Source organism: Pongo abelii, chromosome 9, assembly GCF_028885655.2.
Source record: "Pongo abelii isolate AG06213 chromosome 9, NHGRI_mPonAbe1-v2.0_pri, whole genome shotgun sequence".
NCBI lineage: Eukaryota > Metazoa > Chordata > Mammalia > Primates > Hominidae > Pongo > Pongo abelii.
The window spans coordinates 37,254,865-37,326,953 of NC_071994.2; the positions used below are offsets into that span (position 1 = coordinate 37,254,865).

A 72,089-nucleotide genomic window follows, 5' to 3' on the forward strand; every position below is an offset into this window, starting at 1 on the left:
TTAATTGTCTTGTAAAGGTTAGTATGTCACCCTGCTAAGAATCCTTAATATTCCTTACGTTTTTCATAAGTATCTCACTGCAAATTCTGAAACTTCCTCACATACATATTTCTGCAATAAAGAAGGCCATAGAGAACTTTTTAGCTTTAGTTTGTTCCTTTTGAAGAATTTTTTTCTCTCTGAATGAACCTGAACAAATAGAACAAGTAATCAAGATATTACTTTGAAGAGTGGCCCTTAACATTTTTGTCAATGCAAGATTCTAAAATAATTGCTGGAATGCTCTGCCTCTCAGAAATGACTCTTTTGGTGCTTTTAACTAACACAGAAGAATATGCATACATGAAATTATTCTAAGATAAAAGCAATCGTTCGATATTGTCTTTAAAATATCTTTAATTAGGATCCAGTCAGTTTTATCACGCATTATTCAAATTATCTGCCTTTTAAGTGGAGGAAGATTTAGTACAGCTAATAAAATATCAGGAAAATATCATAATGTCTTAAAGGAACCTGCTGTTATTTAGAAAACTGCAAGAACAATTCCCATCTGCAAATGGTTATTTATTACTTAGTTATTTTTAGATTTTATTTTTGGGCGCATCGTTCACAGTAGCCTCTAGGTGCATTTGCACAGTTTAATAATTAGCTTTCCTAGTATAGCTTACACACAACATAGAAGACAACATAAACACAGGCTGCATTCGCATACATCAGCATATAAGTCACAAACAAACAAGTGAGTGAGGATACTTTTCATAGGGAGTTTATCACCCTATTGGATGATCTAACGATTCTTTAAAAGCCAATAAATTTAAGTATTTGACAGTAATCAACGAGCTACTTCTTTGTGCAGGGATAATGGTTGGTTTCTGGGCCATGCCTTGTGCCTGTAAGTTTTTAATGAGGCTATAAAATGTTTATGTTCTGAAAATGAAATTCTTAGCTCTGAATTACAGAAAAAAGAAACCGCACATAATTTCATTGTAACATTGTATACTAGTTTGCTGTAACTCAATTGTAAAATAGTTTACGTAAACTCTTATATGGAATGTGTAAATTTTAAGCACACTAGATATGACCATGGGAGGGTCTGTTATAAGTACGAGTACCAAGGATTTCCCAAGATTTTGAAGCAACTGGGCTTGTTGCTGTCAGAATTAATGCACTGGACTTGTGTTGGCTTCTGTTCAGAAAATTTCATCCCACCCACAGACCCAGATGAGTGACTTTGATTTGGGACACAGGTGACTTGACCACTTAAGCTGGTAAACTGTGATTTGAGTGGCCTTGTTCAAACAGCTAAATCAATTAGATTCCTCCTTTTGGAAAGATGAAAGTATGTGAAGGACTGTTGACCTGAAAGATCAAGTAACAATGATAAAGTCAGCCATTAGGGGCCCACATGCATGCGGATATGGGAAAAGCGGAGACTCAGAATTGAGAGAGAGGTAGAGACAGGGATGTGGGGTGGGGGATAGGGAGAGAGAGTGACAGAAGCCTGGCTAATCATCTGTTTTTTGTCTTTGAATCTTGGTTCCTCAGCTCTTTTCTGGACTCCTGTAAAATCCGAGTCTTCACCACTATACTACTATCCGAGTCTACACCACTATAGTGTTATATATACACTAGCTTGAATTGCTTTCCATTCCTTGCTACCAAAAGAACCTTTAATAAAACAGAAGCTATAACAGAACGCAGCCCATCTTGCCTTTCAGAGAACAGGCAGCACCAGACCAGTGAAAGGAATCCTTAAACACATTTACAAATCAGGACACCTGGGGCTAGTAATCATCACTGCCTCTTAAGTAAATGTGAGTGGTATTCAGATGCAGAACTGTGAACACTCCCCTCTAACCCCAGGACTATCTCTCTAACCTCCTAGGGGTGCCCTCCTATCCATTTCCCCGCACTGAGAAGAGTGACTGAGCTTAGAATTAGGTACTAAGTGAAGGAAGGAGAGAGAGATGGGGTGTAGTAGGTAGTGGTGTGGTAGAATTAAATTGTGTATTAGATGCTTTGTATTCACTGGGCTCCTTTTGGGAAAGCCTTTACTCTTTACTAACTTTTGAATCACTCTACCTAATGGTTTTTCTTTTCTTTCTGCCCCAGATCATCACAGAGCAAGCTTTCTTGTCATATAGTCTTCAGTGAGACTTTCCTTAGCTACCCAAATAGAATTGAAACTCCCTTCCCTGACACTCCATTATTATGTATGATTTTCTGGGTAACATTTATTATTGTCTGCAATTTCTTGTTTGTTTGAGAGTAAGGACCTTGTCTTCACTTATCACTACTGCTTAGTGCTTAGACTAATGCCTGAGACAAAGTAGATGCTCAGTAAAATTTTGTTGACTGAGTGAAAAATGAATACTGTTAACATTCTGAATGTTCAAGCTAATGTAATCTACAGCCATTTTACCAGAAAAACTGCCAAAAACTCCAAGTTGGTTGAGGAGTAAGTTTTAGATTATGAAGGCCTAATAAAATTTTAGTATCATGTTATCACACTGGTGGGTTGATTGCAAACCTTTCTATCAGTTCCTTTAAAGAGAACCTGTAAGAACCATTTATAGCCAACATGTTCTTGAGTTTCAGATACCATTGCGAAGTTTGCTAGTAAAAACAGTCTATATATCTATTACGCAGTTCTGATGGGGTCTTAGCTCAGGCTGCAAAGACAAAATACAGGGTGATTATCCTTTATCTGAAATGCTTGAGACTAGAGGTGTTTCCAATTTTGGAATTTTTTGTTTTTTGGAATGTCTGCATTACATTTACTGGTTGAACATTGCTAATCTGAAAATCCAAAATCTGAAATGTTCCAATGAGTACATCCTTTGAGTGCCATGTCAGTGTTCAAAAAGTTTTGAATTATGAAGCATTTTAGATTTTGGATTTTTGGATTTGGTCTACTCAACCAGTACCACAGTCTGAGTGGCTTAAACAACAGAAGTCTATGTTCTTATAGTTCTGGGGGCTGAGAAGTACAAGATCAAGGTACTGATATACTAGGTTTCATTTCAAGGCCTCTTCTCTAGGTTTCGAGGTGGCTGCTGTCTTGCTGTATACTCACATGAGATTTCTGTGTGCTTCCTGAAATGGTATCTCTTCTTATAAGGATACTAGTCCCATCATGAGGGCTTCACCCTCAGGACCTCATCCAATCCTAATTACCTCCCAAAAGCCCCATCTCCAAATACCATAACATTGGGAATTAGGGCTTCAACATATGGATTTTGGTGTGATCACAAGCATTCAGTCCATGACAGATGGCTATTGTTTTAAAATGATGTCTTATATTTATGTTGTATTTTTATGGTTGTAGAATTCTTTCCCATACACTTTTTCATATGATCCATATTCATGATTTTGTGAAATAGGACTAATGCTATAGTACTCATTTTTACAGACGAGAAAATTTAGGCCTACAAAGGTGAGTTGTCTTAGCCAGAGGCTCTGCAGCCAAGAGGCTGGAGAGAAAAACCTATAGCCCCAGGATCTGGTCTTTGCTCCAGGCCCTCAAGCAATTCAAGAGCAATTGCTTTGGTCAAATGTTTACGTAGCTCTTTTCAAGGGTTGCTATGAATAGTTAAAATTTCACTGTAAACTTACAAATTTAAAATTATAAATTTACTTTCAAGTTTAAACCTATATATGAATGAAGAAAAGGTCTCTGCTAAAAACCATCCAAAGGAAATGGGTAGTGTTTGTACCCCCATATAGCCTTTGGAGATGACAGCCGAAGATCTCTGTGTTTATTCAGAACGAGAGCTGATATGTGAGACTAACTGAGAAATAAATTGGAGGAGCTTCAAGTGTACATAAAATCTGATGTGTGACATGCTGTTCTCCAGAGTCAATGATGAGAAACCGAAAGTTAGCATCCTTATGACACCCATACTCTCAGCTTTGTTTGTTTTAAATTTTTGTTTTAAAATATATCAGTTGGCTAATCCCTAAAATTTTGTTTTTGTCTTTAGCCAGGAGTGGAAAAAAGTGAACAAGTTACAGAAATAATTTTGGGTAGATTTCCTAACTGATCTGTACCCTGTGGGAATTTCCTCCACATGAGAATATCCTTCCTACAAGTATGGTCCTTGTTTTGAAAAGCATGTGCTGGACAAGCTTTTTCTAACACTTAAACAAATCAAAAGGAATGCCGGTCTGATGAAGTAGTCCGGATGCTTGCAGCCTGTAGAAATGCATGTAAACATTCTTATGCTGGAGAACAGAGGCTCTCTGTGAGCTTTGGTGATGGCTGTCCTTGGGCAGTAGGTGAAAGGTGTTGATCAAAATCAAAATGGGAGTGGAAGGGGAGGAGTCAACTCTCAAGAGAAGACGCCAGCCTGACTTAATGTCATTGACTCTATTTAAAGGGGCTGCCAATGATTTTGAAACACATTGTTTTTTTGTTTTTCTGGGGTTTTTTTTGTTTGTTTGTTTTTGTTTTTGTTTTTGCAGGGGATATACCATGATCTTTAGTTTTTATAAAAAGGATCACATTTAGACATCTGGGGAAAACTCTTTGACATTAACAATTACGCGTTACTGCAAAAGGCATGGTGGTGGTAGTATCTGTAGAACTGAAACACCATCCCATACCCAAACCTTGTCTTGATTCACCTCTGCCCCAAGTTTGCTCCTGATTGGTGCCAGCAGATGAGGCTATGGATAATTTCTGTCTGCACCGGGATTGGTACTTCACTCTCACTGAATCTCCACAACCACCCTATTTCCTAAGCACATATAAGGAAAACAAAGAGCTAAAGGATGATTCTATCTGACAGAGTGGATCTCAACACCAGTGATGCACCACAGAATCAGTGTTAATAATGGGTTGTGTTGCAAAAACCGAGTTACTTCAATTAAAGAGGGGCATTTTTAAATAGACTTGCATTTAGAAAGCAAAATCTGAGATTATTTAAGGTTATGCCAATTCAATTTCACCCACTTGGCCTCTGAGATGCATTCGTAAATGAAGGAGAAAATGATATCATTGCAGCTAGGAGGCCCGGAAGTGCCTGCAACTCAGTCTATTTAGTGAACGCTGCAGTTGCTAATCTGGGTTTGCTCAAGGGTGTGTGTAGTGCATATGAACTACATCTGTCCTGTGTGTAAAGGTGGAAAGGATTGAGAATCCTATCATGCAGTGTTTTTTCATGGATCCTACTTTGAGCATGGCATATCAGAGTTCTCCCTCACTGCTTCCCTTTCCCATTTCATAGTGGATCCTCAGCTTATGTTTCTTTATTTTTACACATGCTATTGTTGTTCACTGAGCTTTTGCCATGGGACTCCTTCTGCCCTGAGAACTTTTCTCTATAACTTCAATTAGGTGCCATTTCTTTCTGTCCCTTGTGTGACTTCTATCAGCGTCTTACCACCCAAGTGTGTTGACTTGTCTGTCTCTTGCCATCTAGACCACAAGTGTCCACACAGAACAGGCAGCAGCTGTCTTAAGCACCATTGTGCCTGGCACCGTGCTGCAATCAGAGAGTCAGAGAATGAATAGTCAGTCTTTCTCTCCAGGGTTGATGTTTTGTTGCTGCTATGGTCTGAATGTGTTCTCTCTAAATTCTTCTGTTGAAATCCTAACCCCCCAAAGTGATGGTATTAGGATATAGGATTTATGGTGAGGTGATTAAACCATGACGGCTGAGCCCTTATGAATGGGATTAGTGCCCTTATAAAAGAGGCCTCAGAGAGCTGCCTTGCTTTTTCCACTTTGTAAGGACCTAGAAAGAAAGCGCCATCTATGAACCAGGAAATGGACTCTCACCAGACATTGAATCTGCTGATATCTTAATTTTATACTTCCCAGCCTCCAGCTCTGTAAGAAATCAATTTATATTGTTTATAAGCTGCCCAGTTTATGTTATTTTGTTATAGCTGCTGAAATGGAATAAAACACTAATTGTAGTAAGAAACAAATATGCTCTTCTGATATCTTAAGTTTTGACCAGTGCCGATATGCATAAGATAGATTAGGAAGTGGTGGTGAACAGTCATTGAAAAACCCAAGAAAAAACTAGCTGAGTGACTCACATTTTATAAGGAATGATGGACTGCTCAAAATATCCCCATCCATAAATTTGGAAATGGGAGCATGGAACCAAATCTCCGGGGCCTTCTCACCACCCCCACCCCCATCATTTCAGAACTTTAAAAGTGGGATAGATAGTTGAGAGGCTGCGGTGAGCAGGTGAAAAAGCGATCTTCTAGTTCTCTCACAACACATTCACTGAACTTTCTTGGCAAAGGGAAGCCTCTTCCATTATTCATTCACATTCTACTCTGGGTCAAGTACAAGGCTAGTTGCTCAGGATATAATGTCTGTTCTCAGTGAAGTATCACAGGCATGTTTGGGGAGATAGAGGAGTAAACAGAACATTGCAATTCACTGTGGACCACAGTCCTCAAAGAGAACAAAAACATTTATAATGGGCCTAGCTTGTATCCCACAGGGCTTCCTATCGTGCTTTGTACAGAGACGATCTGCTGGCCTCTGCCACTTTCTATATAAGCAAAGGCTTCACAGTGTGATCTGGAACATTTGTACCACCACTGAGAGAATTCAAAGCCAGGGATACATTCTTTGTGGTAATAGGTGTATTTGGTGGTGGAGAGCTTAAAGAATTTTGACTAGTTGATGACTAAGAAAGGCAAGAAAATAATATTTTCCTCTTTATAGAAAGGAGGTGCTGGGCACAGTGGCTCATACCTGTAATCATGGTGGACACTTTGGGAGGCTGAGGTGGGAGGAGAACTTGATGCCAGTTTGAGACCAGCCTGGTCAGCATAGTGAGACCCTGTCTCTACAAAAACTAAAAATAAATAAATAAATAAAAATAACTGGGCATGGTGCCACATACCTGTAGCCCCAGCTACTCTGGAGGCTGAGGCAGGAGGATCACTTGAGCCCAGGAGTTAGTTTGAGGTTGCTGTGAGCTGTGATCATGCCACTGCACTCCAGCCTGGATGACAGAGTGAGAGCCCATTTCAAAAGAAAATAAAAAGTAAACAAGGTTCGGGGACTAAGACAAGGTAGATTTTTATTAGTCTCAAGCAAAGAATCTTTTTGCTACTATTTATGGGTTCCTAGAAATTCCTAGGATAATTTCAAGGAGAGAAATAGAATGTTTCTTGTTTGCTTTATGAATTAATTATTTAAATGGGCAAAGAGGTAGGTGTGTGTGTGTGCATGTGGTGGGAGAAGGCTGGGAGGGGGCATGCTCTTTCCAGTTGGTCGTAACCTATCTCCAGCTCCAGTTAGTTGCTTCTGTTCCAACCCAGCACCATGTGCCTGTGCATTCTCCATGGCGGCCACTCAAACTCTTACTATTTTTCAGACATTGCTCTCCTTTCATTGAGAATTCTTGCTTACTGCCTCCATACTAGATGCTGCTTTACTCTTTGCACCAAGGAGCAACATTCTCATACCTCCATCATAACACAAATCCCCTTGCTTCATAATCTGTATATGCATCTGTGACAGCCACTAGCTTGTATGAACAAATGGGCATAGACCCCATCACTAGCACAGGGTCAGTCTACACTGCAGAGTCAGATATGTAAGGCCTTGTTCTGCTGCATAATTAGCTATATAACCTTTGGGCAAGTTAGCTAATCATTGTAAGCCTTCATTTCCTTTTCTATAAAATAGTGGTTATAATAGTACTTACCACATAAAAAAGCATTTAGTTATGCAAATAAAATTACATAATATACATTCAAAGAACTTAGCACAGAGCCAGGTATGAGGCAGACACTCAGTTAATCTTACCTGCCTTGACCAAGTCCTCCTGAGAGTAGAGTTGTTCCTCAGCAGCATTCCTGTTGTATTTTAGTAATTCAGATTACCGACACCTAAGAAATGCAAATATTAAAGTCCTCAGGCATTGAAAACTTTAAAATTATCTGGGATAGGAACAAACAGCAAAAGGGAAGCATAATTCATAAAGTTTAAACACGATTCAATTAAAATATCCAAGCTTCAATACAACTATCATCTTTAGTACGTCATTCCATCTCACTTTTCATCTCCCTGAAAGCATTGCATAGCTGTACTGGATTGATCTCATAAACTGCTTTTGGGAAACAGGTCCCAGTTCTGCTTTTTACTATCCCAAGAAATATCCTTCTAATGAGCCAACAATAAATATTAATTACCAGTTATTTGCTTCTGGTACATATGAAACCACACAGTGATATCACATTGTGGAGGTACAGAGAGGGTTTGAGGCGAGTGAACGTGATCGTTCTCACTTTTAGAGAAACCTGGTCTTCCTGCTCTTCGAATAAACTGCAGTAGGGAATAAATTGAGGCAAAGAACGTCTCAAGAGCCAGCATGAAGATACCTTCTCTCAGCTCCTCCACCAGGGTTGAGGCCAGGGGGTTACAGTTAAACTTATTCATGCCAAAATTTCAAGCTGCACTAGCTGAAAGACGTTAGAAAAACCAGGGTCCACTCTAGGTTTCATTTCTTCTTTTTCTTTCACACTGATTACAATTCGATTTTGTGTGCGTGTCCAGTTATTTAAAAAGATAAAAGAAAAATCAAACAGCAACAAAAAGCAGCCCTCCAGGTGTCCTTTTCCGAGCCCGCAGCGGTAAGGTGAGTGAGTGCAGGGCATATCTATAATTCAGCTCGGGAATATTTCCCTTAATAATTAATTGAGCCTCACAAAAGGAGGAGGCCCAATAAAGCCCTTGAACAAAGCTGACGCCCTGAGGACGACAGTGACAGTCCCGGCGCCCACCAACCAGCCCAAGGTCGGATTTGCTCCAGCAGTCTGGGCATAGCGCTGCCACTGCCTGCTTGGTCCATCAGGCGAGCTGGGAGAGGTGTCTAGGGAGACCTCGTCGCCACGTGGGCTTCTGGTTATTTCTATGTGTGTGTGTTTGTGTGTGTGCGCGCGCTCGCGTGTGTGGGAGTGGGGTGGGGATGGACAGCAAAACCCCTTTTTTTTTTTTCTTCTTAATGGAGGTGGACAGTGGGAGAGATCACTAAGATAGAGACCTCCCTGGAGTCAAACCTCTTGCCCGGTTGATTCTGGCAAGCCTGAGACAGGCAAGCTGTCTACTTTCCTGTTTTGATGTGCTCCGAAGAAATAAACAAGAAACAAGGAGAGACCCTTCCTCAGACTGTAACTCCAGCCAATTAGCATGAAAAGCTCAAGAAGCTATTAACCAGAAGTTTCGGCTTTAGGGGACCAGGGACTTGCCCGAGTCCCTGGCATGCGCAGCTAGGTTTAACTTTCAACTCATAGTGACCTTTTCCTTAATTTAATGCAAAAAATCACTCCGAGAGGTGGAGATTTAAGATGCTAATGATACATACGTCCTATGAAGAAGCATGTTAAACCACTATGCGTGCACCAGAAAAACTCCACCTCTACATGCCCTGTCTATAGTTCTCCTTATTTCCCCTTACGGGAGAGGCCCGTAAAAGAAACCCACACCCTGATTTCGAGGAACAGCCCACTTTTTTTTTTTTTCTGGGTGTTAGCTCCCTTGTGCGCACAAGCTTTAATTAAAAGAAAGAAAGAAAACCAAAAAACTTGCTTTTTGCTGCGATCTCCCTTGATTTCTATCCTGAAGGATCCAAAGACCCCTCAGGGAGTCGATACCAGAGCCGTATTTGTTTTTGTAGCAACAGGTTGGCTGCGGGCTCTTCCCCCGCCTTCCAAAGCCCTTAGCCCCTGGCCCACCCTGCAACTTACTCATCTCTCCAACCCTCCTTCCCTAGGACTGCTGCCTCCTGTGCGCAGCCCCTAGCCTGGGCCTGATTCCAATTTCTGTAACATTCTCCTGCCCGGGGTTGAATACAGGTTGAAAGTCGGTCTCCTCCGCTCCCCGGAGGCCCAACCCCGGCGCTGAAGCCGCCCAACTCCTGTGTGCAAGGGAGGCGGAGACTGAGGGATCTGGGCGCGCTGGCAGGCACAGGAGGGCTCCCCGCCCGTGGCCTCGCCGGAGATGCATCCGGCTCCCAACCCAACAAACCCGCTTTGGGAGGGGGTGGGGTGGGGAGAAGAAGACCGGGCTCGAGGGGAGATATAGCGAAAGCAAGTTAGGGAGAGGAGAAGATGTCCCAAAGGACCCCATTTTCGGGACTGCACCTCCCATTGGAGCTCCCCGCTCCCAAGCCCTCTGGGGACTCCCGCGCTGCCGTCGAAACCCCTATTCCGGCCCCAACGGGGACACTTCTCCAGGATTTGCTCCTCGCCTCTGGGGACCACAGCCAAAGATTCCTGGAATCGATCCCAGATCCCGGGAGTCGGGGGGCCCAGCCGGGGTGCGGGGAGTCGCGGCGTCGTGACTGCGCCGGCCCCGCCGCGCCGGGAGGCGCCCCTGGCGACCGTCGCGAACGCCACACCCTCGGTTCGGCCCTGGCCCCGCCCCCGCCCAGCGCGCGTTCGCGGCCAGGGGAGGCGTGTGCTGCTCCCGCAGCCAGCGAGAGCGAGAGAGGGATGGATGTTGGAGGAGGATTTCGGGCTTAACAAGTGATCGCTGCTGTCTAGGATTTTGTTTCTTTTCGGGGGAACCTTGACTTCCTTTCCCAGGCAATCCCTCCTGTGCTGAACTCCAGAGGAACCAGGAGTCTTGGGGTCTTCTCTGGGGCAGCCCCAACCCCCACACCCAGACTCCAGCCGCGAGGACTCTGTGCACCTCCCGGGCCAGGCAACAGAACTTGTTCCGTGGATATTTGGAGCCTCCACCTGCCAAACCCGAGTGATTCCTTTTACCACCCCCCCCCCCCCAAGATCATTCTTCCCCTCCTCCAGCTGTTGCAGCTTGAGGGGGAAAAACAAGCCAGCCGGTGGATTTTCTTTATTTTTATTTTTCGCCCCGCCGGGGAACGGTAAGTATACCTTTTTTTTTTTTTTCCTCCACCCTCTTCTTTTGGCTGTTAAGAAACAGTGGACATTTGAGGGATAAATAATATCGGGAATGTGACAGAAGGGCATGAATGGAAGGCGGTTAAAAATAAACCAAGAGGTGGGAGAAGGGAGGTGCGGATGCTGCGCGGCGCTCCGGGGGGCCAACAGTTGTTATTTTCCCAACCCCAGGGATGCGGTGAGTGCGCCCTGCTTAACGTGCTGGAGCGGGAACCGAGGTCTGGAGGCGAGGGCGCGATTAAAGATGTCGTTTCCTAACGAGAGGGGGGTTAAGATTTAGCATCGTTTCGCCTCCTCCCAGCCGCACCGGTTCCCTTCTTTTGGGAACAGCCGGTGAACGGGTCTGAATTGCTGCCTCTTCCAACGTTTGGATTTGCGTGCATTTTCCGAGCATTTGAGCAACATACATAGGGGCTGCATAAATGGCGTGCGTTGAAGTGTATATTTCTCACGGTGTTGGCTTTTCTGATTCCCTCTCTCAGTTTCTCTCTCTTTCTCTCTCCCTCTCTCTAAGGTTCAGGTACCACCCAGACAGTGACACAGTTGCAGGAATTAGCACTGAGAGACGAACAGCCTTGTTGGAGGGGTGAGAGGAGGAGGGGCGGGATGCTTGGCTGTTGTTTGGGGGCGCCGGGATTGGGGAATAGGTAGTCTGCAAAATCCTATTAGTTTAATGATGTTAAAGAAGAAGACAAATTCCTCTGCAAAGATCTCGCTCATAAAGGCTCCTGGGAGTTGGCTTGAATAGATTCTCCTAACAAGAGTACCTTGAGAAAGAAGAGAGATTTTAAACCAGTCTGATTTGCTGGGAGGAATGATTTTTCTTTTCTCTTCTTTTCTTTCTCTCTCCCTTTCTTTCTAGATCAGGGATAGTGCAGTAACTAGTAGATGATTAAAAGGAAGGCAGTTTGCTACTTGTAGGGTGGAGGAGGGAGTTAGATAAACAAAAACAAATAATCCCAAATAAATAAATAAATGTGAAATTATTTGGTGTAGAGCAGAAAGAGGGCAGTTCTAGAACTCCCGAAGAGCTGATGGTGAATTAGAAGACTTGCTAATTCATGACCTTCTGGGAGTCAGTTGGGTGGGAAGGCAGGTGTGTGTAGTATTCAACTATACAGGAACTTGGGTTACACTGGGGCTTCACTGAAATTATAATTGTTTTAGGGGAGTTGGGGAAGAAACTGAGCAAACTCTCAGGCTATTTGATCTGTACCAGTCTTGAAAGGATGTTGGCCTGACACTCCACTGTGAATGTCACCCCAGGATGGTTTTGTAAGTAGGGATTTGGAAACTCCTTGAGGGTAAACATTTCAGAGTATGAGATGATGTTAGGAGTCAGGCAAAGGAAGGGAGATGGCATGTGAGATGCCCTCTGTGGTGTATTTTCTGGAGTTTGTGTTGCAATCAAATGCCCTTCTTGCCCTAGGAAAATGTGTATGATTGGGAAGGGGTGTATGATTGGGAAGACCTCTGTTTGCCACTTCCATGCTTGTCACTTCATAAAATTCAGTGTGTTTAGGCTTTTAGGCTGACAGGATCAGCAAGGAGCAGCAGGTGGTCAAGAGCTGAATCCTGTTAATGGCTTCAGAAAGCCATTTCTCTTATGCTTTCCAAGTGCTTCCAGTAATAGAAGCTGGTAGATGCCCTGAATTCTGACTATCATCATTCTCTCCAGTTCTCTGGGTTACTCCCTGCATTCTTGGAAGTCCTGTTGAACAGAGTACATGGAAAAATCAAGAGGAGACAGGAGATTTGGATGGGGGCTTTTACAGGACCTGGCTGAGGAGATGAATTACCTGGATCTTGGGAGAGCAAACTAAGAAAGAAGAAGGGCCAGGAATAACAGGTGACAGAGGGAGCAGATCGGAGCTGCAAGGGACATGCAATTCGGAAGTGTGAGATTGTAAATAAAAGTGGGCAGAGAGAGAGAAGAGAGAGGAGGGGGGCTGTTAGGGATGTGGACTTTATTGAAGTGGGGGTAAATACAATAGGCTAAGAATGAAGTCCACACAAACTGACATTTAAAAAAATAAGGAGATAGTCCCTTGAGCAGAGTGGAGGAGGAACCATTGAGGTGAACATGGAGTGACTGCCAAGGAGAGATGGTTATTAGAGATGTGGAAATTGGCATTAGTTCCTAGTCTGTGGCTGGTAAGGAGTGTTCAGGATTCAAGGGAACAGAAAAACAATGGGGACATGCTGCAGGGAGTCAGGCAGTGCCAACTTAACAAGGGCCATTGGTGAGTCTCAGGATGTCCTGTATGTCCTCACGTCCCATCTTCCCCTACTTTAGTTTGTGGCCTAAGGACACAAACACTTGGGGCTGTGTAGATAGACAGTAAAAACGTAGGTTGCTGTCATGTTATTCATAACTGCCAGTGTTTATTGCCATTCATTAGGTAAAAGGCACTGTGATATTCTATCAACATCCATTATCTCATTTAATCCTTACAAACATGGAATGGGGGAGGTTGTGTTATTATTTGTACTTTATAGATGAGGTGACTGAAGTGCATTCAAGTGGTGCTGTCTGCACAAAGAATAAGAATATTATTATTTTTTTTTCTGACTTCCCCAATCCTGAGTCAAGATAGAGAGGAGTAGAAGGGCACTTAATTCAGAAACACTTTATGAGTGGAAATTTTAAAAATTGCCTTGAAATAGATGAATGATGGAAGCAGCTGTAAAGTCACGGCATTATTTTTGTGGAATGAAGAGAGTGACAGTGAGAATTCAGACCTAGCATTGGTGAAGGGGAAGATAGAAGCAAGAGCCATGTGGGCCATGAGTGGAGAGAGGAAAAATAATTGAGTTACTATAAAAATAAACTGAGCTGAAATAATAACTGAAGAGGGAAAGAATGATGTTTAGTGAGTGAGAGTAGCCTGCCCCATACTCTTGAAAATATTGGTGCTTGGTGTGTTATATGACTTTCTTGAAGAAAAGAGAAGGATGTGTATGTGAAGAGAAATGCTCAGTTTGCTCTTTATGATTTGTTACCTTTTTATTTTTCTCCTATGCTTCTTTCCAATCCTTTTTCAGGTGAAGTGCTTCTTCTGCATGATTTTGGCTGAAGAATGCTCTGCATTTCCTTGATTTCTATGGAGACCTCAGAGCTGGTTTTGCTTCTGCTGACACCTCATCTAGCACCTTCTCTACCTCCCAGGGTCTTTGCCTCTATCTATGGTTTGGCATTGTACCTGGGTACAGGAAGCTTTTGATGAACTTAAAAGGAGAGCCTGGAGGATCATCCTGATAGACTTTGAGTAGAAATGGCTGGACATACTTCAAACCACATCTTAACATGGTTCGAGCCATCACTAGAAGGCAAGTGCTAACAGTAAAGGCTTATTTGCATTTTATTTACATTTAATGGACTGAGCATTGGCCAATTTCCATGGCAGAAAAATATATTTCATTTTCTAGGCACAACTTCTGGCTGTCAGACACTTGCTGCCTTTGAATCTTGCAGCATCATCACTAACCACATCCCAGACATATTTCCAAATTTCAACATCTACCCCCAAAACATAGGTGTCTGAGAGACTCCAGCATTTTCGGACTTCTTAGTCTTGAGAGTGCCAGGCTATTTATCCCGACCAGCCAAGCTCTGGAGAGCAATGTTGAATCCCTGAGAAGAGAGAGCATGGGGCGTGCTGATTTAAAAACAGAAAATGCAAAGTTGGACTGAAAATATCCTTAGTCTTCCAAGCAATCTGCTTAAGGGTTCCAAACTTACCTTAATTTGGTGAGGAAAGAAGCTGCCCTATTTTTCTTTCTTCTTCTTCTACAACTGGAACCAGCCATTTCCGAAAACCACCACCATGGAGGTTGCAATGGTGAGTGCGGAGAGCTCAGGGTGCAACAGTCACATGCCTTATGGTTATGCTGCCCAGGCCCGGGCCCGGGAGCGGGAGAGGCTTGCTCACTCCAGGGCAGCTGCAGCAGCTGCTGTTGCAGCGGCCACAGCTGCTGTCGAAGGTAGCGGGGGTTCTGGTGGGGGCTCCCACCACCACCACCAGTCACGTGGAGCCTGTACCTCCCATGACCCTCAGAGCAGCCGGGGTAGTCGGAGGAGGAGGCGACAGCGGTCTGAGAAGAAGAAAGCCCACCACCGGCAGAGCAGCTTCCCTCATTGCTCTGACCTGATGCCCAGTGGCTCTGAGGAGAAGATCCTGAGGGAGCTGAGTGAGGAGGAGGAAGATGAGGAGGAGGAGGAAGAGGAGGAAGAGGAGGGAAGATTTTACTATAGTGAAGATGACCATGGTGATGAGTGTTCCTACACAGATCTGCTGCCTCAGGATGAGGGCGGTGGCGGCTACAGTTCAGTCCGCTACAGTGACTGTTGTGAACGTGTGGTGATAAATGTGTCAGGCCTACGCTTTGAGACCCAAATGAAAACTCTGGCCCAGTTTCCAGAGACTTTGTTGGGAGACCCTGAAAAGAGGACTCAGTACTTTGACCCTTTGCGCAATGAGTATTTTTTTGACAGGAACCGCCCCAGCTTTGATGCCATCTTGTATTATTATCAATCAGGAGGCCGCCTGAAGAGGCCAGTCAATGTCCCCTTTGATATCTTCACTGAGGAGGTGAAGTTCTATCAGCTGGGGGAGGAGGCCCTGTTGAAGTTTCGGGAGGACGAGGGCTTTGTGAGAGAAGAGGAGGACAGGGCCCTCCCCGAGAATGAATTTAAAAAGCAGATTTGGCTCCTCTTTGAATATCCAGAGAGCTCCAGTCCTGCAAGGGGCATAGCCATTGTGTCCGTCCTGGTCATCTTAATTTCCATTGTCATCTTTTGCCTGGAAACCTTGCCTGAGTTTAGGGACGACAGGGATCTCGTCATGGCACTGAGTGCTGGCGGGCATGGTGGGTTGTTGAATGACACTTCAGCACCCCACCTGGAGAACTCAGGGCACACAATATTCAATGACCCCTTCTTCATCGTGGAAACAGTCTGTATTGTATGGTTTTCCTTTGAGTTTGTGGTTCGCTGCTTTGCTTGTCCCAGCCAAGCACTCTTCTTCAAAAACATCATGAACATCATTGACATTGTCTCCATTTTGCCTTACTTCATCACACTGGGCACTGACCTGGCCCAGCAACAGGGGGGTGGCAATGGTCAGCAGCAGCAGGCCATGTCCTTTGCCATCCTCAGAATCATTCGTCTGGTCCGAGTATTCCGGATCTTCAAACTCTCCAGGCACTCCAAAGGCCTGCAGATCCTGGGCCACACCCTCAGAGCCAGCATGCGGGAACTGGGCCTTCTGATCTTCTTCCTCTTCATTGGGGTCATCCTCTTTTCTAGTGCTGTGTATTTTGCAGAGGCGGATGAACCTACTACCCATTTCCAAAGCATCCCAGATGCATTTTGGTGGGCTGTGGTGACCATGACAACTGTGGGCTATGGGGACATGAAGCCCATCACTGTGGGGGGCAAGATTGTCGGGTCCCTGTGTGCCATTGCGGGTGTCTTAACCATTGCTTTGCCAGTGCCAGTGATTGTCTCTAACTTTAACTATTTCTACCACAGAGAGACTGAAAATGAGGAACAGACACAGCTAACGCAGAATGCAGTCAGTTGCCCATACCTCCCCTCTAATTTGCTCAAGAAATTTCGGAGCTCTACTTCTTCTTCCCTGGGGGACAAGTCAGAGTATCTAGAGATGGAAGAAGGAGTTAAGGAATCTCTGTGTGCAAAGGAGGAGAAGTGTCAGGGAAAGGGGGATGACAGTGAGACAGATAAAAACAACTGTTCTAATGCAAAGGCTGTGGAGACTGATGTGTGAATCTTTCTCCACCTGCCACTGCTCCCCCCTCAGCATCTCCAAATATATTTATGCAGAGAGAGTGCAGTTATGAAAATGAAGTATGCAAATGATCCAATGCATACAGTAGTACACTATTTAATGGTTATACATGGCATAATTGTTACTAAACTTGTATTACATATCAAATAAATGATACATCTTGGAGAAGAGGGAGGAATAGGAGCAAATCTATCTTTATATTTTTATTAGAATGCAAGAATTTTGCACATTAACTGGAAAATATGTTAACAGTAAAGATGGAGAGAGAGTGTGTGCGTGTGTGTGCGTATGTGTGTGTGTGTGAAGTAAATTGTCAATGTTAGTAATTGTGCAGTGATGGGAAAAGTTGGCATTTTGAAGTATTTACTATGTAAGAACTAATGAATCTGAGCAGTCATTTATCAGTGCTTTAACAGCATATCATATGTCTTTGGATTCTGTAGTTGTTTTTTAAAAATTGTAAGAAATACTGTGTAGAGAAAAAAGAAAGTAAATTATTTAATAGAATATAGGTCACAATTTTATCTTGGATTTAATTAAAATTTATTTTTAACTGGAAATTAACTTTTAAAAAGGCTGCAAGGGCCTTTAGAAATTGATTATATTTTGTTATTAATTTTGGGAAGATTTAACAGCAAACGTCTAACATTATAGAATAAGTGAAATTGGAGAATATGTAATAAGTTTTGTTTGCAGGTAACAGGACTGGATTTTTTTTTTTTGCACTACTTTATATGCTGGAGATTGAAAGAGACTTCATACTGTGAATGTTTATTAATGTAACAGTTCAATGACAATCATTGGAAGAATGATTTCTTTAGTCTTATTTTAATGTTTTCTTTTCATTGTGTGAGACTAATGACCATGCAGATAACATCACAGGATTCTCTCCTCTTTTAAAATCTAAATAACTGATTGACAAAGGAATTATGAAGTAAAATTTAGCAACTGAATCTTTTGAAATTGGTCTGTTACAATGATGCTTCTGAAATCATACTATTTTATATATTCTTCTGCCTTTTAACTCCAGAATAATTTAACCAAAGTTAATGCATGCACTGAAAGAATTCTTGAAGAAGTAAGATGCCAAGCAGCTACAGTGATTATGGCTTAAAAATTTTCTATTAAATGTGAAACATAAATGCTAGATTTATTAAGTTTATTTTTTGTGTGCAGTTATATAAGAACAGAATTTGGGGATTAACCTCAGATTTTAACATTATATTTGCTAAAATGGATATAAGGAAGAATTGTGTCAAACATTTGGTTTCAACATCACCATCATTATCATCTTTATTAAAGGAATTTATGACACATATAACTGCATTTAAGTCATGACAAAGCATTCTAGAATGTGAGATAACAACTAGTGATCAGCCTTACACTATGAAATCATGAGGTATAGGTTAGAAAACTCAGAATGCATAGAGGCCTTATTCTACAATGTTTATTTAACTTCTGTTCTATATAAAATGTTGTCTTGAGCTCTGGTTGGGGGCAGGGGAACAAAACAAATCAAACAACACTGCATACACTATTTTGGCACATAGTGAACTCTGGTAACTGTGAGCTAAAAACAAACAAACAAACAAACTGACCTAGAATAGCCTTTCTCAAGCTTTTTAAAATCCGGGCCATCATTTCATAATTACATAAATCCTACCTCTCCTTTAATGGTATTTGAAATTCAAAGTAAATTCAACATTAGGGTTAAAAGTAAAACTGCACCCCCTCTCCACCCTTTCCCCACCACTTGTAGGGAAATACTTTTCTAGAACACCTTTTAGAGAATGAAAACAGCAAGCAGGGCCTTTGAATGTGAAGAACAAAGATCAATAGAAGGCAATAGAGAATGATAAAACAAGAAAATGCCATCTTACAATAAGATTTCAAAGATGTTTTAATACATTTTAGATTTGGGGCAAAAATGTAACAAGCATTAGACTAGGGGTAAGGCTATTTGGACAGGCTATAATTCATTTGGAAAAGTCACTTAACATCTCTGCACCCAAATTTCATGATTGGTAAAAAAGAGGGCAAATGAAGCATGTTACATTACAGAGTTATGCAAGACAAATGAGAACATGCGAAAACTCTGAAATGTTGAGTTCCATACAAATGCCTGATGTTATGTCTAAATTGTTTAATCGTCCTCTGGGAGAAAAAGAGATTTAGAATGCACAAACATACATCTACTTTATTAGGATATTGTAAAAATTATGGGTAATTGCTTTAACTCTGCAGTCCTTACAAGAAGTTGATGTGCAGATACAAGAGAGTCTATTGCTGATAGATTCAGGCATGTTATAGTATAGAAAGTTGACTCTGTGAACAACAGACCATGTATCTTACAATATAGCCAACTAGGTCAGATTATATCTCAAAATAATTTAAGGGCTGTTTAGTATATAAGGGATGTTTATTGAACTTTCTATAATAGCAATGACAATGATTTGGCTATGTTTGGAAGGGAAATGTACTGTATTTCATTGTTTCTATAATACCTCCTTTTAAATCTGGAAGTTATATTAAATTTGATTGACAAAACACATTATATTGATAGTTCTGAGAATCCAGGAAATGTAGTCATTTGGGGCTTATCTTTATTTCACATGGCTTTTTTTTTTCTTTTTCTTTCTTTCTTTCTTTCTTTTTTTTTTTTGGATGAGAAGGTCAAGAAGTGACAGACATGAGCTTTCAAACCAAATATTATTAGGTTATCATACTAAACTCATTGTTTCTTTCCCCCTACAAGATGCATTTATTTTACAGTATCTGGATCTTGATCCCACACTGAGAAGGAAGCTTTTAAGTCCTCAAGACTTGTATGGTGGTACTTCTGTATGGAACACTTCTCTTACAAGAGAATTCATGAATTCAGGACATCCAGTACAGTTGTGAATTCATAACATTTTTCCAGTTGAAACTAGTCAAAGTGCTTTAGAACCATTTGTAAAAAATTTATACTGATGAATATGCTTTCAGGATGTATTTATAACTAATTTAGGAAACTATCTTAGAGACCACTATACACATTTGGTTGTAAGATAAAAGGGAAGTGACCTTCTTTAGAGATCCCAATTCTGGGGATCTGGGATCCTTTTATTGCCTTTCAGATGATAATAGATGTTACCAAAAGCACACTATTTGAGGGTCATCCTAATCAGAGTCTTTTCAAGGGAAGATGCATTGTTCTCTCTTGCAAATGATTGGAAAGGAAACAGGCATAACAGTTACGGGGAAGAAAGGAGGAATAAATAGTCCTTTTGATTTCTGTGAAAGGGAGTCAGTGGGTGCTAGAGGAATGACAGCTGGCCTAGGGAGTCAAGAGAGCTGGCTTTTTAATCGTGGGCAAATTGTTCCATCTCCTTGATCCTCAGGAGTGTGTGTGTGTGTGTGTGTGTGTGTGTGTGTGTGTGTATCTAACATGGGGATATTGGGCTACATTATTACTTGGTTCCTTTTCGTACCACAATTCTACTGTGGAGTAAAAGAAATATCAGACTAGCTTCATATTTTCTAAGTACTATTCCAGTCATATCAGCTTGGATTTTTTTAGTAAGTAATAGAGCAAAAATAAATAAATAAAAACAAAAATCTCACTGTCAGGTTAACCGCAGAACAGGTGTTTGAGTTTTTTCGAATGTAGACTAAGCTGAATGAATAGGATGTATTTTGAGCTGTTATTCTAACAACTTCTAAAGGGAAGGGTTTCATTTAATGAAAAATAACTCTTCAGTCCTCAGTTGAATACATATGGTGAAAATTGGTAAGTAAACATTTTGATGTCTTGCTTTGTTATCATGCAGTCTTGTCAGTAAACAGTATTTTGACCTGTGCTGGGGAACTCATTTTATGCTTAAACACATGTAGTGTTTCACAAGTGCTACTGCATGCTTTGTCAAGTTTGTTTTAAACAGGATCACTGAAGCTTCCTGAAATTTTTTTCATTAAGCATGTGTTGAAATAGAACCCAATATATGAATAAGAAAGATGTAAAGAAAATACTCTGAACTAAGATACATATTTTCCCATTTTAAAAAAGTCAATATTAACCAAGGGAAAATTATTTTTAATCACATTGGAATCACAAACAGTAGCCCCCCTACCTTCCAACAAATCAGAAATGGTGTTCTTCGTTGTTGTTAATTTTCAGGGTTTGGATGAGCCTTTAGTACTAACATTGCAGCTATTGCTAGGGAAAGTAAGAAATATACTTAGATTCACTTCACATTTTTAAAATGAACCTGTGGTGATGTGCTCATGTGCAGGAAACAGTGTAACATCCTTCTTTATGTGTGTGTATTTGTTTTTATTGATACAGTTTAAAATGATTACGGGGTGTCATTCAGTGACAAAAGGGCCTGTTCCAGGAAATCTCCTTGACCCAAAAGTCATTCTGAATTCTTCAAGAGACATTTGATGTGGATATAAGGTACCTTTTGGTTTTCCTGCCTGTAAAGAAACTTGACTTTAGGCAAAAGATCTTCCAGACCAATGTAGCCATTGCAGGTCAGAAGACAGTACTACTTTCTAGTATGGAAATCAATATTCTTATTTGAGGAGAAGGTTGTTAGAGTGGTTCTGTTCAATATTGAAGGAAGCAGAGCTATTTTTTTTGTAATAAATGGGAATATGTACTTCTGAAAAGTAAATTAAGATTAGGACTGTGATATGAGTTTTATTTCTGGCTTGGTTTTGTTTCCATAGCAGTCCCAATTTCTCACAGTATCTTCTTCATGAAAGTATGCTAATACATATCAGACCATATGGCCCCATTTGAGGTTTAGAAAATATGGTCATCTTATTTATGGATAAATAAATTAATCCCAGGGCATAAGTTGGTTGCTTAAAAACATGGCACATATTTAATGAGCGGTGGCTCTAAGTGAGATTCAAGCATTCCCCTTTCAGGCCTGTGGGATGGGAATAAATGTATAAGGCAAATAATGTGCTGAATATAAAGTCGTGCTGTCATCTTGAAAAGCATATTCCCAGATTCACTGGAGGTAGTGCTGCTGACTTAAGGTTCAGCTTTTGGTTCATTTGTTGTCATTGGTGTCTTGGAAGGAGATTTTGCATCCAGGGTGCCAGGAGCTAAATGATTTTGTTAGTCGATCCACAAATAGTCCATTCTTGCTTCCTACCTGCAAGCAATCTGTTGTGTAGCTTATCCATAGTTGGTTTCTCACCTGAGGCTGGCTTTACTCAGGATCAGAAGCCTATTGTCTTGTGTTAAACAACCAGTCCAGAAAAGGTAAAATTATAAAAAGATAAAACAATCCAGTACAAAGAAACAACAAAAACACTAGAACTAGAAAGCCAAGCAAAACCTAAGTGGGAAGCCAAATCTGTTGTTCAAACTGTTACATACGCTAGAACTAATTTTGCAGGATTTTGGGGTAACATTGGTCCTGCCTCTTCACCATTAGCGGAAATAACCAAGAAGTGACTGTTGTGATAGAGGACATAAAGCAGAAATAACCTGCCCCATGAATATATAGGTTAACATTTTCTGGGAAAATGATAGAAATGCCAACCTACCTTAGCAGTGGTTTTAATAGTAACTATTAGAAATGACTAATAAATATGGAAGATATGCTGGTGTTTTTCCCAGTAATTAGTATTATGTGGGAATGTACTTGGATTGTTTCTCATGATTCTGTACACCAAGGGCTATTTCAAAGTCAAAGAGCATGAAGGCATTTTTATCCACAGCTACTTAAGCTATTGGCTGTTGAGGAGCCAGTTACCTCTTAAATCAGTCAAAGCAGTTAAATAAATAGTCCCTGTGGATATCAACAAAAGCTGTGCCAGAGCTAAGTCTAAGAATTATATTTGTTTCAAAATAATTATATGAATATATAATATATTCATATGTTCACATATATTTTGTATTTTATATTCTGCCAACAAATATAAGCAAAATGAATGATCCGAGGTATTGAAAGAGACTTCTCAAAGTGAAGTAAAAGTGTATAATTCCCATTAGTAGGCAAATGCATGTGTTTTGGAGAAATGGTGAGGCTGGAGGATTAAAAAACCTTTCTTTACACTTTAGGTTGGATTTTTGTGCCCCATAACCACAATAATACTAGTCCTAAGCTCTGAGACATTCCATAAGGGTATATAGAGTTTCATTCCCAGAAGAAAGGGTTAATTTTTATGCTGTATGGAACACTGCAAAATGTTGATTTTATTTTTTCAATGCACATTATTCTTATTATATAAAGGATGCATATAGCATGAAAACTAGACTATATGACCTGTAGAACTACTGTGTGCTCTTTAGATATAGATTTACTAGAAGCCATTATCTTTCTGTATTTTTTTGTGGTAGCTTTTGTTTGATGTGAATTACTTAATTCTCTCAGGTTCAATTACAGCATTAAAAGTTTCAGGTTATTGTTGTTTTTGGTGAATGTTCCAATATCTTTCTTAGGCTCTGAGGGCACACAAACAACCATTCAGTAGTTGGAAAATACCCTCTCTCTTGGAGACTCAGGCGATATTACCTGAACTCTCTCTATGATAGCAGCCACATTAGTTAACATGGAGGATGCATGTTTTTCTATTTATAAACTTAATGCACTTGTACCTGAACAGAATGATGATTTCCCTAAAGAACACTAAGGGTGTTGATAGCACCTGAGTGAGCCTTTTTTCCTCCTGTCAATTGGTAGGGATCATGATCCAAATGAGGCTTTCATTTGCTATCAGGCAGAGAAGGAAATAATTAATGAAGATCCCACTGGACTGAAATCTATCAAGAGGTGATGGAATCTCTAGGGAATGCATTAGGATTTTTATTTATTTACTTGCCATTCCTAGTTGGTGTCATTATGGCATGACTGTTGGGGAAAGATATTAATTTTAGGATGATTTACCTAATACTAAAATGACTTGATAAAAAACAATTCCAAATCATAAGCATTGCACTATCTTATTAGCTTTAGGAATATCTCCAGTTAAAAATTTTAAGAAATTAATATGAGATTTGGAGATTGCAATAGTTATTTGGAGAGAGATGTATCCAAAGAATAATGATTCAGTTATTCAGATTTATTGAGAAATCTGAGTTTTATAAGCTTTGCAAGAGATTCAAAAAGTCTCTCAACTTTCAAAAATTTTGCTGCAACCCCATCAGATTTCAGAAAGAAATTCAAGAATTCCTCTTGAGAGGAAAATGGTACCTCTTTTTCTTCTTTTGTGTGTGTCTTTTTCACATTCATGATTAAATTGGTGGATTTCATATTATCTTCTAGCAAATTAAGTGAAAGACTTGGCTACAGACTGATTAGAGGATGACGAGATTGTCTGATAGTCTTTCTTTGCAACATTTGCTGTTGATCAGTTTAGAAGCTGATTTCAGTATATGTGAATTACAACACAGAAAAATGGCTGTGTACTATATTAGAATCTAAATGACAAAGCAAGAATATTAGGAATAGGATTTACTTTTGAGTTCCTAGAAGTGTTATTAGAGCTCTTGACCCATGTCCTCCAGATCTGATCTAGCCAATGAGAATTTAGGAAACTCCTTTTTTTTTTTCCCTAGAGTAGCAACAAGATATAAACAGGATCAGTGCCAGTTGGGAGATAGGAACAGGAGCAGGGAGGGAGGGCAAGGGACAAGGAGTTAGGCCTAAATGAAGTCACTAATTTGATGGTTAAAATAGCTAAGTCAGTCTAAAAACTGCTTCATTTTGTCATGCTAACTATTAATTTTTGTCAACCCAGAGAATCCAGGAAAGTGAATTGATCTCTTAGAGTAGGCATATATGTGTGTATGTTCGAATATTCCCTTTGCTCTTCGTCTTCGAGGGCACTCACATAGGAAACCATAAAACTGCTGCTGGGAGTTAAAACTGTACGTCTCATTAAGGATAAGATTCACCTTTCCCTTCAGAGTAAGGGACTCATGTCTTTAGGAGATTACCACTTGGACATTTACATTTCGAAGGGAGAGAATTCTCCCCCTTATTCTAATATAGAATGCCAGCATAGCAGTGCATTCAAGCTAAGACAGAAGTAAGCAACCAGTAGAAGCCCTGGGAATGAATGTCACTAACACAGAGCTGAATGATGTGTTTATGTTGGTTATTGCTGGTGTGCAATTCTTAGAGGAATGGAGAAATCATAAAATTTGTGCAACCTGATTAGAACTCTGCCATCATATGCTCCTTGCTGATTTAGCTGCTGCTGCTGCTGCTGCTGCTGCTTCTTCTTCTCATCTACACGGAAAAGAGGTGTCATTTCACTACTAGAATCCACATACTTCACAGGTTTCAAGGCAGTGTGAGAAACAGTGGAGAAAGAAAGGGTTAGATTCGATAGATAAGGATGAAGCAACATACAGTATTTTAAGGTGTGAATCATCTTGTGACACAAGACTATTTTTACTCAAGGGACTAAGCAGAATCTTTGGATGGGAGAAGCTCTGTTCAGGAATTACCATTTCCTTTTTGCATGTCTATAGTATCACTATTAGAGATCAGTCTAGTCTAGCAAGGGGATAAATTCTTCCGTCATTGCTAAAACAAGCTGAAAATTACATGCTGAAACATTTTTTTCCTTATTTCAGTTAAGAAAAATTGTAGTTGTTTTATAAGCTTTGCAAGAGAGACTCAAAAAGTCTCTCAACTGTCAAAATTTTGCTGCAACCCTGTCAGATTCAGAAAGAAATTCAAGGTAGGAGAGCCTAATAGAACTTCAGACCAAATATAATCTTGTTCAAAGTAAGGTATCCAGGGATCTCCTTCCAGTCTCTTCCCCCATTCCCCCATGTAAGTTTTTCTTTTCTTTTTTTTTTTTTTAACTGCAGATCTAGACATCTAAAATGTTTGTTTTTCTCGCTTTCCTTCCAGCCTATCTCATCTCATTCACCTTTGCATCAACAAAAGCCCAGATCAGGAAGGCTTTGGCAGTCCCTGTTTGCAGATTTCTCAGGGAGAGTTTTTATGTGTGATTTGGGTAGACATCTTCCCATTTTATAAATCAGGTCATGCCAGTGCATATCCAGAAAGCTTCTACAACCACCTGCAATGTGAGTCTGTTATGTTCTGTTGTTATGTTAGCTATTTTCTGCCTATTACTGAACAGCTGGGATTTTAGAAACAGCTGGATGATTAGTTGTGTTTTTTCCATTTTTCACCCAGATGCTTTATTACTGTGTAGAAACAACCCCAATGTGGAACAACCTGGGAGTATAATAGCGAAAATCTGCTCTGATGCAACTGTTGTTATTAGGAATTGAATCAAGAAAATTACAGGCAAACAGTTTTGACTATTGTCTGCATTACAAACATGTTTGATACAGCATTCTCATTTCCATTTCTAGGAAAAATGATTTGATTTAGCAACTTTAAAATGCTTCTTCCATTATTCCCTAGGTTATCGAAGCCATGCTTTGGCTGTTACATTTATTTGCTTAAGGGGAAATGTCTATACACAATGAGGCATCACCTGAGTTTTCTATTCACTGCTGGCAAGAGGAGCTGACAGAGGCAGGCAAGTGACAGTCCTCACACTCACCACAGTCTATTTTTAGGTTGGTGCCTTTGTGGCTAACCTCAGCCCTGATGGGATGGATTGACATTCAAAGACAATGAAATATTTTATTATGAAGATTTGCAGATCTATAAAACTGGATGGTATTGTGAAAGTGACAAATTTAATTCAGGTGCTGTTAGTTGGTTCCTTACCCAGGGCTAAAATTAGAATTAAAAAGATGGGTAGACGCTTTTTCCTTTTCTAATTATTCTTTCAACAGATGTTTGTTAAGCTTATCCTAGCTGGCTAGGCTGTGTCATGTACCCAATCTCTAGATGTACTAAAATTTCAGAGAATCACAGTTCATGTAAGGATTTTTTGAGATATATATTCATTTTTCTAAATAGCAGGATTCTTGTTTATTATTGTGATTCCTTTTTTCCCCTTTAGAATCTATATGTGTGGCTAGGTCTAGTTTCTCTTTGGAGAGTGAATTGCCAGGCAACATGCTTTAATAATACTTCATTTTTATAGGTTCTATCTTGTTTCTGTTATGTACTTCATTTTCTGTAATAGCTTCTGTATAAACTGCAGAGTAAATGGGACTGAATCCAACTTGCCAATTTTTTATGATTCTTGCATGAGCAAAAACAATACTCAGTGTTTTCAAATAGCAGAGGTGATTATATGAACCATATTTACTCCTCTTCATTCCTGTAATGTATTTCTTCTATTCAATAACGTGATTAAACTATAACTCAAAGAAAGAAGCAGATTTAACTGAAATATTAAACGTTTGTAAAGCAATAAACAATATTTTTTAATTTCAAAGTAATTTGCTATGACCATGGTTCTTCTTTCCACACAAAAACATTTTTTTTCTTTTAATAATAACCATCTGTATCTTTCTATTTGGGGAAGATATGAGTGCCATTGATGGTCCCTTTATAAATTCTGGCTTGAATAAAAACCTGAGTTTATTTCATGGATGCATGTGGAAAGGTTTGTTCTTTTTGTGGATATTCCTACTGCCTAGGCAAACCAGATAGAATTGCATTCATTACATGGCTAAGTCAGGACAGCTGAGGCCAACTTTAGGGATTTTTCCGAGGTACCTTCTATCTGCATCGATTGATTTCAAGAGGTGTTTGCTCAGGTTTCTGTTTGCTTTCAAGATAATGTCTGATACATTAAGTTAAAGTTAAGGCTTTACCATTTGAAATGCAGTTGTAATAACGTTTTTAGCTGTCTCCAACTAGCTTTAATTTCTTCAAAACAACTTGAACGTCTATGAAATGTGTTTTGAAAACCACCTTGTTTGTTTTCTGAGTGTTTCAGGACTTATATTAGAGTCCCTGGCTTTTAGTCTTCATTCAAGCCAAACAACCATTATCTTTAATTCAAGCTGCTTCTACTGGAAGCCAAAACAATTGGTGGAGTCAGTGAAGAAAAGAAAAAAAAAAAAAAAAAGCCAAGATGTTTGTCTGGCATTGTGAAGCCATTGATTCAATTCTGCTTCATTAAAGCCATTAGAAGCAAACAGATCCTGGATTCTCTTTAACTTTGGGCGTTTTTCAATTGCTATCTATTCTGTCAAGGAAATACCTTTAATTGTAAAACCATTATCTTGTGGGATATTTAGTTTTACTTCGGCAAACTGCAACTATTTCTTCTGCTTTAGAAATATGACATTCTGTATTTAAAAATGCAAATGAAACCATGATTTTTCTATCTTAAAATGAAGAATTTTTTTCCTTCACAATTTTTCACGAAATATATTTGCAAACTTGAAAATGTATGTTAGCCTAAATTGCTGACACATAGTTAATATTTGAAGATTTTTAGACAAATAACTGAGTTGCTCATTATGACTATGTGAAGAAGAAAATGACTTACAATTTTTTTACACACTGGAAGTGAAAATGGAAGGCCATATATTTATTTACATTTTCTGAAAGAGACCAAAGGCCATATATTTTAGATTTTCTAATGGATCCTAGAATGTTCTGTGTAATTCACTCAGAAGTTCTTCAATGGATGTCAAATACACTTGAAATATGTCAGTCAAAGGGTACAAAGGCTCAGATAGGAGGAATGAGTTTCACTTTTTTTGAGGTTAATTCCACAGCATGGTGAATATAGCTAATATTTGAGTACTGTACATTTCAGTAACGTTAAGAGAATAAATTTCAAATGTTCTTATCACAAAAATGTTAAATATTCTAGGTAATGGACAGGTTAATTAGCTTGACTTAATCATTGTATTAAAAAATCTTAACATTACTTTATATTCCATAAATATATACAACTATAATTTGTCAGTATATAATAAAAATTAGAATTTTCTACACCTAACTAGAAATGTAATTTAGAAATGTGATATTACATTGTATAGATCACATTTCTGATATTTAAAATACATTTATATTATGTAATATTACCCTATTAAATGCCTGTTTTTTGTTTTTTAGCATACTAAATAGCCTAACAGGCTATGCGTGAATGTTGTGAAAATAATTTGACAGTTTTAAAGTCTATATCCCTAAAAGATCAGTTATATTTTCAGAAGAAAATACCTTTTTATGTTCCTATTTGAATAATCAAAGTTAAATATCTTTAACCTTGATTTTAGATCTTAATCTTATAATTTGGCTTTAAGTTTTTCTTTTTCTGTAGTCAAATGGATGGTTCACATGGCACTAAATAATTATTAATTACTTCTATTGGAAGTATTAACATTTACATTAAAAATAGGAGGAATAATTTGTACAGATTGACCCCTGAGATATTAACACATAAGAAAAAATACCTCTTTTCACTGGCTATTTAGAGCAATTTTTCAGTAATCATGTTTTTTTTTTGTTTTTTAAAAGTTTCAAGCACATTATTTCGCTATTTATTACAGCCTGGTCATACTATTTATCAAAACCTGACTGCTGTGGAGAAGTAAACCTGTTGCTCTCCATAGAATAGTATTAAAAGCATTTTACAGTAAAACTTTCACCAGAAAGATGGTTCCATTGCAAGTATTCAAGGAGAGTATTAGAGACAACCCCAGGGTATATAATGGAAAGTACAGACATCTTAAGTGATTCAATTTCATAGAAAAAGTCTAGGTTCTTAGCAAGCTGAATGATGACATAGCTCCATCTTTTAAACCACGCTAGTTGCCAGCTGTTAATTAGTAGTGTATGGTCAAATAAAAAATTGGGGATGAAGTACATCAGTATAGAGGTTTTGCTGTTAAAAAAAAGAATTTTTTATTTTAATTTTTGCTATTCATCCAAGCAAGTCCTAATTATAGGTAATTCTTGGTATTCTAACTAACAGATAAGTACAAGAAGTTCAAAGCTGGATTAATCATGAATAAGGAAAATTTGCCTTTTATGTATTTGTGCAAGAGGCTGTACAACAAACCTATTATCTTATAATTTTTATCATTAGCCTGCTAATATCAGCACATTTTAATAATTTGTTAATTTTCAGGGATGCCTAGGAGGTAACTGCAGCTAGCTAAGAGTTAGCTGACGGACAGACATGGTCATAGAAGTTTCCCATCATCCATGACTACTAGTTTTATGAACATAATTGTGCTTAAAGCTTTTGTCATATTTCTGTTATTTGTCAGATTCTCAGAGAAGAAAGGTATAGACAGTTGCAATTTTTTTTCCTATTCTGTTTTTGGAATGGAGGTCATGTAGCAATGGAGTGTTTGGAAGAAACAGTTGTCTGTTTTTGTAGTCTTGGCCACGTATGTTATTTGTACAATTCAAGATATTCATTCTTTGGTGGATAAAGTGCTTAATGAATGCTTCTTATCTCTGTGAAGTATTTTAAAAGAGACTCATATACAACCAAAAAAAAGAGTCTTCAATTGTATTCATGCTAGTGGAAAGTAAGCTTCATCCTTAGCCAGGCTTAGGCTACTTAAGGACATTGGAGACTCAAGGGGATGGGATGTGCTCCACGCATTCCAGCAATTTGTAAGATGCTCTGGGGGTATTCCAATTGTGCCTTTATATTGATGAAGCCGACCAAATTATTTACCATGGCTTTTGTGGAGGCTGTGCAATTGTTTATCTGTATTTTAAAAAGTGCTAATTGAAATATGTTTATCTCATGATATTGATGTAAAGTAATATAATATGTAGTAATATAGTGATCACATGTAGCCATGACAGCATGGGATTACAATGGAAAAGAGTAACAACTCTTGTAATTAAGGCCCAAGAAGTTATATTAAATATTTTTTTACTATAACATTACTATATTGTGTTTTTAGTATGTAAAATAGAGACAAGAGGAAAAAAATGTGTTTAGTTATCCGAATTCTCTCCAGCTCCTTTTCCGCTATGCATCTTTATCCTACCTCTTTATAATTATAACATACAGCGTTCAGATACAACGTTTACTTGTATCTGAGGAGGATACATTCCAGGACCCCCAGTGGATCCTTGAAACTGCAGATAGTACTGAACTTTCTATATAGTATGTTTTTGTCCTATGCATACAACCTATGATAAATTAGACACAGTAAGAGATTAACAACTATAGCTAATAATAAAATAGAACAATTATAACAGTATAGTGTAATAAAAGTTATGAGAATGTGGTCTCTGTCTCTCAAAATATCTTATTGAATGGTACTTGCCTATTTTTGGACCACAGTTGACCACAGTAACTGAAAGAAGCCACCAAAAGTGAAACTGAGGTTAAGGGGAGATTACTGTATTAATAATCTAGGTTTGAATTGTGTTTTTCTCCGAGCATAGTGTCACTGCCTTTTTCTGGTAGGTACATCATTTGCTACATTGCTTTTATGGATGCTGTGTGATTGCTTTCAGATTTTTAAAAAAGCACTATTGAAGTATGTTTATCTCATGATAGTAATAAAATGTAATATATAGTAATATAATGATCACATGTAGCCATGATGGCATGGGATCATAAAATAGAGTTTCAACTCTTGTAATTAAGGCCCAAGAAGTTATTTTAATTTTTTTACTATAATATTACTATATTATGTTTTCAATATGTAAAATAGAGAAAAGAGGAAAAAGAGATATTTTGTTATCCTAATTATCTGTAACTCCTTTTTCCCTGTGCATCTTTATTCTACCTCTTTATAATTGCTATGTAGTTAGCAAAACTATTCCTTTTAATAATTGCTATGTAGTTAGCAAAACTGTTGTTATGTAGCTTTTTAATTTTTATTTCATCTTTTTGCTGTGATTTTGTGTCTACATCATATTTTATTCAATTGATGTACATACATTTCTTGGTCATTTCAGTATAATATTTTCTAGATTGCTTTTCTTTTTAAAATTATACTGTTATACTATTTAAATCAAACTATGATGAATGTTTTCATAAACATAATATTATTTTTTTTACTATTCTCTAGGCTATCTTCCCAGAGGAAGTTGTTTTAAATAAAGAGATTTTAATTTTAAATGATATTGCATTATTTTATAATATAATGTAATATATTAATAATAAATCTAGTGGGGCATGAAGTAACTTTTGAAAATTATTCATTTGCCGTTCTCAGTAGTTGAACAAGCATTAATCATGCAAGTATTATCAATAACATAATACCTATACGTTGACCTCAGCTTTGCCTATTTATATAGCAAATTGTTTTCGATGCTAAATGTTGCTTAAGCAGCTCTTGACAAGTGGTTCCTATTCGTTTTCTGCTCTTCTATTGCAAGCAGACTCCTGTACCTTTTTCATTTGGCTCATGGTGATCAGATTAATTATATGTCTCTATCTCTCCATGTCTTAGCTAAAGGTCTTGCCTTCAGCTCTCTAATCTCTTTAAATTTGACCATCACTCAATTGCTTGATTTGTCCTTGAGAAAACATAATGTCCTGAATTACCTAATCTCTGTATGGTTTGTGAATGGTTTCCTAGTAATTTCATGAAGGGATACTTAACAACTGGACACTGTTTTTTATCTTCAGTTGTTTCTCCTCTTTGTTCTCCTCTTTTTTCTTCAATTTCTTTTCTTTATGTTTCCTAAATTGAATATTGAACTTTTTGCTGACTTGATGATTCAATACTGAGGCACAGGTAATAACTGGGAAACCCTCGGCACACTTCTTTCTTAACTACTTGGAATTGGAAGATCTCTTAGAAGAGCTTAAAACTGTTTAGATGAAAGCTTACCGTACTATCTCCTGGTAAGAGAATTGAGCTGCATAGACTACTGAGTTTTCCAGAGAATAAATATATATTTTTTAGTGTAATTATTTTTGGAAATAATACAGAGAATAAATATATGTTTTTTATTGTAATAGTTTTTGGAAATAATACAGGTTATTCCTGAGAATAATTCATGCTCGTGAACAATCTCTGTCTATCTGCAACATTTTAATGAAAAAAGGCAGGGGTGGAAGGAGCGAATAATTTTTTTTCTTTCCAACGGCAATTAAAAGCATATTTTCGGCTCCCTTTTCCAGAGTTCCTGAAAGATTTCTGGAATCTTTTTAAAACTCTGCTTTTTCTGAGCTCTGAGCCTATAATTCTTTACTATGTTTCTTATTATCTGCTTATCTTTGGGATTGCTGGTTTGGGGGAACTGATCCAATTTGATTACAGTTGTTTCCAATTATGCCTGGAGCCATCACTTATGCTAGGGAGAGACTGTAAAATAAACAAGTTTCTTTTTCCCTTTTAAAACTTTGAATCAATTTATGATATCTTGTAGACAGCTTGCCTACTGCATTTGAGAATTCTTGGTATTTTAAACCATGAGATACCTCATGGTATCTTGGGGTCTTAGGGGTCAGCCATTTCAATGAAGAGGCAGTAAAGCCAGGAGCCAAATCTCAGTGTCTACAACAAATGAGTAAACAAAGAAATTAGAACATTTTAACTAGCTAAATGAGAAAGTTAAGTCACGAATAATGCTTCTATTTTTGAAGCCTCATCAGTTGTGTTTGGGGCTGATTTTTGTGCAGTGGCACAGAAGTTCCAGTTGTTAAATGTTGAAATGCATTTGTATTAGTTACGTAGTCAGCTGATGCTATGGAGTCCAACAAGTGTCAATTTAGGCTGTGTTCAGCTGGGTGGTTCTTCTTCTGATATAACCAGAGTTCCTGCGTATAGCCACAGTCAGCTGGGAGGTCTACTCTTGGCTATTCTTCCCAAGATGGCCTTGAACACATGCCTGGAAATTGATGAAATGACCAAACCATGTATCTCCAGTGTCCAACAACATAGCCTGGGTTGCTTCACAGGGCAGCTGGGTTCCAAAGGCAGCAAGAGAGAGTAAACATGTTGCAAGTACTTTTCAAGCCCCTGTCTACATCCTGTTTGTTAATGTTCCATTAGCCAAACAAGTTACACAGCCAATTCCAGATTCAAGGAGCGGAGAACTAGATTTCATTTTTTGATGAGAGAAGCTGTGAAATATTTGTTGCCATTTTTCTTCAGCTTACAACAACTTTCTGTGACCATTTTTCTTCTCATGAAGAAACTAACACAGAACAAATAGTTTAAAGATAGCTATTCTTGTATGGGGAAAGTATGCATGGGAAGAAGATGAAATATTTTAATTTAGCCTGCTTTTCAAACTTTCTTAGGCCTGATCAATCTTGGGACATTTATAGACTGTAGGTTATATTTGTTTGTGAAGGTATTATTTTATAAAATATATTTTAAAATTATTTCTCTCAATTAGGTTTTTCTTTGTAAATTTCTTTCCTTCCTGACCAAATTATAAGTTCCGAGAGGTTAAGGATTCACTCTTTCTTTTGGTGTTCTTTCCTAGTCTGGGGCCTGCACATTATTGCTATTGGCTAAACTATACACTCCACTGGCTGTATGTAAACAAGAATTTAACATTAAGCATGATTCTATCATTTTGTTATATTTGCTTGTGATTCTTTGTACTTTTGAGTAGTTGTTTAAAATAAGTATTTGAAAAATACAGATCTTTGCATTAATACATCTCTACTACCTCTTTGGGCCTTGAATTTTGAGTCAATAGCATTGCTTTCTCTGGTGAATTTAAAGCTTATCTTGCATGAAATTTTATTAGGAAGTGTGTGTCCAACTTTGGATCTATTTTTTCATTTGTGGAGCACAGGAATTTCATCGACCAGTAGACTGGTTCTAGTATACTGCCGATGAAATATCTAATAATGCTATATCACACCCTATAAGTCATTTGATATATATTAACTGCAGTATCAATCTTATAACATTTTTAGGTGATTCCAGAGCATTCATATTGGCTAATTGCTGACATTTATAATAGTTACGTTATACTTGGTACTTCTCTTGCCATGTTCATCAAAGACGTGTTGTACTTAGAGGACAAAAAGGCTGGTATTTTTTCTAATGTACCTGTGAGGAAATGACTTAAGAATTATGATGTTCTTTCTCCTCCCCATGGTATAAAGTTATTTTTCCAAATGCATTTTATAATATTATATATTAGCAAATTATTTAAGTAATTTTTCAGGAGCTCTGGAAAACAATTGGTGGAACAGATAGATCCATTTATTTAGAAAGCTTCTTATCATTACCCATAGTCACGTAATAATTGTTGCTTAATTATCTCCTTTGCTGTGGTTGTATCAACACATATGATTGTTTCTTGTTCCCTATGGCTCAAAAGTCTAAATTCTTTGTTCCTATCCATAAAAGTTTTTGAATGCTTCTTTTGTTGTGTTTAAATTTCATACCTGAGAATCGCCTATTTATTTCCAAATAGCTATTAGGTGGCAAAGTCAGTGCTTTGCGTACTGTCAGGGTTATTTAATAACCAAAGGAAATCCTTTTCTGTGTATATTTTCATCAGTTAAATTTCTCACAGAGCCACCTCTCTATACATACAATGTAGCAGAATTCTCTTAGTGTTCTCTGCTTGTGTATAAAGTTTGAGTAATAGTTAGAATAAGTATGTTTTCTAAACACTTGTTTACTAGATAATACGCATACTCATTGCTTGGTGTGAGTGGCTTCATTTAATGTTCCATTGTCAGGGATTCCTAGGGGAAGATAATGAAAAGTGTACATTTTTATTTAATGAGAGAAGATAGTAGCCAAAAGTTACTTCATAAATTTCACTTCTGTTTTCTTCTTGAATGTTTGTTTAGCTTTTCATAAAGAAACAAATGGCATACTTATAGGCCACTTCTTGTATGCTCTTTGCCCAATGATGTGGTAGCTAATATTAGTCAGAGGAAAAATATCCGGGAAAGAGAAGTGATGGGGATGATAACTGAGGGATCTAGAAGATTTTGCAATATGAAGTATTTGTCAAAAGTAAAACAATTGGCCAGACTTAGACTTCTCTTCTGTGTCCTTTACCATGTTGATGAGACCTTTAGTTATATCTCTTTATATCACTGTAAAATGTGAATAATCACATTCTAAAAGTAAAAGGGGAGCAAGAAATTGTTTTCTTGGACCACTTATTGCTTATAGTGTACTCATCTGCACCAGTCGTCCTGATTATGAGGTCTTCTGTGCCTTGGTCTCCTCCCTTCTGACAGTAGGGATCAGTGATACGTGATCCTCTCACTTTCCCAATGGGTGTGAAGTAGTAGGAATGACAGTTGAAGCTCTAGAAATACAGGCCACACCATGCAAATTCAACCTATTAATTCTATTATGTTTAGGTTTCTTAAATAGCCTACTAATTTTTCTTGGAAAATATGTCAAGATCAGATACAAACCATTTTTTAAAAATTATTTCTTCTTTTAAAATCATCTTTATTGAAGTATAAGTACAATAAGCAATATCCATTTAAAGTGTACAATTCAATGAATTTTGACATATGTATACACCCATGAACTTACACTACAATCAACGTACAGAATTCTGTCATATCCAAAGTTTTCTTCTCAGTCTATTCCTCCCTGGCTGTCAGATCTCTGGCTCTAGCAATCAATGAAATCTTCATTTTGTCACTTGAAAATAGTTTGCAATTTCTACAATTATGTATAAATAGATACATGTGCTATAGATTTTTTTTTGTTCCTGGCTACTTGGCATAATGTTTTTGGCCCATCCATGTAGTTGTGTGTATCAAGAGTTGGTTTCTTTTCATTGCATAGATATACCACATTTTGTTTATCCATTTACCTTTTGGAGGACAAGTCCATTCTGTCTTCACATGTTTTTTTTTCCACCAAATCTTGCTCTCTAGTACCACTTGCTAATACTTTTATGTCCTTAAGCCTAGTTTTATTTATATTTTGTCATTTACTTTACTACATTGATATGTAGTTTCACTATACACTACTAGAGAACCAATATATTATTAAGAGTTTATATAAGGCATGCATATTTAAGTGGAATTATTTGTGATTAAAAAAATGAGTTCTTGATTTTTTGTCCCAAAGTAAATAGCTTCTAATCAAGAATGTATGATCTTTTCTTCCAGAGAAAACTTTTTTATCTCTGGCCCATTTTGCCACTTTGATGGCAGCAATGATGAGGATTCCTGTAGAAATGTATGCTGACATCTAAGTAGATCAGCAGCCCTTCAACATAGCACTTCCTTGGTTCAAAGAAACGGTACATGACAAGTCGGGAGATTTCAGTTACAAAAGTTGGTAAATGAAAGGTTTTTTATATTCCTAATTCAAAATTTAAGCTTTTTGAGACTTTTATTAATGTTCCCAAGATGACAGCCATTTGAGCTGGAAGTTGCATTCACCAGGAGAGCAGGAGCCTTTTCACTGAGGCAAATTTAAGAAGACCAGTTTTATCCCTGTCAACCATAGCATTGCTACTGAAGTTAAAAGCAATGCGAGTTTAGGGAGTTGTTCTTTTAAATCTTTCTTTTAAATCTTCAGACTTAACCTCCTAAATCTAATATTACTGTCTAAGTACATTCACATTTTTAATTTCTCTGGGGCCATTTTCCTTTCTGTCCTCTCTTCTCTCTCTCCAGTTTTCTTCCTCCTTCATTTTCCATCTGCATTTGCATTTTTCTCTTTTTCTCTTCCTCTAGTCATAAAGATCCTCCAGGGAAGGATTGGCCACTAGAAAAGAAATTCTTTTTTCAGCTCTGCTTTGACTGTCTTGCTTATGAAATTTTGCTTTCCTAACACAGAAATCTCAATGATATTGCTGAAGCAACTTCTGTATCCTATACCCTGGCAAGGTTCCTAGAACTGGTCCCAGTGGGATTTCTGTTTTAGAAGCTGCCTTAAGCTTTGTAGCATCATTTAGTTTGGTTTCCTAAAAGAATTCCAAATGCATCTCCTTAAAATGTTTTGCTAAACTACTTGACCACTCCATCAGTGTAAAGATGGTATATATATACACACAAACATATGTGTGTGTATATATATGTACACACATATATATATATTCTGCACTCACACACACACACACACTACACACCTCTCTAAATAACTAATTAAGCCTCTGAAAGCACCTTCCTCTTCTATCCCAATAGCATTTCCTTCCTCCTACTCATAGATGCTTTGACTGCACTGACTGTATGAGACTCCTGGGATTCTATCTCATTCCATCTCATGCTAAACTAATCACAGCATACTGTGGCTTAGTCATGATGACATAACAATTAGGTGGTTCTTCTTGTGCTTCTAAATACATACTGGGCCCCTGGTGAACAAGTTGGCTTAAGTGGGTGAGTGAATGAGCAGTGGGAGAGGTATTGAGTAGAGGTATTGATAGGCTGTGGTGGGTTGATTTTGAGCATTAGTAACAGAAAATTGCCATTTATTATTTGATTTATACCATATTAGCAATGAGTCTTCCATTAGGGAGAAAATACATCAGATGGGCTAATGGACAGTTATGGGTTTTGTAAGCTGATTATAATTTGATATGTGTCACTTATTTTAAAATTCAAAACACCACTAATATATGGTATAATCATTTCTTAATTAGGTCTTTAACCAATATTTACTGAGCCTGTACTGTATATATAGAACATTTTACTGTGCCAGTGAAATTGATGATACATTTTCTTGATTTGGGTATCATTTAGGTCTTTGGAATCAATTTATTAATTTATCATTCAGAAAACTCAGTGAGTACCCGTACCACTCCTTTAGAGTCAACAAATATTCTGTATTGTGAAGATGAATACAAATCAAGAAGACACTCATTCCTACCCTTGAGTCTTGCAAGGGAGACAGACATGGGAACAAATAATGATAGTACATTGTGAAACACACTAATGAGAGTACATACCCAGTGCCATGGGAATCTAAATTTCATTGTACTTGGCATGCCTTTTATACCAGACCCTTCTGGAAAACTCATGGGGGCATGGGGGAAGAAAACTAATTTAGTCAGCTAGACCAATTACATTGCTTTAGGGGGCCTTCTCTTTAGGGGAAAACACACAAATTATGATCTTATTTTAAAAAATATTGTTGGAAATATGTGTTTCGAACTGTTGTTTTAGTATTCCTTCAATAGTGTTAATTATGTTTTGTCATTTGTCTTTGGAATAATGTTTCCTACTGGAAAAAAGTATTTTATAGCCCATATTTATAGAGATGCTGGGGAGCAATGGATTAGAATAGAGCAAAAGCAGGGACATTCTGACAAATGATGATGTATTTTCTTTGCAGATGATTCTAAATTCAGATATTAGTGTTTACAGTTGGGTTGTGTCTATCTTTGCTGGTCTTTATGATTTCTTTATGCTATCACTAAGGTGGTATTTTCATGAACTGACAATTTTGTTGCTCATAGTGGGTTTTGGTTGTTTTCCAGCATCTACCTCTTGCAAAGAATAGCCTTGCAGAAAGTTAGTAATTGATCATCTTAACAATAATGGAATTCCACTTATGGCATTTTGCTCTTTTAGGTAATTGAATTAAGTGAGAAAGCACCTAGCTCATTGCTGTGTTCTCCCTTTCTCAAAACTATGATAGAATGGACCCCAGTTAAGTAATAATATAATTCTTCTCACAGGAATCCCCAGGTAAGCAGATATATTAGGCATTTATGTCTACACTTCTGTTTTTGGCTTATGAAGGATGGCTTTCATACAAAGTATTTGTGTGTTTGAGTCTCAAATGGAAGAGTAATTATCAGGTGCATTGTAGACTAGTGTCTGACTTGTCTAAAGTGAGTCCAATAAGAGGGCTGTCTCATATTTCATGGTTGTAACTTGAGTATTCTCCCTGAAGTACTGTAGAGGAAAAATAATCTCAGTCTTTATTTTTGTTTTGTTTTTTTGAAGAACATTATCTAGTCCTGACTAATCTTACCTTGCCTTCCTACTCCATGGTTTCTATCTGCTGGTGTTGAAGGCTGCTTTTGTGGAGCAGGTGAGAAGGCAGAGACAGACAATCAATGAAATCAGAGCAAGCCACAAATATGATAACACATGTTAAGTGCCTACAATGATACTTGGCACATAGTAAGTGCTCAATGTTTGGTCATGATCATGATTATTATTCTCATTACTCCACTTTACTTTTACATGAATGTCTCATGATTATGTCAGATTGAATAATTGAAGTATTTCTCACCATTCCCCATAATCATTAGCAACAGAAAATGTTTACCTTTCAATGTATCAAGTTGACAAATAGAAGAACGATAACAGAATCTTTCCAGATTTTTCTTTTTGTGATTAATCTGTATATAAGTCACATTGAAACATATTCAGGCATTAGTTTCCTGTTGCTACTTCTAAAAATTACCACAAATTTAGTGGCTTGAAACAACACGATTTTATTACCTTACAGTTCTGGAGGTCATAAACCCTAAAATCAAGGTGTGAGCAGGGCTGTTCCTTCTGGAGGCTCTAGGGGAGAATCTGTCTTTTGCCTTTTCTAGCTTCTAGGGGCAGACCACCTTCCTGGGCTCCTGGTCTTCTTCCATCTTCAAAGCCAGCAGCCACATCTCTCCAACCTCTGCTTCACATCTCCTTTTCTGACTCTGACCCTCCTGTTATAAGGACCCTTGTGCTTGCATTAGGCCCATCTGGATAATCCAGGATAATCCCCGCTTCTCAAGATCCTTAACTTAATCACATCTGCAAATTTCCTCTTACAGGTCCTGGGAATTAGGACATGAACATCTTTGAGGTATATTATTATGTCTGATGCAAGATCCGGTGAAAATCATGACCATTACATGTTGGATGGAATGATAGAACTTTAGATCTAAGAAATATTTTGAATCATGCCTTTGGGGGATTAAAAAAAAACTAAAATGATGGAGAAAGATTATACCACCTAGGACTAAAACCCAGGTCTTAGATCCCTAATCAAATGACTTTTCTACTGTCTTTATGCAGCATTTCTTTAAACTATGCCCACTGGCTAATTAATCAGTTTTTATTAAGAGTCCACATTATAAAATTCCAAATAGCATTTGAAAACTTAATTTGAGGCCACTTTGAAATGTGACAATCTACCCTCTTGGACTTCAATTTTGACACACTTAACAGAAGAGCTGGATACTTCAAAATTAGTTCAGTGACATTTTTAAAAAGGGAAAAGTACCTTAGGGCTTCCCCAAGAAACCTATAAAATTTATAACTGTGGCTCCAGTTGAAATTGTGCAGCCCAGAATTCTTCCTCCTCAGAAAGGAAAATATAATCCTTGTGAATAATTCTCATTCAGGCCCCAAGTAAGAGACACTCATACTAAAAATGGTAAACAATTGATTTTTGTGAACAGAAAGCATGATTAGACTCGTACCTTGCTTATTTTGAGAGACTATTTAATGGGCTGTTGAGAAAACTTCTGGTACCATTTGATTTCCTGCGTTTCATCTGTGTAGTGTATCAGGATGCTATAGTCAATTAGAACAGCATGTTCTTATGTACAAATATATGTGGTTTTTATGGAGCTCACCCAAGGATAAGTTAGAAACTGGCTCACTGCCTCTATTTCCTTTTTCTTTTTTACTCTTTTGGCAGTTTGAATTTGTACAGTCTATAGAGGATATATTTGGTCACTTTGATGCTGCTTTATTTTCTGGGGTACCTTTCAGGTGACCTGAAACGTAGACAAATGATCTTGTCATTTGTATTCACAAAACATTTGTGAATTACCTAACCCAATAAGCACATTTTTATTGAGCACAGTCTATGTTCAAAGAACCACACTGGGGATACCAAAATGAATGAGACACAACCTTTTGTAGTAGGAAAGCTATCAACTTCAGATACGACTTTAATTCTTATCTCCTTTTTCGCCCATAGTAATAGTGAGACTGTGGCAAATACTTAACCCCTTTGATTTTGTTTTCTTGCCTTCAAAAGTAGAAAAATGAGACACACCTCACAAGGGTGTTATAAGGATTACATTGAGGTATTATCTGTGCAAATATGAAATACAATGTGTGGACAGAGCAGGTGCTTCCTAATTGTTAGTTTCCTAGTTCAGAGATCTCACTGTCTAATAGGAAAGATGAGATGTCTATAAATAACTGTAGTACAGGGTGAAGGTGATGAGTGGAACAAGAGCCATCCAAACAAGGAGCTGTTGGAGTTCAGAGATGAGCTATGTTATAGGGATCGGAGAAAGCCCCTTAGAGCATCTCATGGCATTTTAGCTGGCCATTAAAAAAGGAAAAGGATCCAGACTTGTAGAGATATAGGACCTGTGATTTATGCTCCTGTTTCCTGGTTGATTTCCCCACTTGATTACCTTCTATGCCATATCTTGTGCATTGCCTAGTGCTTGGATTTTCTGGTTTTGTCTCTTTCAATCTAGCTTCTGGCTATGCCTTCGTGTCATCAAAGATTAATTGCCTTTCATGCAAGGGCACTCTGGGTTATTGCTTTTTTACACTTCTCAAAGGTATATGTAATGCAAATACAATAATTTTATTTATGTTTTAAGAGGTAGTAATATTTCCCCCAAAATAACTTCTGGTAGTGAGATGGATCCAATTAATCTCATGTGGGTGGTTTGCAGAGATTTAGGGCTAGTTTTGGGGTATGCTTTTGATGGGAATTATTCATGGCCCATGGAATCAAGATTTTCTGAGAAAATAAGCTATTATCTATTTTTTATTTTCTTTTGGATTGCATGGTGCTGGAAATCCTGCCCCTGACAGTTGCCCACACAGCTGGCTCCACCTGTGCGACTAGGCATCACAGCCCATCTTAATCACAGTATGACCTCCATTGGCCTCGGCAGACCTAATTTAGAAAATTGACTCATTTTGCACAGGCTACCGAGCAGCTATTTGGAGCTGCTGTCTTCTAGTGACTTACAGCTTGAACTAGTTGAGAGTCTCAAATTGACATTTTCCTCTTACTTACTTTAAAAAACATACAACCTTTACCAGATTCTATGTATTTCACATACCCGCACTTTTGCTAATGTTAGACTGGCCAAGTTTTCTGAATCAAAGCTTGGAATATATTGTTTGACATAGGACACAATTTTGGGGCCTAACATATCTAATGTGTATGTGTATGTGTGTATGCATACATATATACGTATATGTGTGTATGTGTATATGCATACATATATAAGTATATGTATGTATGTGTGTATAAATATATCTTAAAGCTACTTAATTGTAGCTCTATTACTAATAAATAGATCATTTTCTCCTCTTTGGGATTTAAATTTAAAAAAATTAGTATCTTTTAAATTTCAGCACTGACTGTTTGGTACCAAGATGGGTAAATCTGATTAGAGTATAAAGTATTATGGGTTCTTAATAGTTATTTATAGCTCTTAATTAATAGTTATTAATAGCTCTTAATTATGTAAGAGGATGTGTTTATATTTGGGGGAAACTTCGGCAATGTGGTTGTACTTTTGTTTCCTCCTGGCTCATAATAAAAGATTCCCAGGGCCTCTGTTTTTGATTTGGGATATAGCAATTGTATGCGGACATGGCTTGGTCCTCCATTCTTGGCTGGGAATTCTCATTAAAAAGATCCTCTACCATTAACTCATTGTTTGCAAGATCTTGGTGATGAAGATTCAGAGAGGAAACATCTGCCTTCCCAGAAAGGAACCCATGTCATTATTTTGTTTCCGTCTCTGCATTTGGACTTCAACAAATAGAGGTTTGTGAGAAGAGAAAAAGAGTTTACGCATGCTCCTGTGATCAGGTGTTGCTCATCTGAGTGGGCAGATGAGTGATGCGTGGATCACAGACACAGGATTCCTCTGGGGGCCCTGGCTACTCTTAACAACAGGTTGAAGTTTTGCTTTAGGCTAAATGTCTAGAAGATAAAAGTAAAAGTCAACAAAGTATTGAAGCTTTGTGAAATTTTAGAACCTACTCAATATGTCTTTTGGAAGAGACGGAAACTGGGAATTTGATAAGAATATATATGAATCCATCTAACGAAGTTTTGACATGTGTTGGGGTGGGATGATTTGTTGGGGAGTATAAGGACCTGGAATGTTTTTTTCATCCTGTTGTCAACCCAGTTTCTCATTCAGCTGTGGCTTTACCCTATTTAAGTTCTATCTGCTTTCTTTAAATATATGAATGTGGGTGTTATGGGATGGTTAGTCCAGGTGAGTGTTGGATCGTACCCTGTACTTGACTTATTTATTTATTGCAGTTTTCAGGGAGTAATTGATTATGAGTTGGCTCTGTGTCCCCATGCAAATCTAATCTTGAATTATAATCCCTATATGGTGAGGGAGGGTCCTGGTAAGAGGTGATTGGATCATGGGGACAGTTTCCCCCATGCTGTTCTCGTGATAGTGAGGGAGTTCTCACGAGATCTGATGGTTTTAAAAATGGCAGTTTCTCCTGCGTGCACGCACTCTCGCTTGTTGCCTTGTGAAGAAAGTGCCTGCTTCCCCTTTGCCTTCCACCATGATTGTAAGTTTCCTGGGGCCTCCCCAGCCATGTAGAACTGTGAGTCAATGAAACCTCTTTTGTTTATAAATTACCCAGTCTCAGGTAGTATCTTTATAGCAGTGTGAAACAGACTAATACAGCAATTATGTTCTTATTGTGAATGATATAAAATAGTCACAAGTGAGGGCAGAATTCTGTTCTCGGTATTTGTGAATCATCTTGAGCAATACAGTAACTCCAAGAACTTCTAACTCTAAAGCATGAGCTGAAGGCATTAAAATCTTTTTTAGGATGTGCTGCTATATTAAAATGAGTCAGTTTCAAACTCTAGGTCCCTGTTTGTACTTTGACTCCAGGCAAATATACAGGAGCCTTGTGAATACCATCTAATGTACCAAAAATTCACTTTGATACCGGTAATTCTGGAGCCCTAACCAAGATTTTCATTTTTCTTTTACCTTTTAGTTTTAACCAGATATAGCAAAAGGGCTTCACTGTAATTCTCTTTTTATAATGTGGATCCCATGGATGGGGTAGTACAGGTTTCTGTGTGCTTCACATATATATATGTGTGTATATATATATTTCCTGTGTTGCATATATGTGTGTGTGCATATATATATATATATATATATATATATAGGCTACAGGGAATTATAGTCTGTAGCAGTTTTCTCAAAGGATCTCTATACGCAGTTAATAGTAGTTGAAAAATGAACTGTTTTTGAATTTTTGAGTTAAACAGTAAAACTAGTTTCTTTGTGGTACTTCTCAGAGCCTACAATCTGCTAATGTGTGTAGTGAATTTCTATGAGGATAATGTGTGGACTTTCTCACATTTTTAAATGTAACCCCTCCTCCTTTTATTTTTTGGCAGAGTATCTTATTGGATTTTTATTTCACAGAATTTGGTCAATGATATTTACAGGATTAGAAATAAGCATTCTTGAATTTTTTTGTTGAAATTCTATGAAATAGCTCTTGGATCTGGGCTTCTAAGAGTATAGTTAATGCTTCTAAAACTTTAATATGCCTGTACATTTGCTGGGTATCTTGTTAATATGCAGAATTTGCTTCAGTTGGTCTCCATAGGGGCAGTGATTTTGCATTTCTAACGTGTTCCCAGGTGATACTGATGCTACTGGTGTTTTAGCATTCTTTGAGCAGTAAGGCTCCAGATGTACTTAAGTGCTTTCCGAGGTGAAAAGTGTTAAAGATAATCTCTGCCACCTGGCCTGGAGGTAAGGTGTTTAGAGAGGCTTCACCTTAGGGCACTGGAAGTTGGAGCTGAGTAAGTAGTTATACAAGCCAGATGATCTACTTGTATATTACTAATAATCTGTTTATTTTTCATTGTATATTTTTTCCTGGCTATGAGAGATACACAAACATATTTTCAGAATAAAATAGCAAATACCTATATGCTTTGACACTTGCTGTGTGTGTCCAAAATATCCCATGGCCTTTTGACAGGTCCTTGGTAGGAGAGTTTAGATCTCTGTTCTGTAAGCGATAATATTGAATGGGAAATACACATGTGGAATGCTTAGTTAGACCTCATTTAACCCCTTGCCTATCTCAACATTCATGTCCTCAGCTGAGGACAAAGACTTAACTGACTTTCTATGTGCAAATGTATCAGTGATTCAGAAGCGGTTTTAATCGTTTAAGGCTGGGATAACAATTAACGTTTGCCTTTTGTGTTAACGCTATACATTTGTTCTTTAATATCTAAAGGGATGTCTATAGAAAGATTCAAGGCTATGGTCTGAGCTTGATGAGAAAGAGTGACACATTAGATTAACGATCTCTCTCCTGGGCATGAGAAGGAAAATATCCTCACAGGAGCTGAGCTGCATATTTGACATCCCTGATAAAGCATTAGGTTATGCTGACACCACATTGTCAACAGATGATCTTTGCACCTTCTGATTTGCTTAGTATCCATTGTCAAACACTTAAATATGGGTTAAGGCTACTATAAAAATTATTTACTTAATTATTTACTTATGCCATTTTTTTTTAGTACTAAAACTGCATTTTAGGCTGTGTGCTCAGAGTAATTGGGCCAAGATTCCAGTGAAATACCTGAATGGTGCTAAAAATAAATTCAATGAAATTCCTTTAAGTCCTTTCTCAGTGGTTAGATTGTTTACTCCTCAAATTCCTTGCTAACAAATTCTTCCTAATAGAGGTCCTGTTGGAGTCAATTAGTTAAGATTTATTTATAATTAGAAACTCCTATTTGCAAGCAATTGAATCTTTCAAAGTCTTTCAGTAGGTTGTTTGTTTTCTGCAGTTTTGATTACAAATACTTCATTTTTGTTACAAAGTTAAGCTTTAGTTTAATTCTTGGTCATATCAAAAATTTTAAATTCATTGAGTCTAAATCATAAGTTGATTATATTAGAATTGTGTAATAAAGCATTAACAATCATAACAGTTAAGATGCTTCTTTTCTGTGTTAGTTCACTGGGGCAGAAGACAGCATAATACAGATGCCCAGTGTAAAGAAGTTAGCAGATTCAAATTATCCAGTGGTTCGCTCAACTAGAAATTCTAATTTTTAAAGAATGATGTAAAATTTGCTGGGCAGTTGTGTGTACTCACGTGCATATGTTCTTGTGTTGTTGGTGTATATTGTTCTGCTTTGTTTTGTTGTTCTTCATATACATTCAAATAAGAGCTTTTCTGACTTGGTAGTAGTAGGTCAGGATAAAGAGCTGGGATGTGCTATCCCCCTCTTGTGAGTTGTATATAATTCGTTAGGCTTCTTTTGTGTCCACCTTTTTTTAAATTTAGATGGCTGGCTCTGACTGCTATAACAAGGTATGTATCACAGCTATGTAATGTAAGAATGCAAAATCTACTATAGTTGTACTATAAATTCAGCACCTGTTACTGTATAATTAAGATACTGCATTTGAAGACAATAAAAAAGCTAATTCAAATATGTGTACAGAATATTGTTTTCTCATTCTTATATTAGGAAAGATGAGAATGTAGATTACTAGGCAGAAAAATAGAGAAATTTGTGTCAGAGATACTTGTAAGCTTATGCTTACATTCTTAATGTTTGTGTATTTGCTTTCATGTAGCTTTATACAAATCACATTGTCTAATGCATGGGGCAGAAGAGATCATAGCATGGTGGATAATCCTTTTTGAGAGCAGAGACTGAGTCTTTTATATTTCTTCCCTGCATGCCCTGTGCTGTGCTCTGTACAGAGCAAGTGTATTGATTGTAGAATCTCTAAATCATTTCTATATGTCTTTGGGCTGTAAGTAGGCATAAAATCAGACAAAGATGGTAAATGAGGACTATAATATGAAATGATTAAAAATGTCTATCAAAAGCCATTTATGGTGAAGGAAGGAGAGAAGAAAGACTCAAAAGCATTACTTCAGTCAAAACAGGTGATAAATCAATTATAATAAAGTATTGGTTATTTGAGTTTCTTCAGAATTTTTTTAAAGTACATACAATCCCATTATTTTTAGTTTGTTAGCTACTGATAGATAATTTTCTTGAGTGTGTTTTTCCCATGTTGTGAGTCATTTTTCCAGCCTCAGCCTTGCTGCTGCTTGGGTAGCACTGAGAATTAAGGTTAGGACAGATGAACTATCCTCTTGTGCTCTCGGCAGAACTGGCTCTGTTATCCAGAAGTCATTACCAATCGTCAACAACATAGGTGTTTTTAGCCTTAAAGAGAATTAGGAGTTTTGGAGTTAAGTATCACTATATAATATTTTATATAAATAGGAAGTTATTTTCACAATGCAGCCTGATGTCAAACAGTTTATCATGTATGTATAATTGGTGCCTGTTGTCAATGCATAACATGGCTGTCTTCTGGTTGCTTCAAGAGCAGCATGAGACAATAAGATTAGAATGTGGAACTTTAGCCATGAATCTGAATTGAGTTTGCTAAAGTGCTACTTAAAGTTTTTGCAGTAGACTTGAACCAGTGCCACTTTTTTCATTGAAACATAAAACTCATTTAAGCATCTTTTTCCAAGGTCAGAGAAAGGTTTTAATGAGTTAAAATATGCCTTATTCACCATGAGTTAGTGAGGATTATGTATTTTACTCTATGTAAAAAATAAAGGTAATACAAATTGTGATTATGTGCTGTAAGGACATTTATGTTGGACTTCAATTCACCAAGTGCAGACTTTTCTTCTTGATTAGTCACCAAATCACATTTTGTGGAGTGAAAATCAGTGTCCTGGGAGACTTCATTAGTTTGCCCCAAGTCAATGAGTGAATCTGTGTTAGTAGCAATGAGATTCTGAATCCTATGCTTGGATCAAGCTGTTCCTCAAGGCCACAGTGTGTAGTTATCAACTTATTAAAAATAGTTAACATTTATTCATGCTTGTTATGTGCCAGGAACAGTATAAAACCCTTTGCATGCATTACATCATTTCATTCTCACAACAATATAATGTGGACTATATTATTAGTATTTACATTTTTTAAAAGATTATAAACTGAAGTTCAGTAATTATAAAGAACCCATCTGTATTAGTCCATTTTCACACTGCTGATAAAAACATAGCCAAGCCTGGGAAGAAAAGAGATTTAATGGACTTATAGTTCCATATGGCTGGGGAGGCCTCACAATTATGGCAGAAGGCAAGGAAGAGCAAGTCATGTCTTACATGGATGTGGCAGGCAAAGAGAGCTTGTGCAAGGAAACTCCGTCTTATAAAGCCATCAGATCTTGTGAGACTTATTCACCATCATGAGAAAAGCATGGGAAAGACCCACCCCATGATTCAGTTATCTCCTACTGGGTCCCTCCCATGACCCATGAGAATTCAAGATGAGATTTGGGTGCGGACACAGCCAAACCATATCACCATCCAAAGTCACGTGGGTGAGAAATCAGGGGAACTGGAGTATGAAGCCAATTTGTCTGCCTCCAGGGTCCTTGCCCCAAAACAATATGCTATACATCCTCCAACATATTCAGAGCGAGCCAGAAATTTAAATTTTCCTCACAGAACCAAAGGACTTCATTTTCGTTGTGGTGGGATTGAGTTATTTCATAACATGATTTGTGGAGGTGTAAAATACAAAATATTGCTTCTATTAATATATTAGGCAAAAATTAGTTTTAATCTAGAAAGTCTATGAATTAGTAAATAGAAGTTTTTTTTCATTTTTTATTTCAGCTTCTGATTCTCTGGTGGAAAGTAGTAAAAACAGCTTAGTTGAAGCTTTCCTCTTAGGACATATTTCAATGTACTTTACAAATAGAAAAGCAAATTTAGCTCCAAATTCAATTCATACCCAAATTTATCTTCTACAATAAATACCTAATTTTCTCTCCAGATGAGTTTATGGAATATATATTCAAAAGGAAACAATTTTGAAAAATTTTTATATATTTTCCCAAAGGAATCCAGAAACCAGTGAATGTCTCAATGAAATATGTGTTTTTTTTCCTTTTTCTATAAGCAGAGTGTGTTAGTGGGAAAAGGGGGCTTAATTAATTTGAGAAAACATGCTACAGCACATTTACTGAAATGCCATCATAAGTAATTAAACCAAAATTGCTCTTGTCAAAATAAATGAATAAATTTGATGAGGCATTTTCCTTTACTTTGCAGATTTGTTCCACTTTATCACTAACTCATAAAATCCACAAAGGGTCTCTAGTCATTAGTGTGATTAGTTAAAATCTGCTGCTGTCACATTGTTATGAAAGAGAAAAGCCAGAAGTGCGTATCAGGCCACATGAATAGGGTGAGAGCATGTCAGGTGAATCAGAGATACAGTCGTGGGGGTCAGCTGTGGTATCAGGAATAATGTGGGAGGCCGGATTGAGGTCTGGGCCAGGAACAATGGTAATTGTGGGAGACTCAACAAAGAGTGAGTATAGCTGAAGGAGCCTGCAGGCAGAAAGTATATGCGTCAAGTGTGAGGAAGAAAACAGATTTTGGAAGTTGTGAGAACTGTAGGCAGTGAGTTGAGCATAGTTTGTGATTTTTAGGGCCTCTAAAAGTATTAAGGCAGTGGCAGCTGCTGCACGCAGACATGAGAGCTAGGCTAAAACAGTAAGGTCAAGTTGTTTGGACAGAAGGGCTACAGGGCGGGGTCCCGGCTCTTCCGTAAGAATTCTGACCACACTAACCATGCCTAGGAAGGAAAGGAGTTGTTTTGTAGAAGGGATTGGGATTTGGGAGATAAGCTGGACATGATCAGCAGGGAGAGCATGTGTGTTTTTATGAGAATTATGCCAAGATAGGTAACAGATGAGGAAGAAATTTGGGCTTGACTGAAGTAATGGGGGCTGTCTGAAGCCTTGAGGCCTACAGCCCAGGTAATTTGCTGAGCCTGATGGGTGTCAGGGTCAGTCTAAGTGAAATCGAAGAGAGGCTGGGATGAAGGATGCAAAGGAATAGTAAAGAAAGCATGTTTGAGATCCAGAACAGAATAATGGGTTGTGGAGGGAGGTATTGAGGATAGGAGAGTATATGGGTTTGGCACCACAGGGTAGATAGGCAAAAACAATTTGGTTGATAAGGAGCAGATCTTGAACTAACCTGTAAGGCTTGTCCGGTTTTTGGACAGATAAAATGGGGGAATTGTAAGGGGAGTTTATAGGCTTTAAAAGGCCATGCTGTAGCAGGCGAGTGACAACAGGATTTAATCCTTTTAAAGCATGCTGTGGGATGGGATATTGGCCTTGAGCAGGGTAAGGGTGATTAGGTTTTAATGGGATGGTAAGTGGTGCATGATTGGTCGCCAAGGAGGGAGTAGAGGTGTCCTATACTTGTGGTTTAAGGTGGGAGATACAAGGGGAGGATGTGAAGGAGGCTTTGAACTGGGGGAAAAGGCAGCAATGAGGTGTGGCTGTAGCCCAGGAATAGTCAGGGAAGCAGATAATTTAGTTAAAATGTCTCTACCTAATAAGGGAACTGGGCAGGTGGGGATAACTAAAAAGGAGTGCTTAAAAGAGTATTGTCCAAGTTGGCACCGCAGTTGGGGAGTTTAAGAGGTTTAGAAGCCTGGCCATCAATACCTACAACAGCTACGGAGGCAAAGGAAACAGGCCCTTGAAAAGAAGGTAATGTGAAGTGGGTAGCCTCCGTATTAAGAAGGGGATGGACTTACCCTCCACTGTGAGAGTTACCCGAAGCTCGGTGTCCCTGATGGTTTAGGGGGCTTCTGAGGCGGTCGGGCAGTGTCAGTCTTCAGCGGTTAAGCTGAGAAGATCTGGGAAGGAGTCTGTCAGAGAGCCTTAGGCCAGAGTTCCAGGGGGTCTGGGAGTGGCTGGCGGGTTGGACAGTACGATTTCCAGTGGGGTCCCGCTCAGATGGGACGCAGCTTAGGAAGAATCCCGGGCTGCGGGTATTCCTTGGCCCATTGGCCAGATTTCCAGCACTTTTAGCAAACTCCTGGGGGAGGAGGTTCTGGAGGAATCCCTGGCAGCTGCAGTTCAGGCGTTTGGAGTTCTTGTGTGCTGGAGATGTGGCTGGGGTTTGTCTCACAGTGGAGGCAAGGGATTGCAACTCAGAAATACATTGCTACTTGGTTGTCTCTACTCTATTATTGTACACCTTGAAGGCAAGGTTGATTAATTCCTGTTGTGGGGTTTGAGGGCCAGATTTTAATTTTTGAAGTCTTTTTTAATGTTGGGAGCGGATTGGGTAATGTATATTGAGAATAAGGCGGCCTTTTAACCTTTTAGGGTCTAGGGCTGTAAAGCATCTGAGGGTTGCTGCCAAACAAGCCATGAACTGGGCTGGGTTTTTATATTTGATGAAAAAGAGCCTAAATGCTATCTGATTTGGGATAAAGAAAAAGGAGCATTAACTTTGACTATGCCTTTAGCTCCAGCCACCTTTTTAAGTGGAAATTGCTGGGCAGGTGGGGGAGGGCTAGTCATGGAAAAAAACTGTAAGCTGGACCGGGTGTGAGGAGGGGAGGTGATAAAAGGATTATAAGGTTGGGGAGTGGAGGCTGAGGAAGAATTGGGACCTAGCTCTGCCTGGCGAGGAGCAGCCTTGGGAGGAGGGGAGAGGTCGGATTAGTCTGTAGAAAAGGAAGATTAGAAAGGCTCAGCGATACTTGGGATTGGGACTGAGGGGACAGGCAGGAGGGAAAAGGAGGATTTGGACAAGTCACATTGGGAACAGAGACTAGGGAAGGAACAATGTGTAAAAGAATGCCTGGACGTCAGGCACCACAGACTGTTTGCCCATTTTACGACAAGAATTATCTAGATCTTATAGGATGGAAAAATTGAAAGTGCCATTTTCTGGCTATTTGGAACCACTGTCGAGTTTGTATTGGGGTCAAGCAGTGTTGCAGAAGAAAATAAGATGCTTAGATTTTAGGTCAGGTGAAAGTTGAAGAGGTTTTAAGTTCTTGAGAACACAAGCTAAGGGAGAAGGAGGACTGGAGGGTGGAAGGTTGCCCATAGTGAAGGAGGCAAGTTTAAAGAGAAGGGTAGAAACATGGAGAGAAGGGGTCGGGGGGTGATTGCTTCCCAGAAAAGCGGTGCTTGCCGCTAAGGGTGAAGGACCAAGGCAGGCGTCCCCGTGTGGTCAGACACCTCTGAAACGTGGGTGAATAATCAGGCAGGTGTCCCATGTGATTAAAGACCAAGGGAAGACTGTCTTCCCGAGTCCATGACTGGCGCTGGAGTTTTGGGTCCATGGATAAAACACATCTCCTGTCTCTATCAGAAAAGGGAAGGAACTGAAATTAAGAGAAGGGAAAGATTGAAAGATGGCACCAAGATTGAAAGGAGAAAGAGGTTGAGGGATAGTGAGAGAGGTTGGAGAAGAGAGTAGAGAGAGGTCGCTTACCCGATTTAAAATTGGTGGGATGTTTCTTGGGCTGGTTGGTCTGAGGACCTGAAGTCATAGATGGATTTTTCTCATGGAGCAAAGAGCAGGAGGATAGGGGATTGATTTTCCAAGGGAGGTCCCGTGATCCGAGTCGCGGCACCAAATTTCACTTGTGTGGATGTGAAGAGACCACCAAACAGGATTTGTGTGAGCAACGAGGCTGTTTATTTCACCTGGGTGTGGGTGGGCTGAGTCCAAAAAGAGAGTCAGCGAAGGGAGATAGGGTGGGGTTATTTATTTGGGTAGGTAAAGGAAAATTACAGTCAAAGGGGGGTTGTTCTTAATGTCAGGCCTCTGAGCCCAAGCTAAGCCATCATATCCCCTGTGACCTGCATGTATATGCCCAGATGGCCTGAAGCAAGTGAAGAATCATAAAAGAAATGAAAATGGCCTGTTCCTGCCTTAACTGATGACATTCCACCACAAAAGAAGTGAAAATGGCCTGTTCCTGCCTTAATTGATGACATTACTTTGTGAAATTCCTTCTCCTGGCTCATCCTGGCTCAAAAGCTCCCCTGCTGAACATCTTGTGACCCCTACCCCTGCCCACCAGAGAACAACCCCCCTTTGACTGTAATTTTCCTTTACCTACCCAAGTAAACGGCCCCACCCTTATCTCCCTTCCCTGACTCTTTTTGGACTCAGCCCACCTACACCTAGGTGAAATAAACAGCCTTGTTGCTCACACAAAGCCTGTTTGGTAGTCCCTTCACACCGACAGGAGTGAAAGAGCATATTTCCATAAGTACTTTAAATAAGAACATGTAAGCTCATGTTATATCTGAGGCCAAGGCAGGAGTCAATAGTGGTCAATATTTGTATGTAAATACTGATTATAGTAGTTATTTTTCTTGGACAAAAGGAACATTTAGAAAGTATTCAGAGAAATACTTTCATAATGAGAAAATCAGACTAGCATGTTGTCTCATAGTATAAGCTACAGAAAATAAAGCTTGACCACATGTTGTGTTCTTTGGCAGGATATATGTTAGGGCACTAGGGTGAGCCCTGAGTGAAGGCAGATCTGTATGGAATGAAAATATATCACATATTGCATATCAGATTTGCTATGTCAAAAGAGTTTCAGTTAAAAATGATGTTAATGCCACTGAAATGATAAAGAAAATAAGATAATATTGAGGGGGTCATCCTATAACTAGTAATTTTAATTTAAAGCAAAAATCCAAGTAGAAAAATCCTTTGAGTACCTACTATGTTCAAGGCATTGATTTAGATAGTATAGGTGATACAAAAATGAAACATCTGTGGGCTTGCCTTCATTTTATATTCTGGTATAGTTGATAAGATATTTAAATAATTGCAGCAAGATTCCAGGAAATATTTGTTGAAAAAAGTTCAGAGAATTCTTCTTGGAGATTAGAGTAAGACTTTGCCTCTGACTATGGAGATTAGGGTGGTGCCTAGGCCAGACTATGAATGACAGGGAGGTTTTGGATTTATGGATGTGGAGAACACTTCCAGGCTGATGGAATTATAAACAGATTTCCAGAGGTGCAGAATCATGCTTAAGTTTGGGGAATATTAGGTTCTTTTCTTTGTCTAGAAAATAGTTATAGAAACAGGTATAGACTAGCATGTTAGTTTAGAGCCTGAACTTGGGGGGGCAGGAGGGTCTTAGATGACAGATTAGGAGTTTTAATTATTTTTGTAAGATAAATTTGTTGACAGGGGTCAGAGACGTGTTAATGAGCAGGAGAGATGCATTTTACCTTTGTTCTTCAAAAAGAAATTGAGCAGTAAGATAAAAATCAGTGGGGGAGGTGTTCAGAGTTGAGGAGAATGGGGAAAAGGTATTGCAATTGTCCAGGCAAAAAGCACTGAAATTCTGAAATAAAGTAGTGATAGGAATGGAGAGGTGGTAGGTTAAATGAGGGGGATACTGGGTCATAGAATGGACAAGATTTCGCATGTGATTTAGTGACAAATAAATGGGGAGTCAATTATAATTCTGGATTCAAGTCTGGATCATTAGGAGCATGTGCATGCCATTGATTTTAAGAGAAAGAAGGGGAAAACCATTTGAGAAGGAAGATGGTGAATCTATTTTGGACATAATGAATTTGAAGTGCCAAGGGATTTGTAGATGGGGATCTTCAGCTAGCAGTTCCAAAGGCAGTCTTTGGAGTCCAATAGTGTACGTGTAAAATGTTTTATAAGTATTAGACATCAATTTATAATGTTGAAACTGAAAATAGGGTATTGGTTTTCTTAATCCAGAAATTCTTTGCTGAAAGCCAAGGCTTTATTCTTGAATATGGGGCAAAATCTGTTGAATTAAAGAGATCCATATTACTATGAAGCAAAGGAAAGAAGGTTTTAATAAACAGGCAAATAGCCCCAAATCTTACAATGTTTAAAAGCATTTCAGGCCATTAGAAGACCATAATGACAATGGTAGCTACTCTGTACTGATATTTCTAATATTACTATTACTTCTATTAGGAATATGAAGAGCTATTACACTTGTTAACAGCTCCATAATATTTCATAACATTTCATTAGTCTTCTGATGCATGTTTGGGTTGTCTTCCTGTTTCTCATTATTATAAATACTGCTCCAGCAAACATCCTTGAAAGTAAGCCCTTGAGGATGTATGTATGCAAATATTTTTGTAGGAAAGTTTCTAAAAACTGGAATGGATAAGTCAAAGAGTATCCCATTTAAAGTTTAATGGGTACTGTCAAATTGTCCTCTAAAAATGTTGGTACAATTTTTATTCACATCAGAAAATGTGTAACAGTGTATTTCCTTCAGAACATCACTAACACCAGTTATCAATCTTTTAAATTTTGGCCTATTTGAAAACCAAAAATCGTATTTGCATATTGTTCAATTTGCTTGAGTCCCTTTTCATGTTTAGTAGTACTTTCATCTTTTTCCTGTTGGGAATTAGGAAAGAGTCTTTTCTGTGATTTTTCCCTAGAATTATAATTATTACCATTTTTTGATTGATTGGGTACATGGGAGCCCAATGAGCAAAGGAACCTTGAAACTGGTAATAACAGCAAAGTTAGTGATGTTGTAATTAAGAATTCCTAGATAATAGTAATGACTGCTGGCTGGTAAGTTCTTGTGATACTGAGTTCAAATCTGGGTTCAACCATTTCCTGATTTGGTAAGGGGCTGAGCACCCTGAATATCATTTTTTTCATCTTTAAAATAGAAGCAAAGCTAAAACCTTCCCACAGGGTTTTGTGAGTGTTAAAATTCAACAATAGTAATAAAGTAGGTTCTCACTAAGCCAAAGGCTGATTATGTTGAAATTGTTTGAAGTTGAACTTGAGGTTTCCTATGAAGGTTTTATTGTAGTCCTGAAGTTTTCACTCGTACTACCATCCTGTGCGCGTACAGGCCAAGACAGTGATATCTCATGAGAACAGAGACAATATTCTACAACCATGTCTCTGGTCATCCCATTATTAAACATGACTCTGGGGCGATAGGGCCAAAAAGACATAGAAAATGCAAATAGTCTCTAAAGTAATAAACAGCTACAAGAACAGAATTATTTAAAAGGTGTGGATTTGAAACTCATGTCTCAAAGAGGCCACTGAAGTGCCAAGCTAAACATATATTTTTCCTGATATAGAAATTCATATGTCAACTTTAGGGATTACTTGTTTTATGAAATAGTCATAGGAAATCTGTCATTTTGACCTGAATTTCTCAAGGTAAATACAGTGCTTTAGAAGCCCTACAAAGGGATGTTTTTAAACTCATGTCTGAGCTCATAATATGAGCATTAGGAAACATGATAAACCTGTAAAAATCCATATCATATATTTTGAAGTTCAATTTAAGCATTTACTTATTCATTCCAGTCATGCTGTTGAATAACCCATTGAGTGGCAGGCACACTTCACATTGGTAGTGTGAAGAGGAAGAAAACCAGTAGAGACCTTAGGAAGAAGAAGACAATAAACATAGGTGATAAGGGCTAAAATAGAGGTATAAAACATCATGGAAGCAGTAAGGAGTGACAGTTGGATAAAGCTGTCATGGAGAAGGTGACCTGTGATTTGGGCAGGCAGTCCACCAAGGAGTGAAGAAGGCAAGAGAGGTTCAGATGAAGGGAATAACCCATACAAAAGTGTAAAGAAGCATGATATTTTCAGGGAACATTTTCAGATGTCTGGATTATAGAGCACTGGAAGTGAATACTAGGAATGCAGTAAGTGATTTGAATTAAGCCCTGTATTCAATCTCTTTTCTGCTTCCCTTTCCAGGCCCACTGCCATCAAGTTACTTCAGAAACGATTTACTCCAAAAATTGACAGTGGTGTAAAAGAGCATAGACTATTTCCTCCCAAAGCTGACACCATGTTGGAGATTATAAACTGCTATCTTCCCTTCTAACATTCCTAAACACAGCATTGATTAAATTTAGGTCTATTTTCTTTTCCACTGTTGCCCAGCACAGAGCTTGATTTGATAACTTTCTGGTCAAACAGTTGACTGTGAGATGTGGAAGGGTAAGCAAAAATAAAACAACAAAATACTGGACGAAGATTCAAACTTCACATTTAACTCAGTGAGATTGGCAGTGGCTTCTTGGAATACTGTGTTGAGATGGCATTTGAAGTCATGTAGAATCAACAGAAAGAATGGTAGTTGATTATGGAATTCTGCTATGGACAAAGAAGGCGGCAGTGGTGTCATCTGCTATTCTCAACACTTTCCCTGCCACCTGCAGCTGCCACCAACCTCTAACAATTTTATGATTCTACAATTCTATGCCATGTGTATACTGCGATGGTGGCCTACCTTTGCCCATAATATTAGGCATAACATGTTTATTGTGATAACCGAGGTTTTCTAAATCCTGGACCTTATGTAGTTTTCAAGTGGCTTGTGTCAGTTTTTCATACAGACATCTAATAAATAATAAAATTTCTGTTTTGCCCCAAGCTTCTGAAAAGTCACCCATTCTTTAATATTTATCACTTTGGCTACCTACTTTAGTAGCCATCTCCAGTCATCCAGAATGATCACTAACTTAGATGTTCCATTGCCTTTAATGTCCATATTATCAATGTGGGATACAACACGGTTGTCTTTTTTTATATGTTTAGTTGTATGTGTATTTGCCTTACCCCCCATGCTCGTTATAAATTCCATGGGATTTTGAGATCTATGCTGTTTTCACTTTGTATCTTATGTTATCACTGGACACAGGACCAACACGGCGATGCTCAAGAAGTATTTGTTGAATTAATGAATGCATGAATAATTTTCTATGCTTTTGTTTCTTTTCATTATACATATAATTTTTTCTCATCTACTTTGTTGAAATTTTACATTTTCATGGGGGTAAAATGTATTTTATAAAAATTAAAATACCGGCCGGGTATGGTGGCTCACACCTGTAATCCCAGCACTTTGGGAGGCTGAGGTGGGTGGATCACGAGGTCAGGAAATCGAGACCATCCTGGCTAACACGGTGAAACCCCGTCTCTACTAAAAATACAAAAAATTAGCTGCTGTGGTGGCGGGCACCTGTAGTCCCAGCTACTGGGGAGGCTGAGGCAGGAGAATGGCGTGAACCCGGGAGGTGGAGCTTGCAGTGAGCCGAGATTGTGCCACTACACTCCAGCCTGGGCGACAGAGGGAGACACTGCCTCAGAAAAAAAAAAAAAAAAAGAAATTAAAATACCTAGGAATTTTTTCTCAAAAGAAGCAGTATTACTTTTTTTCTCACAATACGAGAATTCCTAACTTATAATAATAGATTCAGTTTTTTTCTCCCTCATTTTAAAAGTTAGATCCTAATTAGCTGAATTAATTTGATCAAAAACTTGATTTAATTTTAAAATATGCATATTTACATGGAGAAACTGATAATTTAAATTTCAATATTTGTCTTTGTCGTCTTCAACTATTTTTCAAAATCTTGGTTATATTGGCAGCCTATTAGCAAAAACTTATTTCTGAAAGTAAAATTCTAGAGTTTTTTATATTTTATGAACGCAAAAGAAATTTATGAGGGTAGTTTCCTATAATTACCGTAATTGCTGTTCATGTTACATACATTTTATATTTGAGAGAAATTTATCTTTAAATTTTTTCCTATTTGATACTTATCACTGGTCAGCACCACTATAATGATGATCATTTGGGTTTAGGCAATGTTTGAAGTTTTAATCCTACTAACACTTGGATCCCTTTCCCCCTTTTTCTAAACCAAGGCTGTTTGTTCTGTTTTATTTTGTCATTGTGCTCCAAGAGAATTCCATTTCCTGCAAACCATAACCTTCCAATTACATTCAAAATTCATCTCTATTAAAATGCACTAAGTTTATATTAACTTAAGCAACATAATAAAAATAGTCAATTCCTTTAAATTTTTACCCCAATATTACTATTTATAATGTCTGAAATATTCTAAAACTTTTCATTGTCTAAAACATTTTATTTTTATATTTTTATTTATAAAAAATAAATTGGGTACAGTGACTCACACCTGTAATCCCAACACTTTTGGAGGCCAAGGAGAGAGGATTGCTTGAGGCTAGGAGTTGGAGGCCAGATTGAGAAACATAGCAAGGCCCACTCTACAAAAAAAAAAAAATAAAAAAATTAGCCAGGTATGGTGGTGCATGCCTGTAGTCCCAGCTACTCGGGCTAAGGCAGGAGGATCGCTTGTGCCCAGGACTTCAGGCTGCAATGAGTCATGATTTTGCCACTGCACTCCAGCCTGGGCAACAGAGCAAGATCCTGTCTCTATAAATAAGTGAAAATTAAATTTATATTTTACTTTGATTTATAGAATAAGACAGTGGCTAAATTGAAATTATAACATATGAGAATTATATATTTTGTTTCATCAATTTGATCTGTAGTAATCTTATAATTAGATAATACTCACATTGAGGGCAGGGATGATGTTTTCTTATTCTATATGACTTGCTCTACCTGAGAAGGGATTAAGCCTGTGGGGAATGTTTAATAAGCACTTATTAAATACAGAATCAGAATTGTAGAGGTCTTGAGGAGGTCTACAATGTTATCTGCTTCAACTTTTCGTTTTATAGACGAGAAATCTTTTATTTTCATATTCTTCCCCAAATATCCATAACTTGCTGTTAAATATGAAATCATGCTAGCACTAAATTTTTCAGTATGTTAACTGTTTTTGATAATGTAACATTTTTGCTTCTTATTGAGTTGGGTTGAGACACAAATACATCTCTCTTGTGCATTTAAATTGAATTTTAATTCAATTATTTTCACTCAGTTTTCTGTTGATGGAAACATATCCCTGAATCTTTCTGTTCAACTCCAACTACCACTTTAATCCCAGCTAACAGTTTCTAGCTCGGATTTTGTCTGCTAGCTTTAATTTTTAATTATCTACATTCAGAACATAATATTGTGATCTGTTGTGGCCAATCTAGGAACAGTTACCACAAAGCACAGGTTCTGGCAATCAACATCATACCCAGAAATATGTTATATGAAGCTATTTCTTAGGCCTGGTGGCACATCTCTAAATTACATAAAACACCAGAGTACGCAGCTAGTTCCAACTCCAGTTTGACAGGTAAAGAATCTAAGACCAAGTAAGAGGTGAAAGATTTACTATGGTCGTATAAATAATAAATGGAAAAGAGGGAGTCTGATTCCAGTGTCCTTGACTCTGCCCATTTTCTTTCCATACTACCACAGCTGCCTCTCAGAAACAACCCCCAGAGAGCACACCTAGGTCATCTTGGTTGCTTAGCTACATTGAGAAAGATACTCAAATTGCATATCTTCACATTTTCAAAACTTACCCTTTTGATACAATTTTCTCCATATCAAAACTAAATATGTCAGAATTTCATTTTCATCCGTAAATGGGGATCATTGTGTATCACATTGGGATTTTGTGAGGCTTCAAATTACTTACAGACACACATGCTTAGAATTGTTTAGACAGTAGGTGGTCAGTAAGCTTTGGCGATTATTACCTGCAAATTAAATCGCCACACAATTTCACATGCTTTTGGCTTGCAGGTCCTGGAGGTGGAGTTGGAAAGATTTATAGGCTAGAAAAAAAAAATAAAAACTTTCTCAAGAGTTTATCTTATTCCACAAATATTATATAGAAAGTTCACTATGTGTTTGCCACTGTGGTGGGCTCTGGGACATAACAGTGATCAAGATGGAGATGGTGGTTGCTTTTATGGGATTCACATCCCAGTGTAGGAACCCAGCAAAGAACAGATAAATAGGAGTATAAATAAATAGAAGCAACTATAAAATTGGAAGAAAAAAAGACAACTAACAGAGTTAGAGAGCAACAGAAGGAACCTACTTTAAATAAAGTTTTTCAGAGAAGGTCTTTTTTAAAGCTGATTTCTAAAGAAAATGGTAGGAGCTAGCCATGAAGTGGGTGGATGTGGGGGTGGGTAAGCCTTCCAGGCAGAGACTAATGTGTATTGGTCCTAAGGTAGGAAAAAAGCTTGGGATTTGCAAGGAACTGCAAGTAGAGCAGGGGGAGTAGAGTGTAGTGCACAAGTGAGAGAATGACAAGGAATTAAATAAGAGGACTAGGCTGTGGGTAGGTTATGTGGATTCTTGTAGGTCATAGTAAGCCTGTTTTTTATTTAAGTTTCGTGGTAAGTTTTTTTTTTTTTTAATTCTGCAAGTTTCATAAATCAGGATGATTTCTAAACAAGGGGCATGATCTAGTAAAGTCAGGTATAAGGAAGAGGGGATAGACCCTTCACATCATTCTTTGTTTTCTGAGTGAGGTCCATATTCTTTCCCTCCCCCACCCTCTTCTCATCTCTGTTTACATCTCTTTATCTTTGCTGAAAGGGAGGAGAATCACTTCTTGGCTCAAAATTCTTCTCACAGGTTTCCTGCAGAATAAATCCCTGTTCATCCCTAAGAGAATGTTAAACTCTACATGGAATGGCTTTTTATAAGTGTTTTTCATTGTGAAATTATATCCATTTTGTAACAATTTAAAACTACCTACCCCATGTTATATATTCTCGATTTAACTAAGGGTAGATTTGTTCCCTAGAGCAAAGAGGTATTTTGTTTCAACATGTATTTATTTTCTCTTGCCTGTTCTAAAAGTGACTCACTTCTGATGAGAGTTCTTTAAAAATGGCATTCCATGTGTTGGGGCCTTCAGGCTTGTGTTCTTAGAGTCTCACAGAATTTTTTTTGTGCTCCTATATTTTTCTCCTTCAGAAGATAAATATGAGCCTCTTCCCTGTGCTAAATAATCGTTTGGAAGTTGTTGACTGTGCTGAGAAAAATTCAGAGTAGGTTTCTCAGCAAGAAAGAAAACTATTATCATATAGTGATGTCTACTGCTGGCACAGGCTGAGCAAGCAGGTCCCATGTGTGGGCCAAACATTCTTAATTTAGTATATTAAACATTGCACATGGTGAAGATGAATTGACATACTAAAGGTATGTAATTAAAATGTTAGAGTTGAGTATTTATTAAAACACAGACTCAATGTTATATATATTAGGACAACTATAATATATTAAGGAAAACGTGATAACTGAGAAATTGGAAGTATTTGAGTATTTCGAGGCATCCTTCTCAATAACTTTATAGGAGACAAAACGTATATTTGTGGAGTAGTGGAGAGAAATCATATTGAATACTACATTTGTCATCAAAGAGTTACATGGTTTTAAAAATTCTTGGAATGCTGAATGCCACTGTGATAAAGAGCATAGCTTTGGCCGCTAGATATCTGGACAATTCTTGCTCTGGCACTAGCTCACACTATAGCAGATAACTTCAGGTTTGCCCTTCCATATCCACTTTCTTCTAATTTCTATTTTATTTAGTACTCCAGGAGGCTGATCTGTATGGAATGCATTAATAGGCCCTCTTGTCTGATTTCTAGTTGTTTCAGCCAATGGAGGCCCTGGCAGGAGATCAGAGAAAGAAGAGAACAAGGATAGTGTGTGTTTTCCTCTAGCTGCCTCCTTGTAAGGTTGCCTAGGGCTAGCTGTGTCTTTCATCTATAGATTACATTTTCTCTTAAGGTGGCCCTTTCTACATGATTATCTCCTTACAAATTCATGTAACTGTTCTCTTTCCTCCCTTTTTCAGGCCTAAAAAACCAAGTCCATGGCACTGCACTATCCATTATTGGTTTTGGAAACCCTGCCCTTACCTTTGTAAATAGTCTCTCTATTTACTCCTCTTTAAATTATCCAAATTTGAGTGTGCCATCTGTTTTCAAAAGAGACTCCAACTGCTGCACTAGCTGTATAATCTTGGCAACCAATTTTAAATTGTGCTTCGGTATTCTCCTCTATATAGTGGAGGTAAAATCATTTTCTTATAGACCCTTTGCATATATAATATCAGGGTGTAGATTAGAATAATTATGTTCAAATGCTATTTTCTGAAGCTCTAGATATTCTGTTTACTGCTTTCCATACTCTTTCTCCAGGAGTAACTTTTACTTTCTCAGTTATACTGATCACCTGAAAAATTTTTACTTGAAGCAAGAACTCCGTGACTAAAACAGCTTGAGAACCATTGGCCTTAGATGATTATAGGGCTTTTTTAGTGCAAAAAATTCTGTTACTCTGTATGGCTGTTATGTTATATACAGAAACGAGTGTTCCTTGCATCATAGCCTTTGGCCAGTGCTGGAAATTTGGTAGGCTTAAATAGCTGTAGGCCGTCTAGTCACATGATTTACTATCTGGCCATGGGGAAGAGTCAAGTTAATTCTCCAGGATCATGTTCCCTTTTATAAATTTCTTTTCATGGCTTAAGATAGAAGGCTGTAGGGGCCAATAAATACACTGCAAGTAGGGGATCAAAAAGCGGTCTTCGGTGGTTTCACTGTGGCCATCTCAGTTCTCAGAGCCCTTGGACAGTAATTGCTTCTCAGTGTGCTGGGTGAGCACTGAGAACTCAGTTCAGAGTAATTGTTAAACTTTGTAATTTGTCCAAGTCTAGCAACACTTTTGAAATGTTCTACCTCTTGGCTTATTGTTTCTATCCTTGTAGCTGACATCTTTTACTTCCTTTTCTATATAAAGGAGTAGAGGAAAGGCATCAGCAAATTCTTGGGTGTGCTGTAAGCTATACCTGTTCAGAGATTTATTGCAGCATTTACTGGAATGATGATGCACTCAGAAGCACTACTGATATAGTATGCCCAAAAAAAACAAAAGAGTCTGGTAAACTGTGAAGTATAGTAGTTTAGAGTTGCCCTTTACAACCATCTAAGTGTTGGTTTGTTCTTTTATTTAACATAGGTTCAGCAAAAATTTCTGAGTACCTGTGATGTACCCAAGAGTGTGTTAGACATTGTGGAACATGAAATTTGACAGGATCCCTGCACTTAAGAAGCCTGTGTTTAGGATGTATTCAGATAACTGCAACATGATTGGCTGGTAAAGGCAGCTTCCTAACCTGCTTGTTTCTTAGAAGTAGTCCTGAAAGTCAATCTGAGTAGGCTGCATTGCCTAGTGGCTGGTCTTGGAACTGCTTGGTTTTGCATTTCTTCAGTATGCTTCTGGCTAGATCAATACTTCTGGCTTGATCTAAGACTCTTGTCTAGATCAAGAGTCTACCCCCTTATGCTTCCATTTTCTGGTAACTTTCATTGCTGCAATCCAATTTATTTCATTTAAGGCAACTTTGCCGTCACAATACACACATGTCCTTTTTAGTATTCTTTTCTCTCTCTGCTATTCAGATTACAAAATTCTTCTACCCTCTTCTCCCCTTTTCAATCTAATTGTGAGCCAATATAAAATCCAATATAGGGTGTAGTAGGGAAGGGAGAGTCAGATATTTTGAAGCAAAAATAAGTAGAAACACAATCATTGCTTTTCACCACTAGAATCCTTGTAATCACCCTTAGACTTTGGGCACATTTATTTTCTGCTTCTGACTTTTGTAAGAATAAACTTTCAAGATTTTAAAATAAAAAACAAAACTCATTTAATGGGAACTTTCACTGTATTTTTTAGGAAGAAATATATGCATGATTATGAGGCAAAACCTTGTGAAGGAAGTTGCATTTGTACCCGATTCTGTGGGATCTAGTTAGATGAAGATGGAGGTGTGGGTTGTGAAAGGCATACCAGACAAAACAAAACGAAAACACTTAAAGGTGAAAGCTCAGAGCTCACCTTGGTTTCCACCAAATTTTGAGCAGCTTAAGGTATGATGTTCTCTTTGCTTGACTGAAATCACTTGTTTGAATGACTGTCTATAACACTCTAAACTTCTTTAAGGAGAGTCTCTTTTATGTTTGTATTTTCAATGTTTAACACAAGACCTGACACATAGTTGGTACTCAGTAAAGGTGGAAGGGTGAAGGATAGATTGCAAGACACATATTAAGGATAGGAAGTGACTTTGATTGACAAGAGAAAGGATTTGATAGAAAAGGGATCTAATGTTAGAAAAGTAGATTGGGACAGATTAGGGAGGCTTTATATATCAAGTCATTAAATAGACTGTGAAGAGATGCTTAATGGTTTTGGAGTGAGAGTGTGACACACATTAGTCTTCAGAAAGGTGAATGTGGAAGCAGTGAGCAGTACAGATTGGTGGAAGGAGGGATTGAACAGGAGATATGGAAATCAATAATGGGGGTAATAAAGTAGAACAGGTGTCAGAGTGGTGTAAAGGTTATGAAAAAGTGTTATTTCACAGTTAAGTATGCTAAACATCAGGCTTTAATCTGCTTCTCCCTCCAGAGTACTGTCAGTTGGCCTGGGCTTGAATCCTAGTCTGTCACTTAGTAACCAGATACCTTGGACAAGTTACCTAAGCTCTCTAAATTCATTTCCATGTGTTTACTGAGGACTGATATCCCCCCAAACCAAAAACAAACCATGAAGTATTTGTCATGGTGCCCAAAGAATGAGGAACATTCAACACATGATAATAATTATTAGTATTACTATTATTACTTGTGAAGGCTGCAAGTAAGGGTTTCCTGCTGTAGGATGGAATGAGGCTTCTGTACATCTTTTTTGCCTTGTGTGTTCTAACTCACAGAACTGTGCCCTGATCTCTTAAACAGATTTGATGAAAATCTTTCATCTAAGTAGCAAAAGGACAAGCTTTCAAGCAAATATTACATAAGGGATCATAAGTGGTAGAGTGTCATGGAAAAATTCTAGTCCAAAACTTGTTTCAGAAGAGCAGGGTGACCTTGGGGAAGTCACTTCATCTATCTAGATCTTCATTTTTTCAGCTATAAAATAAAGGGATTGGATTAAATGATCTTTTAGTTCTTTCTCAACCAGATATTAAATGATTTTTCAAGTTGCTCATTAAATTTCTAGGCTCCATCAAGCAGTTCATTATGTACCCTACTTGCTCACTTGATCTGTATATTTTTCATCCAATTTTTCAGTCTAGATTTCCATTTGGTACATTTTCATTAGCACTGAAGTTTTCTGAGCATCTCTTTAGGTGATCTGTCCCTCTCTATCTGTGCGTATGTGTGTGTGTGTTTACATGCGTGCGTGTGCATACAATAGGACATTTTAGATAGGTCTAGGGTTCAAACTTTGTTGATGAAGACAATTGCTTTAACAGTTTTCTGAAACATCTCTAAACTCCTGTAGCTTGGATGCCTCAGGGTAAAGTTGGGTGACATCACTCTTGCTAGAATTTATTTGTGCCGCTAATTTACATGGGAAAGAAGAGTTTCCAGGGAGAAAAGAAATAGGGCTTGACTCTTTTTAAGTTTCAAAGATACTGAAATATGTCTGATGGATTAGGGTGGCTTGATGAATGCCAAATTATGGGAAATAGCAAGGAGGTGCTGAAACAACTTATCTTTCTTGGAGGCATAAGGAATTCTGATGAGGGAGGCTGTGTCTCTCTTTAGGGGCTAAACTTTGAAGGAGGGGTAGTCCTGATCCCATGCCCAGGATGACTGACACACTGGAACCATCTTGATGCAACCACCCTGACACCTTGGATATGCCTTGGAATAAACATTTACATATGGTCGAATCGAAAGAACTTCTCTAAAACATGGAAATTCTTAGGCATTTAACAGTTTTGCTGTGGGACTACTAAGTGAGCGTAGCTCAAAGGTAACGGCATTATTTCTTTACCATTCAGCACAGAATCATGTTTGTCTGTGGAATCCATGGAACTCTCTACCAAAAGCAATGCAAAAATACCTACAGCAACTCAGTGACAATGATGTTAACCAAAACTAGCAAGCAGGACTGCTGGGGGCCAGCAAATGTAAATGCTAATTTCAGTAAGTGTCAAATTCAGTCTTAAGGGCTGTGCCCTTTTCAGGTGCAAAACAGTGACAAACAATGGCTCTTGGACATATGAACACTCTTGGAGATCCTTAGATATATCTGAGGGAAAAAATTTGTAGAGCAAGTTGGAATTAGTGTTCAAAGGGTAGGTGAGAATGCAAAGACATTGCAAATTTATGTATTAATGTATATGGGACTTCATTTGAATGCAGGCGCATATTAATATTAATGCATCCACCAAGCATAAAGAAAGGTTAATCTATTTTGAGGGTCAGTTATATTTGTTATAGTAAAATAGTAGCAGGATATTCTGGTTAACATAGCAGTCTCATGAACTTAGTTAATGTGAGGGTACCCCTGAGAGAGAGAGAGATCCTCTCTATGTACACTAACAGGCCAGATTTTTGCGTCTCCTCTATAAGGCTAAGAAAAATGCTTTAGCAATCTGTCTGAATGGCTAGCTTGCCTCTATCAGATGATATCTGGATTGTAGCTACAGCTTTTTTTAAATCTGCATCAATAATAAACTGAAAATCTTTATTTGTTGGGCAATGTTACCTTTATCTATTTTAAATGGAAATAAACAAGGACTTAGATTATTCTGACAGTTTCCCAAAGTCACCTTGAGGGTAATAGTGGAATATGGGCTCAAAATTTGGTCTCTTGACTCTAAGTACTATGTTATTTTATCTGTTCCCCTCTTCTGTGGTGAGTGTGACAATCTGAAGACTAGAGATATAGGTGAAAGGAGGGAGGGGAGTTTTCTTTTCATCGGAAAGGGGTAGTAATTCTGGACAGATTGTTGAAACTAGAATTAAGCCTTTAAAAAAAGACTTTTTTTTTTCCCACAAACCATCCATAATGTTGGAAGTCTAATCGTGTGTGTGTGTATGTGTGTGTGTGTATATGTGTGTTGGATTGGGCAAGGGAGAGATCCTGAGGTTATTTCTGTGATTTGATTCACTGTATTTTACAAGTAGCTCTGATAAGCATAATACAACAGTATGACAATAATAATTCTTATGTTGATTCTAAATGCAAATGATAATTTTATGGTCTGGGTTATTCTTAAGCTTAGGGATTTAATTATCTATTTTTTTGTTATAATCCAAGTGGCATGTTATGAATTTTCCAATGTATTTGTAACAGTTTGTGTTACATATGAGTTTAACTGTCAGACAGAAATCAAGCAATGCTGAGCGGAATAGCTGACAAGAAATATTAAGGTTAGTGGATCCAAATATCTTTGAAAATATAAAATGTAGAATATATATATTATATATTTCTAAAGTTTGTCTTCTTAAAGCTCATTTATTTCAATGGCATTTTTTGTGGATTAAGGAAGTATATGCTTGTTTGACTTGCTGAAAATAAATGCCCTTGAGAAGGAAAATACATGAACCCTCTATCAGTCTTTTATTCCATGAGAATTGGCTTTTGCAATTAACTTGTGGTAATTTCAGGAGGCACTGGGAAAATCAGACATAAAGAAGCATGATTCACTGGGAGGGTTATATCCAGATAGTGGGCACTACCCCAGGAGTCAACATGGTAGAAGAAAGAATATGTGTTGGGATCAGAAGAACTGGGTTTGAATCATGTCACACTGTGTGCTGAATATGTGACTTTGAACACTACGATTAACTCATTGAGGCCTCTATTACTTTCCTGGAAATTGGGATCGATAGTACCTCCTTACCTGACTTCAAAAGATTATTCTGGGGGCCAAGTTAAGTAATAAATCTTAAAGTGTTTTATACAAGCTTGTATCATTTTAGGGTTCTTTAGATATAAACAACACACAGATGCCATTTAACTTCAACAAAAAGGTAACTTACTGAAAGACCTTGGGTAATTTACTAACTGAAAGGAGAGAGATGGGATGCCGGGTATAGAAAGCACAGGAACCAGGGCTGCTGGACCAGGAATCTAAATAACAAGTGGGCAGTCTTATCTGGATGTCATCACCAGGATGAATCAGCCTTGCCTTTCTCTTTGAGATCTTCTCAAGATTCAGAATCCCTGGAGAGAGGGAGGGAGGGAGGGAGGAGAAGGGGGTGGGGAGGGGGGTGGGGGAGAGACAGAGACACCAGGAGAAACTGGGACCAAAAGCCCTCCACGTGGATAAGGGATTATCTAGGGCAAAGCAGCTTGATTAACAGATCCTCAAAACTAACACAGGGAAAGAGGAAATGCTGTCAGGGGAAAACTGAATGGAAACTGGGTGACAAAAATACTGATGCTTGCTGAAAAGGCTCTACAATTATTTGTTCCTTTGGGAGAACAGGCTGCTGAGAAGATGCAATGGTGGCAGTCTGGGGAAGTGGGAGGGAGGTGGAACTCTGGTTAGCTAGGGCCTCTCTGGCAGGGGTGCATACCTTGGGGAAGAGGATAAAAGAGTGATGAAGGAGGAGGATAGGGTGGATAAAAAAAAAACGGAGGTAGGAGGACACTCAAAAGACAAACACTGGTGATTTTGCTTACAGAATGTTTTGTGTCCTAATGATTTCATATAAAATATCAAGGTAAACATAGACATCCGTTCAGTTTTTTGAGTTGGTAGTCCTAGTTTTTCAGAAATGGGGGTTCCAGCCTATCTTGTATGCATCCTAGGGTTGCATGAAAGTGCCTGAAAGGACTTGAAATAGATATTTGGAATGGCTGGGCCTCTACCATATCACTCAGAAATGCTCCAGGTTATATTCTTTATGAATTGGGATTTCATGTGTGAATCTCATAGGGAAAAAAGTTTCATTGCTAAAAATAGCACTAGAAAATCATTGTCTGCTAGAGGAAATCATGAAGAATTTTTTTTTTGAATAGCATATTTAGTCTCCTCAAATTGTCTTGGTCTCTATCAACAGCTGGGCAGCTGGGTACACAAGCATGATATTGCTTTATTGTTTGATTTATATTAATATTACCTCAGTGGTGTTTATACAATTCATTTTGCCATAGCCAGAAAGAGCCTCAGTCTGCAGAAAATGTTTACCTGCCAAGAGGGTTTGTTGAAATAATCCTGAATTGTGCTTGATCCATTTGGTCAACAGTGGAATTAATAGGCTCAAGCAGATTGGACTTCTTTGCCCAAAAATATCTCCTCCTTCCTTAGTGTGTGCCCTGAAAGGCCAGAGTTCAGCTGCCTTGGAATCCCTAATTTTCTTTGACATCAGGAAATTCTCTTGGCACATTCATTTGCTCCCTGGTATCTATTAACATTTTCATGTGCTTTGTGGAGTAAATGAAACTGTCTCATGTGGACTGCAGTGAGGTTAGAAATAATATGTGTTAGAGGGAGATGAGAGGTTTCAGGGTGTGGGTTTTCTTAGTTTTGCTCCAAGCAAAACAAATTGTGTGGATATTCTTAGAGTGCTCAAAATAAGCTGAGCAAACAGTTTCATGTACGGTGAAGTCAGTGACTGAAACGATAATACTGTAGACATACATTAGCCTATCATTTAGCTTTGAAGATGCTTTTATCACATACTTGTTCAATTGCATTTTTTTTTTTTTTTTTTTGAGACAGGCTGTCACTGTCACTCAAGCTGGAGTGAAATGGCTCGATCATGGCTTACTACAGCTTTGATCTCCTTAAGCTCAGGTGATCCTCCCACCTAGCCTCCTGAGTAGCTGGGACCACAGGCATGCACCACCAGGCCTGGCTAATTTTTTGTATTTTTGTATGGTTTTGCCATGTTGGCCACGTTGATCTTGAACTCTTGGGCTCAAGCGATCCAGCCGCCTCAGCCTCCCAAAGTGCTAGGATTACAGGAATGAACCACTGTGCCTGGCCCAATTGCATATTTAATCTGATTATGTAGCTAGATCGTTAGGGTCAAAGGGGAAGCAGTGATATCTGTGTATCTGTGTCTTCGTAGATATATAGGTACTTCCCAAATACACCACTATAATTATTCTAGTTTGTATATCCTGTTAGCCTTATAAAATTATTTGTAGGACAAATATAAATTTGTATGTCCAGATATATGTATATGCAGATGTCATTGGTATGGTGCTAAAAGAAGTTTGTGTGATATGATTTATACTTGGCTTGATAAAGGCTGCCTAGTGGAGAAGACAGACCAAAATATGTAACAGAAGATAATAAAAAGGGCAGAGTGGGAAAATTTTAGAATAGATAAGATTGTAGGATATAGAATACTATTTATATAAAATATTAATTTTTATAGGCTAAATTAAAAATACATGCTTATTTTCAAAAATGGTGAAAATATTAGATGAGCAAAATATGAAGGGGCATAAAAATCCTGACGCTAATCTTAGCATCCTAAAGCAACTAACAGCATTTCTCTACATTTCCTTCCAGGCTGTTGTCTCTCCCTTTTTTATTTCCATTTTTCCATTGTTGTATTCATTCAACATAAAGTTATGTGCTTTCCTTTGTTTGCTTAATAGTATATAATAAGATGAGTGTCTTTGTGAATGTTTGTCAATATTTTATATTATTTCTAAATCTAGGTTTCCAAAAATGGACTTACTGAGTTAAACGTGTTTTTTTTTCTACTATGAACAGTTAAATTTATTGGGACTTTGTTATAATTTTCGTAATTGTTTTACAAAACATAGCTCCATCATGTACCTAGGCCAGAAAGTTTCCTAAAGGAAGTTCCAAAACAGCTTGATTTAAAATATTATTTTCCTAATAACACAGCTTTACTGCACAGAACAAAGATGGCAGTTAGACCAAGATACAATAGAACCTGTACAGAATTTTTTCCATTTCTACTCCAATAGAAATTACTCTTTAATGACTATACATTCTTTGTTAATGATTTTTTTGAAAACTAGAATTTTAAATGAGCCCCAAATTTTCCTGCTGTATTCATATATCCATTTTCTTTATCAATTATATAGAAAACATGTCCTCATTATTCTTTTTTTAAAAAAACTTTTAAGTTCAGAGGTACATGTTCCAATTTGTTATATATGTAAACTTGTGTCATAGGGGTTTGTTGTGCAGATTATTTCCTTACCCAGATATTAAGCCTAGT

At 38.0% G+C, this 72,089-nt stretch overlaps 1 protein-coding gene across 1 annotated transcript; it reads left to right on the forward strand.

Moving 5' to 3' along the window:
* The first annotated feature begins 10,450 nt into the window (after positions 1-10,450).
* Positions 10,451-17,538, forward strand: KCNA4 (potassium voltage-gated channel subfamily A member 4). Its single transcript, NM_001131411.1, is given in 2 exon segments — positions 10,451-10,865; positions 13,948-17,538. A coding segment is annotated over 1 exon segment (1,962 nt). The 5' UTR covers positions 10,451-10,865; positions 13,948-14,729; the 3' UTR covers positions 16,692-17,538.
* Positions 17,539-72,089: the final 54,551 nt, after the last annotated feature.